This window comes from Erigeron canadensis, chromosome 2, assembly GCF_010389155.1.
Source record: "Erigeron canadensis isolate Cc75 chromosome 2, C_canadensis_v1, whole genome shotgun sequence".
Taxonomy (NCBI): domain Eukaryota; kingdom Viridiplantae; phylum Streptophyta; class Magnoliopsida; order Asterales; family Asteraceae; genus Erigeron; species Erigeron canadensis.
In genome coordinates, this window is record NC_057762.1 from 21,960,463 (window position 1) to 22,032,551 (window position 72,089).

Genomic DNA, 72,089 nt, shown 5'->3' on the forward strand with positions numbered 1-72,089 from the left:
TATATTTAGCTCCTCATCCTTAGTTATCATATATCTATAATTTAACAACAAGCAAGTCCACAATCTTAATTACAATTTATCACTATTTTTGGATTTTTAACATTCTCCCCCTTAGTGATATATTGTAATGGATGAAGTACGTGTTATTTTGTCTTGTAAGAATGAAGTTGATGAGCCCGGTGGTGAAGACAATTGGTTTGATGAAACAAGTATTTGGAGAACTTGAATCAATCTTGGTCTTGGACTTCTTGAAGTTAAATCATGATAAGATTCTCAATGTTCTTTTTGAACAGAGAACAAGTGTGTGTTCTTTCTTGAATCTTTGAAAATTGTTGAACCATGAATCAGAGTTGTCTTTTGAGGTGCGGAAGGTATAAACTTGGCTTTGGTTCTTCAATCTTTGATTCTTGAGTGAAAATTATGTTCTTGGAATAAAGTATCATGAACTTGTACTCTCCCCCTTTATGTATGCATTGGAGCTTCTTTAACAAGTGTAAATGAACAACTTGAAGATCTTGAATGAAATATGTTGATGGAGACTCTTTTGAAGCTTTACTTCTTTGTCTTGAATCTTCCAATCAATCTTTCAACTTTTTGTAGCTTTGATCTTTGTCACATTTAGCTTGAATACTTTGGAGAGTAAACATTTGAATGAAGTTTGGTTAAGCATATTATGAAGTGATCATGCTCCCCCTCAATTCATGAGTATAAGCATTTTGGAGCATCTTTGAATATTTTCCTCTCATCTTAGATCTCATTCTTATCTTTGTAAACATCTCAGTTTTTCTTTTTCAAGTCAAGAACTCAATCGACTAAAATCTAGTAAAAATCTGAGCTCAATTAACTGAAATTCCATTAATTGGAAGTTTTTCCATTAATCTCATACATCCTTCACTCTAAGTTACTTATTATCTCTTAACTTCATCTCCAGCCTCCATACACCTACTACAACCTTTTTCTTACTAACTCCATGATTGCACAAATCAAGCTCAAAATTTTTCTTTCTCAATCAATCATAATCTTTTTCTCCCCCTCATAATGACAAAGTTGGGAACCAATGTCATTATGCAAACATTGATTGATAAATTACGAAAAGAAATATCACAAGTTAAAACTAGATTTGCATGGAGAAATATCAAACATCAACACATCAACCCAATTCAATAGTCCCAACCCAAAGAATCCTAAAGGTAACTAAAATATAAGGTTGAAGTTGTTGGTACAAACGTTATGGAATGGTGTTGGTGGTTTTTGTGTTTGGGAGATGAGAAATTGAAAAACCGGATAAGAATGATCCGTTAACATTTTCAAAAATCAAAAGGATTAATGAAATGACCGATAGAAATGTATAGCACTTTACGGGATTTCCTATGTATCATTGAGATATGCACAAAGCAATGTTCTAACATAGTTCGGTCTTGCGGCTTTTCAACAACGAGATTGCTTCAAAGAATATAAATCATGGTTAGTACAGCCGAGGCGTTCGATAACCACAATCTATTATCCTTAAAGATTTTTAGGTAAAATCCGAGGTCACTGATAGACTTCTCGTTCACTCAATAATCACATAAATGTAATTATGAGACCTACGTTCAATGTTGGAAAAGATATTAGCATTGATAGGATTTCCATTTGATCATCGTGGAATATCAATTAAGATATCACTACAAATGCTCCGGCTATATCACATAGATAAGCAAAAATATCACAAAGATATGACTCGAATGTATCTTAAGAAATGAAAAATGATCAAATGAATGATCAAGCACGATAGTTCTAGACACAATGTGATCAAATGAAGTCGGGGACTGGAGCAGAATGTCTCCCTTTTTCAATATCAACATCTTCCAAATGAAGAGTCAATAGAAATGTGAAAATCTCCGTGAGAAATGAAACAAGTATTTGTTAAGAAACACTTGAGTGGTTAGGTAAAGATGTGCATCGCTTCACTAGGTCCATGAAGTCTTTATCAAGATAACAACAAATGACATCCGATAGAAATGTGTTGTACCCGGCGATTTGAGAGTTTTAGGGAAGGGTATCATTTCTTTTAACCCTTTTCTCACAACATATCACCATAACCTCTCACTTTTCGAATTTACTCCCTCCATCCTATTTGCACGAAACCATCATCACTAATGACAGAAGTGAATACTCTGGGGTTAGAACTCATCGGCGATGATGAAGTTCATGGAGTGAATGAATCGCTCATGTGCAAACTAATCACCGAACTTCAATTGATTTAAAATCATTTGAAAATCATCAAATGTGTGTATGAAAAAGATTATAATAACACATTTGAAGTTTTGAAATCACAAACTCCCCCTTAATCTATGCAAAGGTATATTCGAATGTTTTTCATAGAAAGGTAGAGCAAAAAATGGTATTTGTGAAATCAAAAAAAATCTTTGTTGTGATATATACAGAAAAATTTGAAAGTCTAATGTGAACAAGATTTTAAGAAGCACTAAGTTTTGCTTCAACAACAATGTTCATAGTAAGACTGCTAGGGAGTACACAAAGGCGTTCGATCCTTTGCATCTTACATCAACAAGTTGGATGCAAAATAAAATATTTAAGCACATTTAACTCAATCAGTTGTTCAAGATGAGACAACTAGGGAGCACACAAAGGCGTCCAATCCTTCGCTTCTCATATCAACAATTGAAAGTGAAAGAATATTTTGACGGGAAAAATAATACATTTGGAAATAAATAAAAACTTTTAAGAACGGGTTATACACAGAGTATATATAAGCCATAAAGTAATAAATAAATCATTTAAGCATGGGTTACATACAGAGTATATGTAAACCACTTTAAAAAGAAAAAAATAAAGAAAATCTTTTTGTTATTTTTCAAAATTTTATATTTTTGTATTTGATTTTTTTCTTTTCAAATTTTGTATTTTGTTTTTCAAGAATGTATCAAGAACAAAATAAGTTAAGGTTCAAGATTTAACATGCCAAGCTTGGAGATAAGAAAGTTAAACCTCTTTTCATCCAATGGTTTGGTGAACAAATCTGCAAGCTGATAGTCAGTTCCCACAAAGTAGAGCTCGATGTCACCTTTCTCAATATGATCTTTGAGAAAATGATATCTCACATCAATATGCTTTGATCGAGAGTGGTTTACTGAGTTGACTGCAATAGCAATGGCACTTTGAGAGTCACAATAGATAGGGATATGATCATATTTCAGACCATAATCAGTTAGTTGCGTCTTCATCCATAACACTTGAGCACAACAACTAGCTGCAACCACATATTCAACTTCAGCTGTTGATAGTGACACACAATTCTGTTTCTTGGAAGACCAACTCACAATTTTATCACCTAAAAATTGTAAAGTACGAGAAGTACTCTTGCGATCAAGCTTACAACCTGCATGATCTGCATCTGAATAGGCAGTTAAATTAAATCCAGTATCCCTTGGATACTAGAGACCTAAGTTGGGTGTACTCTTCAGATAATGAAATATTCGTTTCACAGCTTGAAAATGTAAATCAGTTGGAGCAGCTTGATACCTAGCACACATACATGTTGCAAACATTATATTTGGGTGAGATGCTGTGAGATACAACAATGAACCAATCATACTTCTATATCTCTTTTGGTCAAATGGTTTCCCATTTTTATCAGCATTTATGTTTGTTCGAGCAGCCATTGGGGTAGAAATTGAAGAACATGAAGCCATATCAAACTTTTTCAACATATCACTTATGTATTTACCTTGTGATATAAAAATACCATTTGGTAATTGTTTGATTTGAAGACCTAAAAAGTAGTTCATTTCCCCAATCATACTCATTTCAAAATGATAAAAATTAGAGATGAAAAGTTTTGGCAAAATGTTTGACTGGTTGACCTAAAGATAATGTCATCAACATATATTTGGACAAGAAGAACATGTTTACCTTGTTTACGAATGAACAGGGTAGGGTCTATTGTGCCTTTGGTAAAGCCACCTCTAATCAAGAAAGTAGTTAAGGAATCATACCATGCGCGGGGTTCTTGCTTAAGACCGTAGAGAGCCTTGTCTAACCTGTAGACATGGTTTGGCTTTTTAGAATCAACAAAACCTTCTGGTTGTTCAACGTAAACTTCTTCTTTGAGTTCACCATTCAAGAAAGCTGTCTTTACATCCATTTGAAACACAATGAAGTTTCGGAAAGCGGCATAAGCTAAGAAAATCTGGATAGCTTCCATTCTTGCAACTGGAGCAAAAGTTTCGTCGAAGTCAACACCAGATTGTTGCCAATAACCCTTTGCAACAAGTTGAGCTTTGTTCTTTACTACTACTCCATTCTCATCCTTCTTGTTCTTGAAAATCCACTTTGTTCCAATAGGTTCATCTTTTCTTGGATTTGGAACTAATCTCCATACTTTCAGTCTTTCAAATTGAGCGAGTTCTTCTTGCATAGCTTTAACCCACTCTGGATCACGAAGAGCTTCAGAGACAGTTTTGGGTTCGATGTTGCTGAGAGAAAGTGCAATAAGACACTCGTTTACTGAAGTACGGGTAGATACTCCGGCTTGTGGATCTCCAATAATTTGATCAGTAGGATGATTTTTCAGCATACGTGACCATTTATGATCATGAGGAAGAGGATCATGTGGTTGAACATTTACATCATCATCATTAAAACCTGAGTTTTGTTGAGAGATGGAATCATAGCTTGGTAGAACAGCTTCCTCATAGGATGGATGATCAAAGTCAAGTGGCACATACACATTTGGATTATTTATTGGATTGGTAGTCTGAGTAAACTGGGTAGGTTGTTCCTGAACATTCACTTGAGAAGAATTATTAGAAAAGGTTGGTGAAGAAGAATCATTAGAAGAAGATGAAGAACTACTACTAGAAGATGTAGCACCTTGCTCAGAAGAACTTGAGGATGATTCATGATTGTTTTCAGGAACTGGACTATTTGTCTGAATTGGTTCAACGATGATTTGAGGTTCTTCATCATGAATCGGTTTAGAATTGTAGAATTCTTCAAAAAGAATATCTAACTCATCACTTGTTGGAGTTGGAAACTTCTTGAATTTAGATGCTAAAGTAGAAGTCTTTGATGAAGTACTTGAAGCACTTGGATCATTACTTGTTGGTATCAAACTTTCTTGTTCAAAGATCATGCCCGACATTTCATCAAACCAAATATTCATTGTTTCTTGAATTGTATTTGTTCGGCGATTGTAGATTCGATAGGAAATCGATGTCTTGGAATAACCAACAAAGTAACCTTCATCACCTTTCTTCTCGAACTTTCCAAGATTCTCCCGATCATTCAAAGCATAACAAACACACCCAAAGATATGAAAATAGTTAATGTTGGGTTTGCGTTTGTTAACAACCTCATAAGGAGTCTTCTCGAAACGTTGATTGACAATGGACTGATTCTGAGTGTGACAAGCAGTGTCAACAGCTTCAGCCCACATATTGGAAGGTAACTTGGAATAAGCAAGCATTGTTCTTGCAGCTTCCACTAGCGTTCGATTTCTCCTTTCAACCACACCGTTTCGTTGTGGGGTACGAACTGCAGAGAATTGGTGAGTAATGCATTTGGATTTACAAAACTCATCAAATACGACATTCTTGAACTCAGTACCGTTATCCGAACGGATGTAACGGACTGGAAGTTGAAGATTTACTTGAGTAGAAGTGATGAAATCGATCAAAGTCTGAGTTGTTTCATCTTTGGAGGCAAGAAACTTGACCCAAGTATATCTTGAATAATCATCAACAATAACCAAGATGTATTTCTTCCCATTTCGACTTTGTACTTTCATCGGCCCATAAAGATCCATGTGAAGCAAATGAAGAGGTGCTAATGAATTTGGAGATTTCTTAGGTTTATGAGAAGCTCGTTTAATCTTCCCAACAGCACAAGAAGGACAAACATGCTCACTCTCATACTTATAGTCCGGCAGGCCTTCAACAAGATGCTTGTTGACCAAAGTATTGATGGTTGGAAAATTTAGGTGAGAAAGCCTTCTATGCCACAACCAAGAATTCTTTGATGTAGCTTTTGAAATGAGACAAATATTGTCAGTAGGTTGGTTATCATCCAGATTGACGGTAAAAAGGTTATCATCGCGGTCGCCACACAGAATGTCAACTCCATCTAGAGTTTGGACTTTGCAAAGAGATTGTCGAAAAAGAACATGAAGATTGTTGTCACAGAATTTTCCAACACTGAACAAGTTATGACTTAATCCTTCAACATAATGAACTTTCTTGATGACAATTCCATTGCGTTCAATGTCTCCATAACCTAAGATGGGAGCGAAATTGTTGTTCCCAAATTGAACAGTTCCCATGAATTGTTCGATAAAGTTTTTGAGCAATGCTTTATTGCCAGTCATGTGTTTTGAACACCCGAAATCGAGTATCCAAACACAGATGGTTATTTCCTGCAATCAAAGAAATTTAACCGACTTTAGGTACCCACTTGAAGACGGGTCCTTTGTGGTTAGTTAACATAGGCAGGGTATATAACTTAGGAAACGCATACAAACATGCTTTAGAATCAACATACGCATTAATAGGCACATTATCAACAAGCACATTTGGATTAAACATACGAACATTATGTTAGAAATATAAATAGTGCTTAGTTGTAGTTAAAAATAATGTATGTTTATGTACTTATTATAAGGTTGAGGGGGAGCTTTTGTAAGTTTCCTTAGAATATAAATACCCCTCAAACCTTCCTTCCTTGTAACCTGAACACACATTTTCACAAATTGAATGTAATCAAATCATTCCATACACATATCTTTCTCTCAAGAACACACACTTACACACACTTACCACCATTGTTGAATATCATACTTCCACATCAAAACACGAATCATTTACAGTTTTACATTTGGTATCAGAGCAAAACAAAATCTGTTGAAGATCCAGAAAAATTCTTTACAGATTTGTGTTGATTTTGTTCAAAAGTTCAAAATTCGTGTTCAAACAATACCGTCTCTGCTCTTCATCATTTCTACATCAATTTTCACTCAATTTTCCTGTTTTTGTTCACAAATCCATTCGAAATCACCTCAGAAAACAACATGTTAAATTTCAGAATTCAATTCACTGTATTCATCAAAATCCGAAATTGTGGGAAAACCGCCAAAATTTTGGGTTTGAATTTGAGTTGATTTGATCTATAATTTTGTTGCTAGGGTTGTGCGCGATCGAATTCTGAGCATTTCTGTTTTTAAATCAAGTTCTAACACTCAAAATTGAGTGAGAAAAGAGCAAATCAGTGATTCTGCACGACTATTTTGTCTTATCTGCTGTTCTTGAGGAAAGTCCTTTAAAATGATCTTCAAATAGACCGTTTTACTTAAGTGATTCTAAGACGATCTCCCAAGATCGTCCTATTGGTTTTTTCTGGTATTTGTTGTTAAGACGATCTTGCCAAGATCGTCCAAACATTCTTGGTTCTATGTGAACTGTGTGTGGTGATTTGATCATTTGAAGTTGTTGTGATTGGGAATCACACACTTCCTGGGTAACTAATCTCTTTGAGATTGGTTTTGCTCAACAATCTTGAAATCATAACCGTTATTCTGTCCAAATTTCCAAGATTTTTTGTACTTAGAAAATTTAACCCAAGTTCTTCTAAGACGATCTTCCCTCAAGACCGTCTTATTTTTCCTTTACAAATTTTCTAAGACGATCTTCCCCTAGACCGTCTTATCTTCCTGTCTTCCATACTTAGAATTTTTCTGTCATTCGTTCTAAGACGATCTTATTCAAGATCGTCCTAGCTTTCTTTCTTCAATACGATCTTCATCAAGATCGTTTTGTCTTCTAAAATTCAAAATCAACAAAAACAATTTTCAAATCATTGTTCAATCATTTCAATGACAACAATCAACATTGATCCAATGATGTCAATCATCAGACCCCCAATTCTACACAAAAATTCTTTTATCCAATGGCAAAACGAATTCATGGTTTTTCTTGATACTAAATCAAATGGTGCCTCCATTAAAGAATCAATTCTTGATGGTCCAGTTCAGTTCAAACATCCCCTTGGAATTCTTCTTACCAATGACCAACTCACTGATGCTCAAAAAGCAAGAATTCGAGCTGACAAGCAAGCAAAATCCTATATCTATCAATCTCTTATTGACGAGATTTTCTCTGCTATCAATCATGATCACAATGCAAAAGAGATATGGGATGCATTACCAAAAATTGCTGATTCTAAAGATGTCAACTGCTTGATAACTTCAACAACCAGTTCTTCACAAACTACCTCACAAGCAACACCAAGTGTGGTAGATTTCATTTCTAAAGATGATATCTTGTCTGACCAAACAACTGCTGACACTCTGACAAAGCAAAACATTACTTTGATAAACAATTTGAAAATGGCTAAACAAGAGTTTGATAAAATCAATGAAAATTTTTCAGAACTCTCAATAGCTCATGAAGCTCTCAAAGTGAATTATAATTCTTTGAAAGAAATGCATTTGTCAAGTGTCAGTTCTCAAGTTGTTTCTCCCAATGCTCATTTAACTAACAAATGTCAAGACCTTGAAGAGACTGTCCATTCACTCAAGCAGACCAGTGAGACCCTAAAGCTTGAGAAAACAAATGAATGGATAAGAGCAAATGCAAGACAAACTGATGTTGAGTTTCTCACCAATAAAATGAAAGATTTTAGACCCAACTGTGAAAAACATGAACGACAAATTTCTGATCTAAACAGTACTTGTTTTCTCAAAGGAGTTGAAATTGAAACTCTTAAAAAGCAAATTGAGGATTTGAAAGCAAATGTCTTGTTTTACCAAGAGAAAATCTATAAAATTGAACAAAACCCTCTTCTGAATTTCACTGCTTTTTACAACAAGTCAAAGATATATAGATCAAAACTTCTTCTTGGGTTAGGATATGCGAATCCAACACACTTGGAAAAAGCTCAAAAAGAAGACCTTGGTCCTTTGTATGATGAAAACCTTCTGAGACTTGGCATGATTCAAACTTTTGTTAGACCATCTGAGAATGACTTTGAGTCAGATGATGTTGAAAGACCACAAACAAATAAAATTGGTATTGATTATGTTGCTCTAAATGATACATATAAGAAAACTCATAGAAGAACCATCTATGAGTTAGAAGAAATAGACAACATTTCAATTCCTGAAAATGATTCTCAAAAAGATTGTTTAAAACCAGTTTCAACAAGAACTTATATTCCAACTACCATATTGGAAAAAGAAATTGAAGGTTTAAAACAAAAAATTGAGTCTCAACAAAAGGTCATTGAACATTTGAAAACTCAAGATCATACTCCAAAGGTAAGTGAGACCACCCCTGTTCAAATGTTGTATGTTTTTAATTCTCCTGATTGCTCCACTCAGTCCAAAGAGTGTGAGATTTCTAACAAAGCTGTGAAGGGTGAAAGAATCTCTTCTCATGAGATTCATGATATGTCTACTTCAATGTTCTCATCTTTTCTCCAGATTGAAGAAAAGGTTAAAGCTTTGAAAACCAAGAATCTTTCTTCTGTGAAAAAGATACTCTCTTTTGATACTCTTGTGATCACCCCTGTTGACCAAAATAGAGTGAATTTAGAGCAGAAGATTGAGATTCCTAAAGATCTTAAGGCTAAAGCAAAAGCATTAATTGAAAAGATTACAAACAAAACTGTTTCCAAACCCAAAGTTCAACAAAAAGCTTCACCATTTTCTTTTCCAGATTTTTCTGTTAAAGAACTTGATAAGTTTTTGGAAACTGAACATGTTTTTGCACCTGAAGTAGAGAAAGAACTTGCAAAACTTTCACCAAAAAGGCCTAAAATTGAAACAAAGAAGGAATCTAGGTCTAAGATTGCTCCAACTTCATTTTATTCACCCAAAGGTCAGCATGCACCAGCTGTCAAAGGTAAGAAGCCCATTTCAAATACCTCAAAGAACAAGGTTGATTCTTCATCTGTACCTAGAACCACTGCTCCTAAACTTGACTCACAATCTAGTTCTTTACCTAAGATGTCAAAGTCTAACAAAGATTTTCTAATCACAGATACATCTAATGGTAAAACCAGATATAGAGATCAGTATGATTGGTTCACTGTTGGAAACCTAAAGAAACAGAACATCAAATCTTCCGAGAAAACCAACAATCATAATGCTAAAACAAAAGTGTCTGTTAAATCAACAGTTAGAAGAAGTTGGACAGCTAATGATTACAAGAATAAAGTTCCTAATAGGAAATTTGTTTCAAATTTAAGTAATTCAGCTAAACCATGGTCTATAATAAATTCTAAATCTTCTACTGTGATTTCTAAACCATTGATTGTTGATTTTAAGGGGATTGTGATAAATTTTAAGAATAAACCTCTTGTTCGAAAACCCCATTTGTACACCCTGAATGTTTCCTCTAACCTAAAAGGACCCATTCAAAAGTGGGTACCTAAAAAGACCTAATTCTGTTTTGTAGGTAATAAAGGTCTGTGTTTAGCATTTCATACCTGGATGCTTTTCAACACATGATTCTGGAATGAGTTTCTTTTCAATGGAACAATCTTGAATAAGTGCTCTTTACCAATGCACTTACTTGCCTCTGCATGTTTTGTACAATTTCTTTATCTCTTTCTCTTTCATTCATTATATGTCAAACATTCATGCTATGATTATGTGCAATATGCTTAAATATCATGCAATATTTGAGGGGGAGAAAAATGATAATCATGAATCCTGAATCTAGAGTAAGTTTGTGTATTAACACTATTTGATGAGAAACTCATTGTTAATTAGAAAAACAAATAAAAATATTAAAAATGAAAAATCCATAAAAATGATAAAGTCAAAAAAAAAAAAAAAAAAATTTTATTATTAGTTGTTTCATTATTTGTTTTGCTATATTTCTTGTTTAGTTGTTTATCATTTGTCTTGATAAATTCTGTGAGTCCAAATTTTTTTCCTAAAAACATCAAGCCCAGTTCTAAAGCCCAAATTTACATTTGAGCCCAAAACCTCGTTTGACACGGTCCATACCCAGTTGACTCGACCCGATTTGTTTTTCTTCCTTAAACAAGAAGGAGGGAATTGTTTTTCTTATTTTTTTCCATTCCATCTTCCCGTAAAACAAACACTCAATCTCTCTCTCACACACAAAAATCACTTCAAAATCAATTTGTATTGATCATTGAAACAAAAATAAGGGCTTTGTTCCAAATTTCTCGCTGATCATTTCATTTCATAACAACATTGTCATCTGATCACATCCACAGGTATGATTTAGAGTTTAAAAGTGAAACTTAGTTTTTCAATTTTATTCGAAAATCTTGCATCTGTTAATGTTTCTGTGAATATGGAATGATTTAGAAGCATGTTTAGGTTATGTGTTGATAGTTTCTACATGTTTAAATGCTCAAAGTTGTGACTTAATAAATTCAAAAATGGCAAACCCCTGTTCTAATGAAGAAGACGACCTAGAACGGTCTTGAATTGATCTAGGTTGTTTTTGTTAATTTTTGAGGTTTGTGGGTGTGTGAAGAGTTTGTAATAAGTTTTGAAGCTAATTAGAACCATTGTGTGGTATTTTTGTTGCATAATTAGCTGCTTGGATTTAATACGATCTAGGCAAAGTCATCGCATTTTCTTGTTTGGATTGGTTCTAGGATGATCTTGACCAAGATCGTCTTGGTTCCAAAACGACTTGGAAATGAGACGATCTTGCCAAGACCGTCTTAGTTCCACATACTTGTTTTCCTTGTAAAACCCCTGAGACCAAGACCAAGACGATCTTGTCAGGATCGTCTTAGGGTCTGTTCGCTGTGTGGTTGGAAATTTTTTCAAACACAATTGAATGGGTAACTGATTTCATAAGAAATCGGTTTTGCTCAAAACTAATTCTTTCAAATGTAAGGGGAAACTATGCTCAATTTTTTTCCAGAAATTGACATAATTTCAACTTATATTTCTAAGCATTAGAATTTATCAAAATTGAAGTGAAGTGTTTTGTCACTTGATTTCCAAGACGATCTCACCAAGATCGTCTCAATTTTCCCTTCACTTCAACAGGATTTTCAATAAAGGTTGTTAAGACGATCTTCACCAAGATCGTCCCATTTCCTTTTTCCCATACTTAACCATTTTTCAAAGAGTAAAACTTAAGACGATCTTCACCAAGATCGTCCCATTTCTTCTTTCTATACTTAAACCGTTTTCTCCTCATAAACCTTGATACGATCTTAAAAAAGATCGTCCCACTGCTTTTCAAGACTTAACGTTCTTTTCAAAATGTTAAGACGATCTTCATCCAGATCGTCTCTCTTTTTTTTTCTACTTCTATTACTTAAATTTTTCCAAAGGATCAGACGATCTTTCAATAATCGTATTTGTTTCATAACCTGAGTTGAAACTCAGGACGATCTACTCAAGATCGTCCTAGTTCCCATACTTAGAAAACTTTTTCAGTTTTAACCATTTTTTTTCTTGAAACCCTAATTTTTGTGTAGTGTGACTAAGTGCTTTGTATAGTCATATAATTGCAATATATTTGAGATACGAGGAATTGAACGCCTTTGTGTACTTCCTTGCTATTCTCATGTATCTTGTACTTGTATGATTATATTCTATTTTCAAAGGTATATATATATTTCTATATATGAAAATATAAGGAATTGAACGCCTTTGTGTACTTCCTTACTATGTTTATATATGGAAATATGTATCTAACTATTCTATGTTTATTTTCTCATATCAAATTATTTGTACAAAGCACACCGAGTTGATCGCCTATGTGAACCTCTTTGAATTTTATATAAATAATTTGTATGAAACTTGTTATTTGATATTCAAACATTACTTTATGTGTGCGTTAAACTATTTTATATCTTAAAATCAGAAAATTAAAAAAAAAATCGAACATCAAGATCAAGTTGAACATGATGAACAGATTGCCCTGAATGAATCAATTGAAGAAATTCTTGTTGCTGGCAACTCAAAGAACATGAGAAACAATAGAGCTCTATCTGATCCATTTGTTGCTCCGGGATTCCCAATTGTCCCCAGAATTCTTCACAATCATCCACTCTCATATGTTCTTACTGTCGAAAGAGACTTGCCTAAATTTTATCTATTTGAGATGTGGAGAACCATAAATTTTGTTCAGCCTCAAGATCCATCTTCTTCAAGATCAAAACCTAAACATAAATCTCCCGAACTTCGTCGTCAAAGGTTCTTTCAATATCAATTGAGCTCTGGAGATAGAATATATGACTTTGAGTTCAATCTTGATGACTTCAGAAGAACTCTGATGCTTCCTGAAGCTAATTCTAATGGACATGCTAATTTTGATGAGTTTGAGTCCAATGATATAATGTTTGCTGCATTAATCTCACTTGGGTATGAAGGTCCTTTGACCAAGACTAGAGACTTCAAGCTGAAGAATCTACCCAAGATCTGGTATTATGTATACTCTATCCTCAGCAACTGCTTGACTCCGTATACAAGAGGGATGGATAATCTGACTCAGCCTATGTTGCATGTCTTTTATGGTCTTGTCTTTGATAGACATTACGACATTGCTCAACTTCTGTGGGACCAATTGATAGTATTGGTTAATGGAAAAATCTCAGCTCCCAAGAAGTATATTCCATTTATCAGATTTCTGACAGTAATTGTCTATGCTGCAGTCAGACATGAGAAAAGCATTATGAGACTTAATGATGATACAAAAGTTACACTCCAACAGTACAAGTATGTTAGAGACTCTGGAATTGCAAGTTATACATACTTAATTCCATCACATTTGTTGGACTTGGTTTCTGAGTCTAATGATGATTTGAAAGGTTACCTGGACTGGATTAGAACAACTCTGGGACCAGAAAGCCTCCCGGTTCCTGCCCAAGTTGTGCATAGGACACCAAGTGAGGGGTTAAAGAGAAAAAGAAAAGAGCGTGAGGGTCTATCCAGTTCCAGTGAGCCTAAGAGAAGAAAGATTGTGAAAGGTCAAAAGTTTGAGTTGAAATAAGGTAAGAAAGTTTTTCAGAAAAAGAAGAAGGGGAGTTCATCAAAGAAATTGAAGAGAAAAACTCCGGCTGAATCTTCTTCACCTGCATCTTCTGAGGAGACAGTTTCTGTTGCTGGGTCTCCAAAGCCAATTAGATCTCCACCACCAAAAACAACTACTTTGAGATCATCTTCACCCAAAACACCGTCACCTCAAAGATCATCAACTTCATCATCATCTCCATCTTCTCCTAAATCACCTCAAACACCACAAACACCTATTCATCAATCATCACCACTTCCCGAAATCATCTCACCAATACCACCAACAATGGAACAAACTCAACCTCAAACCATTGTATCACAAATTCATTCATCATCATCATTTCCTCGATCTCCTCCACCTACATATTTTCAAGGCCGAATGAAATCAATTCCTGTTAATATCCGTAGAACATTCAAGAAATCTTGATTTGAATATGATCAATTTCAATCAACAACACAAGAAGATGCTCATGACTCCAGTGATGCAGAGTCTGATTCTGATGATGCAAATATGTTTGCAGATGATGTCATGGACATCCCGGAGGAACAAGGTGGAAATGAGGGAAGGGTTGAAAATACCAGAGAGGATGAGAGATCCGGGATAGGAGAAAGGCAAAAAGAAAACGTTGGCCTCCATTTAATTCAAAACATCTATCAACGCCGGGTTCACCCTAGGATAGAAGTCTAGAGCTCCCAACTCTTGCAAGGTCAAACCTCCGTAAGCCATTCAGAAGTCTCTCTACAGACTGACGTCTCATTCATGCACGAGCAAAGTCCACATACTCCATTCCATTCTCCTTCTGAGTCTGTGAATGTTGAAACACAAGAGACATCTGTTCCTCTCTTAGACTTCATTTCTACACGTTTGTCTAGTACCCCACTTAGGACACCTTTTGCACCTCTTGTGATACCACATGCACATCTAGGTGATGTTGCTGGAACAAACATAGAGAGATCGGCTATTGTGCCTTCTCGAGGATTGTTTGGAAGTCGAAGGCGTCTTAGTGGCTAGATCAGTTGTGCGACAGTTTGAGTTCCTTCGAGCTCAATGTGTTGTGTCAGCTCTCATGCCTTAGGCATAACGGCAAGTCTAAGTGACTCCGGAGTTATTCACCTTCATTTCCCAAAAGATTCTGGTTGTGAAGCCGAATCATCAACTGTTGTTCATACTCTTGAACCAACAGGAAATCCTGAGACAATAATGATGTCTTCAGGTCACTCGGTAGACTCACTTGAGATTACTGAGGTGCCAGATTATGTTATTCCTCTTCCCATTGAAGCTCAAAGGTTGGTATCCCAGTTTGTTGAAGGGATTGAAGAAGGTCAGAGAAGTGCATTGCTTGTTTCTAGAAATATCTTAACCGGAAAACTTCCTGTCACTGAATCAAGTTCACCATCACCAAGATTGCTTACTGGAGGTGCTTTACGTATTGGTACTCCAGTAGCATCTTCATTACCACCCCGTGTAACACCAACAACAACAATTCCATCATCACCAATTCAAACAACACCTATAACTCCTACTATTCCACCAACAACAACACCAACACCAAATACTCAATCATTCCCTGATCCCAGTTCACCACATCATTCTTCCAGTTCTTCTTCTGTATCTTCTGATTCTGCCGAATATCTAAGTGATTGCTCACCAAAACGTCTTGCCACTAGTGGTCTATCAACCGACACTCTTATTGTTTCTCTCATGCATCGGTTGAGATCTGAAGAACCACATCTAACGTCTCATAAATGATCAATCTTTCAATCACTTCTTGCGTACATGTCATTTCAAGCTACACAACAAGAGAATAGAGCTGAAGTTGAAGCTCTTCGGAAAAGAGTTCGTAAACTTGACCAACAATGTCGACTGGCCGATATCTCCAGAAGTCGGGATGATCAGGATCCTGATGATCAACCCGAGGGGGAGAATATAAGAGATATCGGAGAAGGTCATGAAACTCAAGAACAAAGTGGTCAAGAACAAAGTGGTCAAGAACAAACTGTTCAAGATGTGATTCAAGATCAAACAAATCAAAATCAAGATCAAATACAAGCTCAAGCTTCTTCAACTCATGTTCGTGAATCGGATTCAGATGATCTACCCCCACTTGTCAGACATATTTCACACTATTATTCCACAACTTCAAGTTCTGACGAGTCAAGTGATCGTGATCCATTTCAACCTGAAGATGATGAGTCTGATTCATCTGATTCCGATGATCCTGATAACGCTTAAACAATTGAACAATCTTAGCAAGAAACATATGGAAAAGACATCTTTGAAGAGATTGTCTATCATCTGAAAAACCCAGAAAATCTTGAGACTCCTAGTGAGCTTGCACAAGGAGTCAGACATCCAAGAATTTCAAGAAGCAGAAATTAGCAGATTAATGAGGGTTATTTTACTGAGAACTATGAGCAGATCTTGGATTTAAGTACCAAGCCTGAAGAGATTGTGTGCAAAGCAAGATATCTTGAAGAAAGAGCTTTCCAGATTTATTGCACGCCAGATGAAAGATTAAACATGACATTGAATCGTTTGAGAGCATTCTTTTTGTTCAGACATAAAGATCGAAGAGATGCGTATATGGAATTGATGAATGTTGTAAGTTCTGTGAGAGAAGAATGGTGGTATAGGCAGTTTGAAAGACCAATCACAAGAGTGCTAGAGTTGTTTGTTCCCCTGGTAACTCACAACATGAGACTTGTTCGATTTAAAGTTCACAGAGCAGATGGTTGTATGCATGTTGTTCAAGAAGAATCTTTCCAACACTTGAAGATCTCAGACATCCTGTTCCTCTACAATCAATATGCATATTTGATTATCAAGACTCCTGATCAACTTCAAGCCTATGAAGCATTGAAAAGCCACCTTCAAGCCTTAATCAGATTTTATGAATTCAATGACTTTCAGATCGGCTTAGAAAGAAGAACTAGCAAGATTAACCTCACAAAACCAAATCAAAGAGCTGGAGGTTATGAACTAGATTCATTTCAAATTGGAGATGTGATTGAAGACTTGGATGGGTTTGTCTTCATTAACCGTTTAAAGAGAAAGATCTTCATTCGTGCTTCAGATTTTCCCAAGTACTCTGATGGTACTTTGAACTATTGCTTGTCCATTCTAAGTGCATTGAATGATGATTCTGATGATGAAGAAGATGATCACATCAAGTCTCAGAGAGGAAATCATATAAGACGTATCAAAGCTGTTCTTGAGATGCGTCAAAGAATAAGAGATCTTATTGTGGAAAGGACTCCCAAGGCTCAAGAAGGAGTAAGACATACTGAGACAGGCTCATGGGTTCTTTGGAATCCTAGTCACAAACATGGTCCTCATAACATTCCACCAGTGAATTTCCAAGACAACATTCGATTGTCAGATGAATGTCCTGAAGGTGATAACTGGCATTTCATTCCAAAGAAGTATTGGAAAGACACTTGGAATAGTTATAAGAAAAGAGCCTTCTGGAATTCAAAGATTGACAACCTTACAACATCAACTGTTGCTCAAAGTTATAAGAAGAAAAAGAACAAGCAAAGGAGAGCAAGCATGAGGAGAAGACATCAAAGGAAGAGATGATGGACAACCAAGCTCACAACCAAGCACTAAGGGGGAGAATGTTAGAAATATAAATAATGCTTAGTTGTAGTTAAAAACAATGTATGTTTATGTACTTATTATAAGGTTGAGGGAGAGCTTTTGTAAGTTTCCTTAGAATATAAATACCCGTCAAACCTTCCTTGTAACCTGAACACACATTTTCACAAATTGAATGTAATCAAATCATTCCATACACATATCTTTCTCTCAAGAACACACACTTACACACACTTACCACCATTGTTGAATATCATACTTCCGCATCAAAACACGAATCATTTACAGTTTTACACATTAACTGTAACACCCCGACAGCGGCGGAAAACTCGGGATGTAAGATAAAGCACACGCGCACATGGATGTTACATAGGAATACTAAATGAGTGCTTAGGATAAACATAAATAGTCAATTTCATAACCAAACAAGCATAGTAGTAGTTATTACACACACAAGTTCAACAAAGATGATCAAATCAAGTACGAAAGGTTCCCACGCAGGGGATACGATTGGGCATATTGCCACCAAACACAAAGTACAAGCATGCAAACTCCAACCCTAAATCCTGAAGTCTGCTAATAGTCCCATGCTACCACTCCTAGCCACGATTAGCCTGATTACCTGAAAGGAATACTTAAAAGAGTCAACACAAAGGTTGGTGAGTTCGTAGGTTTGAGTATAAACAAGTAGTATAAAAGCATTTTATACCTCCAATAGATCTCAAGTATTAAGTAGTATGTAGTGGCTAGTGACCAACTTGCACATAAGTAAGCGAGCACACACAATCCTCGATAGGACCGGCTAATTGTATCAATAGAGCATACACAATCCTCAATAGGACCGGCTAATAGTATCAATAGAGCACACACAATCCTCAATAGGACCGGCTAATAGTATCAATAGAGCACACACAATCCTCAATAGGACCGGCTAATAGTATCAATAGAGCACACACAATCCTCAATAGGACCGGCTAATATGTAACAAGTAGTCAAATAGCCAAAGAGTAGTAAAAGTAGTTACGGCATGTATAAAAGCTTAAGTAGTATTCCTTTCACCCCGAAATAAGTAAAGAAAAAGGGGCTACGAAGACTCACAGTGATCTGCTACAACGTAGTTCTGCGAGCACAGAGTATAAACACAGATATAGTAAAATATATCTACTCGAATCCAAGTATGTCTTGATGTCAACCTGAAAATCGATACTAGAAATATGTTTTGATTATCACAAAGAAGCTAAAAATGCAAGAAATCTTGGTTTAACAACTCAAAATCAAATGATGAATTTTTGTGGGTGAAGATGGTGAATGTATGTGTGTGTTTTTAGAGAGAGAGAGAGGTGAGATGGGAAGAAAATGGAGAAGTGGAAAAAAAAAATGGGGTTTTCTAACCCTTTTATAGTTTTCCCTTAATTAATGATTCTAATAAATGTAGGGTCTAAATGAAACATTTTCGGACTAGAATTTCTTGAATACAATCGCTTACGTCTTGAAACCTAACATTCTTATCACAATAGACCATAGACGCGTCTTATAATTTAAGATTTAAGAGTGAATAGACCTTCATGTGAGCACATATTCGAAACTAGAACATATCATGGATTTATTTAAATTATTTCTAAGGCGGTTGTTACATTAACACACGAATCAAAAGTAACATGTCTACTAGCATTCAAACCATACACATGAGAACAAGAATTAACATTGTTTACCACATCACAAGGCATTGCCTTGGAACCATTAACATTTGTTTTCAAAGAGGACTTAAAAGATAAATTATTTAACACAACAGAAACTTGCTTCTTCTTACTACCGTTTTTCTCCTTTGCCTTTTCTTCCTTTTCTCAACTTTAGTGATCTTAGGTACTAAAGACTTAGCTACCCATTTAGACTCACTAATCAAGCTCTTTCCACCTATTGGATTGACACTAAGAGGATTAGAACGAGAGTTTTGAAGCACTTTTATCTTTTTAGACTCTTTTGGGGGTGCGGAAACTTCTTATTTCTTAGGTTTATCATGAGAAAACCAACCATATCTATCCCTATACCTAGTTGCACCATTTGAAGCATCACTAGTTAGCAAAACTGAGCTAGATGTAGACACTTTAGTTAATGAACTAGATTGAGAGCTAGATGAAGAAACATTTGAATTGATTTTCAGAAGCTTCACTTTGTTGTATTTGATTTTGGGAATGGTCTCAACTTGTTTGGTTTTGACATGCTTTTCCAGGGTAGGACACTTTGTTTTTAACTTATTGATTCTTGGTTTTGTGACAGTCTTTGGTTCAGTCTTGACAAGTTTGGGAATAACTCGTTTCTTTGAATAATATGAAGTTGGAGCTTTGGAAAACAATTTTGGAGATTCCTCTTTTGATTCAAATTTGATTTTGGTAGATTCAATCTTTTTCTCAGTTTCAGAATCAAAAACATATTCTCCCTCCATGAATTTATCAAAATCATCTTTTGTAAATGGTTTAACCAGAGAGATTTTTGAAAAATCAGGAATCTTGGTTTCCAACTTCACACTATGGGTAGTCTCAGGAATGAAATCAACTTGAACTGACACATCTTTGGTTTCACAAGAAATTAGAGTAGAAGTATCAACACCTATACTAGCACTAAGCTTAGGGTGAACAACTAACTTTTCAAGAGAATCACAAGTGAAAAACCTATAGTAGTACCATATCAAAACTAAACTATGCGCAAGTTCGTCATAAGATAAATCAGATTGCACATAATCATCAGCTATAGTAGCAGCAGTTTGACATGAACACTCAAGAGAATCAGTCAAGGTCTGGGTGGAGGAATCAGTAGATGAAACACAAGTAGTCTGAGTGGAATGGTCTACTAAAACACTTAGGTCAGTTTAAGTAGAAACATCCATACAAACTTTCTTAGTATCCACAACAGCTAATTTATCCTCCGAATTCGGACTTTGAGACTTTAAGTGATCAATAACATTTTGTTGAGATTCCACCTTTTGTTTCAAACCTTCTATTTCTTTTTCCAAAATTGTGGATGGAACATACATTTAAGTAGGTTTAGGTTAAATACCAATTGACTCTTGGTTTTGAAAATTTGATGCTATTTCTTCTAATTTGAAAATTGAAGATTCTTTAAAATTATAGGAAGCATTTATAGCATCATAGTTAACCAAAAATTCAGTTTGAGTTATTTTCTCAACATCATCAGTCTCAAATTCGTCATCCAGTAGATGAATGAATTGTTGTACCATACCAAGTCGAATAAATTTTTCATCATACAAAGGTTCGATTTGGTCTTTTGCCTTTTGTAATGGAGAGATATTCTCAAATCCCAACCCATGAAGAAGTTCCGATTTGTCAATTTTCGACTTGTTGAAATAGGCGGTAAAATCCAAAAGAGGGTTTTGTTCAACTTTATATAACTTCTCTTGATAGAAAAGTATATTCTTTTTAAATTCCTCAATTTGGTTTTTAAGATTTTCAATCTCAACACCTTTCAAAAAACAAGTATGATTTAAATCAGAAATCTTTCTTTCTAGTTCAACATTGTTTGGTTTGGATTCTTGAAGCTTTTTATTAAGAATATCAACATCCATTTGTCTAGCATTTGCCCGAAGCCACTCATTGGTCTTTTGAATTTCAAGATCTTGATTGGCTTTTTCAAGATCATGAATGGTCTTTTCAAGATTGTGACATTTATGCAATAACTTAGAATCAGGAGAGGCATTCAACTCACATTCTCTAACCAACATTTGATCTTTATATGTTTGAAAATCTTGTTTAATAGTATCATAATCAAAAAGTAATTTTGAATGTTCTTCAAAGAGTTTTGAAAATTCACTTTTAGAAAATGAAATACTATTTTTCAACTTCTTATTTTTGTTGGCTAAAGACGTAATATGAGTTGTCAAATTTGATAAAGCTAAATCAAACGACTCTTTATCTTTAACTATTGAAAAAGTAGAGTGTAGATTTACCTCATCATCCGGGTACTCTTCATCAGTGCTTTCAGCCTCAAAAGCTTTGTCCTTGGCCAACCTCGCCATGAAGCACACATTTGCAGAGAGATCTTCATTTTCATCATCCGAGAGCAACAGCCATTTGTCATCTTCAGCAAGCAATGCATGACCGGCTTCCACTTGCTTTGCCAACAACATCTTCTACTTGTAGTACTCATAGTTCCGCTTACCAGGTTGCTTGCAATCAATTGCAAAATGACCAGGAATCCCACAATTGTAGCACTTTTTATCAGAAGCTTTACCCTTCTCAACAACTTGTTTGTCATAACCTTCAACTTTCTTTTCAACATGCTTGGATCCACTTGATTCACCTTGATCATAACTCTTTGAATGATAGTGTTCCTTCTTGGGAAATGCACTTGTGGAAGAAGTACGAAGATTGTTGTTTGTTGGCCTCGCTTTGTAGAACTTTTTCTTGAAGTGCTTGGTAACCGCGACAAGAGCTTGATATAATTCGTCAGAAACACCATCTCTTGGAGCCAACATATCATCTCCCTCCTCATCAGATGAAGAAACAACTACCATTTGCTTCTTAAGAGCTTCAGAAACCTTTCTTTCAACAATTAATGCCAAAGGATCAGCAGATACAACTTCTGGAATTTTACTTGATGATGACTTGCTTAGAACTTGATGTTCATTGAGCTTGAAGGATTCATAGAGTGTATGAACAGTGAACTTGGTAAGATTTTGATGTTGCTTGATTTGAGTTCCATAATCTTCCCATTCAGGACCAAGAGCTTTGATGAACTTGATGTTAAGCTCAATCCCTGTTTTCTTGACATTGTTCTTTCTTAGTTCATTGATAATGATGCAAAACCTAGAGTAGACACTCTCAAGAGATTCATTTGGTGATTTGTAGAAGTTGTCAAACTCAGTCAAAACATTGGTCAATCGAATTGTAGAAGTCATGTCAGAACCCTCCATTTGTCTAGCCACCTCATCCCATATCTCTTTTGCAGTTTCATATGAATCAATGGAGCCTTAGATTTCATCGGGAAGTGCTTGATACAAGCATGATCTAGCTCTGTTGTCTGCAGCAGTTCGATCTTTTTGTTCAGCATTCAAAAGATCATGAGTAAGAATTTCTTTGGTAGTGGGATGACGATGAACGGCAAGTCCATTAAGAATGGAATCTTTAAGCATATGACCATTTGTTTGACGTTCAACATAGTCCATGAATCGTTTCTTCCATAGTCCATAAGAACCACGGTAGAGAACTGGAGGTCTTGTTTCAGAACCCAATGCCAATCCTTCACGAGAAGCCATTTGAAAGAAATTTGTTATGAAATTTGAAATGAATTAAGATTTGGAAAAATTTCAGAAAATGAAACGATCTTGAGATGAAGATCGTCCTAGGTGATGATCGTTTTGGAAGATAGTCCTAGAAAAAGAAAGTGAGTAAGACGATTTGAAGAAAGATCGTCTTAGTTTAGAAAGAGTGAGACGATTTTAAGGAAGATCGTCTTGAAGAAATTTGTTGAAATTTGGCTAAGTATGACATGAAACTGAAATTGAATTATGATTTTGTGTTTTGGAAATGGAAACTGAAATTGAATTAAAGAAATTTGAAATGAAATTGAAGAATAAAAGACTTTGGAAATGAAACGGTCTTGAATAAGATCGTTTTGGAATTTTGAAGAAGAAAATGAGACGGTCTTGTTGAAGATTGTCTTGGGTGACTGGAAAAAATTTTCTAAGTATTTTTGTGAAATTTGGACAGAGTTTTGATTTGAATTGGAAGGAATTAATTTGAGCAAAACCAATCAATAATGATCAGTTACCCAGGAAGTGTATGATTCCCAATCACAACAACTTCAATGAATCAACCACAACAAACCAACAACCAACAGACACTGAGACGATCTTGGTCAAGATCATCCTAGAGTCAGGTAACTGAGACGATCTTGGCAAGATCTACCTAGTTTCTGCCAAACTTTTCAAACACAAACAACCACTTATCACAACCACCACTTGCTAGAACGATCTTGTGAGGATTGTCTAACAAGCCACAACACAGAATTTAGGAACAATGAAGAATCAAGCACTGAGACGATCTAGAGAAGATCGTCCTAGTGAAGATCGTCCTAAGGTCGTCTTCTTCAACAGAACACTTTGCAAAAACTCCATTGATGAATTTTAAAACTTCAATATCTTTCGATTTAGTTGGAATTAGAACTTGAAATCACTTGCAAAATGTTTGTAATTACGTCCGCAACAAATCCTTGAACAAAATTCAGCTAATAACACAACAGAATCAAAATCCAAATTTTGAGCGCCAAAAACCAAGAATTCAATCTCGAGAATTAGATCGAATTAAAACGTGAAATTCAACAGGAATACGTTTTGAGCTATAAGGAATCTATTGGTGAACAAAAATTGATGATTTCATGTGATTTGAACGATGATTGATGATGAATCAGGGACGGTTTTTGAAAAATGGTTTTTTGTTTGTTTTTGGATGAAAATTGAGATCAAAATCAGTTATGGATCGATATCAAAGTGATGTTTTGCTCTGATACCGCATGATATAACACGATTTCTGCTCTAGATTTGATCTCAACAATGGCGGATGTAAGTGTGTGTGTTCTTGGTGTGTTCAGTGTGTGTATTGAGAGTGTGTGTGTGTGTGTGTTTGATGGACTGAGGTGTGTGTCAATTATGAAGGTTGTTATTGAAATAGTTATATGTACATGTATATATATGATACCTAAGGAATGAGGAGTATTTATACTATAAGTCCTTACACAAGCTAAACTTTATATTTAGCTCCTCATCCTTAGTTATCATATATCTATAATTTAACAACAAGCAAGTCCACAATCTTAATTTCAATTTATCACTATTTTTGGATTTCTAACACATCTCCTTTGCATATGTTCCAACAAATTAAAAGAAATCAATCCTTATCGTTCTTGGCATAGAGCAAATGATCTCAATTCAAAGAATCACTTTAAAAATCTAATGACTCTTCTATACATTTTGCATCAATCATTGACCCGGGATGGTCCATCCGGTCATGCCAATCAATCGTATAATCCTCATTCATAAACCACTAGTTTATGATCACATGTGCTTCAATTGCACTTGACATTTCAAATCATATTGGAGAATATAGTACATCAGTACTGTGAAGCTTAAATTCTCCTTTAAATCCGTATTAACTCTTCTGAGTTCTCACACAATTCGATATACTATTGATATTAGCCTCGGTAAATTAACCAAATTTGCTAAGCATGTATATTCCATTAGTCATTCAACGATGTGTCGTATAAACATATATAACCACGTAACTTACACATATATGCAAAAGTCAAACATTCTAAATCAATTAAGATATATGTTTCTATTACATCATATATCTGTCATATTTAGCAACCTTCACATATATCTTTCTTTTATCTATGATTCGGCGATTAATGACCATAATGTATCCTATATAATGACAAGTTTATCTTTTGCACATTGTCACTACTCACTTAACTTCTCATAGCTAGTAACATATTGTCTTATCAGCTGATAACGTGTTATAAAACTATAGAATAAAGAAGAATAAGAAAGAATTAGGGTTATCTTATTCATAACACATGGAGGAATATATATACATGTATTAGCTTGGAGTAGGCTCCAAATTTTAGTAAAATATGAAATAAATCATCCACTAATAATATTTATAACAATAATAATATATAATAGTTAGTAACTATAAGGAAAATCTTGGCATGAAATTTGTAGGACGAATATATGCTTTTTATAAGAGCTATATTAGTTTAATAAGTATTTGGTTTCCAGATTAAATCAAATTATACAAATATTAAAAGAAAAAATTTATGATGTCATGATTTTTTAAAACACTTGTAGTAAAGAATACGAAGTTGACACATAAAATTTTTATTTAAAAAACAACCTAGAAACAATCCGCTTTTATTTATATAAGAGATATACTTAATTGAGTTGGTGGTCACTTTTTTTAGTATTATAGTTCAAAATTGAATAGGTAAGTATTTTTTTTAATTTTTTTTATGTATTTGATTATATTGTCTTTTTGTTATAATTTAATAATGTGTAGATGATCATACTTTCTTTTGTATGGTATAAAAATGAATGATCTTGATTTAAAATGTTAAAGATGAATGGTCAAGATTTTATCGTCTTAACTGCTAATAAAAAAAGATACTCAATATGCTTTATGTATAAGATAGAAGTATAGATATAAATATACTATAAATACAAAAGAAATATAATTTTTGTTAGACAAATAAATATGTTAAGATGGACAATATAAATGAAGTCTAAGTAGCAACATATAGTAATGTAAAGGTTAAAATAGTTGCTTTTGAATAGTGCTTCCCATTATAGCTTAGTGAGCTTAGTCGTTGAGCACCAGATTTACATACTGGGGGTCTTGAGTTCAAGACATGAGAAGGACATTTGAAGGAATTTCACAATAAAGTTCTCCATTGAAACATGTTTGAGTCCTGCAGAAGGAGCATAGTTTTATCTTAATAAAATGTCGTGCTTTCGGTTGCTTTTAAATAGAAGGAATGAATAATTTGAGTAATATTTTGCTCTACTATAAATAAATAAGATTTTATTTATTCGAGTTATCTGGAGAATGTGCTATTTTTTGAATATGTAAACCTAAATACCTAATCGATGCATCTCTCGACTGTTTTCAAATATTTCCCAAACTAACTCTAATAATACTCGTACCTAGTAGGATCAAAACGTAAAACGATTTCTCACTGAAGGTGGTTTTTCGTCTAGGAAGATCCGAAGATATACTTTCAACTCAATTATCTTGAGTTGATCTCCTTTTCCTGTCAAATCATGATGCTACTTATTTTGCTTTACTTTTGACCTTCAAAAATTTATTATGTTATTAAAGAAAAGCTAATTTTCTTTTATCTCATATGAACTTGTAAAGAAAGTTCGCTTGTTTTCATAGAAAAGACATTTCATAAAAGACATACATCTTTCTAACAAACCTGTCTCTCTCTAGATCAAGAATTTTCACTATAGATCTAAGATCGAGACAAAACCGTCGAGAAATTTCTACAAGGGTCGGAAGTTCTTCTAAAAGCAGCATCTCTACCTTTAGATAGGGTAAGGTTATCTACATTATGTCTCCTTCAAACCCCGATTCTTGCCGGGATTGAGTATGTCATTGTTTTTGTTGTTGTACATTTCATATAAGACGAGCACAAACGCAACTATGTAAGGTTTGGTGGTACAAAAGACGCATGACAGACAAAGGAGAAGGATCAATGGCTGTCTGGAGGAGTAAGCAGAATGTTGCAGGAGGAAACAGATTGTCGGCATGCCACGACATAAATTATAAATAGAGCAATGATACATATACATACAAAATACGCCCCTACTCCATATGTTGTGAATTCAAAATTTTGCTAACCGCCGCCTAAATGTGGTGTTAGGTTATAACAATTTGAGGTTTCAGGAAGATTCATAGCATAAATAACCAGAACCTTGTTAAATTCAAATGTGCCGATTATAATTATATTTATGGCTGAACGCCTGAACTTGATCAAAACTGAACTTTGTCAACCACATTAAATGTCAAGCAAGGTGTACTCTAATGCGAAAAACATCTCTGAATAGTTCTCCAAAAAACACAGTTTTTTTAAATCATGTTTAAAAACACCACCTAATTGTTAATAAACTTTCATGAGAAAAGGACAAAAAGTATCATCTTTTTTTGCCTCCGAGTATTAACTCGTGATCCAACCCGGCCATTTTGACACGGTACTGATGACTAAAGGCAGCTTCAACAAATATATGCACAACAACGTAATAACTGAAAACATAACGCTGCATTCTCAGTTCATTAACAGTACGAAACGACCCAACTAATGCCAAATAATACAATAAAAACATAACTATGACTGAACTTCACTATCATGCTACCATTACCACCAAATGTAGCTAACCTAATACTCTACTATATGTAGAGATTAATGCAAAATTTTACCTTCAGATATCTTCATATTTTAGCTACATTACTAAACAATTAGTATGAAGAACCAAAGAGTTTCCATAGATTACCCAAAAAAGGTTTGCTCAAGTCCTTGCAGTAGCTGAGACACAAGCACCACCACCAATCAGTGTGCCAACTCTCTCTCCCTTAATAGCTTTTGCAATGTTACCAGGTTTATCAAGATTGAATACAACAACTGCATAAAAACATTATGTTTAGAGGAATGGGCTTTCTTATAGATTTAATCATACATAAACAATGTACTTTTCACTTTGTCATCTTAGTTTTTCATGTCTTGGTAAGTAATCAAACTTGTATTAAATTGTCCCTTTTTAGCCATACATCCTCATAGACGGTAAATTTCGACCTTCATTTGTCATGTTATAATTTCGTTTGAGGATCAAGTAACACAATTTGGATTCACTAGTGTTTGTCGTTTATTACTAAGCACTATAAACTGAGAGTAGACAATCCTCACATCACTAATCACGGGGTTACAAACTAAATAAGATTTTGAATGTTTTCCCGGGTTACAAACTGGTTAATAAAGTTTGATGGTTTCCTGACACATAAAAAGGTAACATACAAAGAAAAAAAATACAAAGTGAAAAGTAGTATCTTCTTACTCTTGATCCCTATTCATAGAAATAACCTTAAAAGAATAGAAAAAGGAAGTTTGCTAAAGTAATCACGGGACTTCTGTAATATTTACTATTTGCACACCCTATGAATATATTTTATAATCATATACACCGATTCTCATACCATTTCAGTCCTATTAATATCTGTATGTAATTATGTATCCTATAACTGATGGTCCATGTTTTAGTTCACAAGAATTCAGAGGATGTATGTATAACAGACGGGTCAGGCGAGCTGGGTAAGAGGCCAAAATGAGTACTTTTCAGTATGGATAAAACTATAAAAGTAGTCACCGCAAATCATTTCGGGCCTACTCACAAACACTTATTTCTAAAAATGACCTAATGTTTTAATAATGATTAAGAACCAAAGTGTAACAATGATAAACTTCTTTTTAACATCCATAACCTAACTTTAATACATATGATAATTAAGACTATTTACGCATCATGAATACACTTTGAGTGATTTTTAACTTGCTTGTCCCCTTCAACACGTTCTCATTTTAGCGATTTATCTTTATTTATCCATTTTCCCTGTTAGTGGCAACGTATAACAAACTGACCTTTATTCATGAATGGGTCTAATTACCACCTCCATCAGAAATATTCATTTCTCGGTTTAAAGATTAATAGAACCTTTTGTCTTGACCTTACTTGGTAAACTTAGATAATAGTGGGAAGCAAATATTGAAAGGGGCATTGCTTGGTCGTATTAGTAAGAATAATTAGTGGCCACACTCCTTATTTAATTATTAGGCTTATGTAGTAATGTACATCATGTTACAATCACCCTTTACTCAGAATTCTATTAAAATAAAAGACAATTTTAAGCAGAGTTGGTTCTTATATGCACTGACATAGGTCGTCTTTACAAGGGTATGTGAGTTGAGTCACTTTTTAATGTCTAGTGAAGGGACTTTTGGGCAAAAAGAATTAAGAACATGAAGTATAATAGCCTAATAAGTAACTTTAAATCATAGTGTGGAAAACTTCTAGTACTAAACCGTATATGAACCTAATGATTATATGACGAATGGATGATTTAAGCTATATACAGGTAAGAATCCATGCATATGATAGATAATCTTATTGGTGAGGCATACATATAAATCAAAAACATGAAAGTCTACATAGATCACCTTCTCTATTCTGGTATGCAACAATCTATGACAGTGTATGAATTGAGTAATCACATACCCGGGATATTGTTTTCTTGGCATAGAGTGATTGCGGTCAAGTCCATGACACCAAGGTCCTTCGAGATTACTTCTTGATAGGTAAGACTGTCAAGAAGGTTAGCATTAGGGTTGTTCTTAGGATCTTCTTCATAAACTCCATCCACATTAGTAGCTTTTAAGACTACCTCCGCATTAACTGCATCATCAAAGAAAAATGTTGAGTTACCTTTAGTAAAGAGACATTATGTTGATTTAGATATGATCCAATCCTCAATCAAACACATACTCCCTCCGTCCCATCTAAATTGTCCACCTATATAGATTTGATAAAAAGAAAGGGAAAAATGGCAAATTACTTTCTAACGCAACCAAGTTTTACCTTTTTACCAACTTACGCAACGAGGTTGTTCTTAACCATTTATAGTAAACATGGTCACATCACCAATTAATTAAATGGGAAAAAGAAGTAGGTAACAAGATGAAACATAGTTGCATAACTTGCATTAATTGGTGAAGAAATGATTACTATGTGGCATAAATTGGTAAAAATAAAAACAAATAACAAAAAAAGGGGACTTGGTTGCATCAAAAAGTCATTTTGGATATATGAAGTGGTTTTTTATCAAATGAGGGTCAAGTCTCTAAGATAAGAGAAGGGGGGGGGGGGGGGGGGGGGGGGGGGTGGGTATCTAACTTTAGTTTACTGGTATATAAGCAGTTTTCTTGCCACTGATATGTGTACTTATCTAAAACCGATTATTTGACCTGTTGATAGTCATAACATAGAGCAGAAGAAGCATTCTCTGGCCATTGGAAGTTGATATATGAAACATTAAATTGCTACAATAAAAAATAACAAGTTCAAAAAAGTAAAGCCACAAATCCCCGTAAATTACATGTATGAGTGAAACCCTGTAACTTTAATAAGATATACAAAGGGAACAGCAAGAACATAGGATAAAAATTGGCTTACTCTCTGCACAACGAAGGGCTGCAGCAGTATCTGTAGTGAAAAAGGGATTTCCGGTTCCAGCTGCAAAGATGACGACCCTACCCTTCTCTAAATGCCTAACAGCCCTTCGACGTATATATGGTTCAGCAACTTCAGACATCCTAAATGCTGTCTGGACTCTTGTTGGAATGCCGATACTCTCCATGGTTGCTTGCAAATATATAGCATTCATAACAGTTGCCAACATCCTGATCCAATGTAATTTAAAGCTTAGTATTGTCCAATAAAAGTTATTGTATCTTGAAAGATTGTAATTTTAATGTAGTCACTGTCACTGACATTCATCTTTCAAAGTGTTTCTGTCTAAAGAGAATATCTTACGTTCTTACAAGAACAAGGACTAATTCTCACATGAAATAGCATTGGCAAGCATGAAAATAAGACATTTTCAAAAATCGTAACATTAGAAAGTAATCGAGTTGTTTTAACATGTACGTGTTGAACATGATTACGTAATATTTAATAATCATCATCAAAAATCCGTAATAAATTTAGCAGTAGTACATAGTTCATGGATGCGCTTATACTGTTTTGAGTTTTAATTCTTTTAACTATAAAATCAAATGAATATTTGGAAAATTAGGGGACCTAATAGATATTTTTTCTATATGAATGTCAAAAGTCTGATTATTACTCGTATACAGTAACATTGAGCAATCTCTTGAAATACCAATGACTGAGAAGGTCAAACTTCATCGATTGATGACAAATACCTATATCCCTTCTGCCTCAAAGGTCAAACAACTGGTCACAAGTTATAAGATGGTCAAAATATTTAAGTTTAAAACAAGTTAAGGTTGAGAAAGTCACTAATCAGAATCGAATTGGCCGGGTACCTTGGAGCAAGTACTCGGATTGGAATCTTTTGTATAAAATAATAAATTTTCCTTCAAATTCTTCAAAGTTCAAACATATCAGTATTGGTTATTAGTACTCTGAAAACAAAAATATTTAATGTTCTTTAACTTTTCAAAAAAAGTTATTGACCAATGTTGTAACAGATATTTACCCGTTGGCCTATAAATTAGGCCGATTTTAGCCTAATACCCGTGGCCAATGTCTGACTCCCAACTTCTTGACCGAGGAATCCGACTTTTACAAGAATAAGATGAGTTAGCCAGAACCTAATGGAGCCAAAGAGGAACATTAGTACTGTCACTTTAGTATGGAAAGGAGATTTGAATATAGAAAGGGAAGGAGAGAGTACTAAAACATGGAAAAGAGAGTTCCCATCATAGAACGTAAAGAACAGCCTATGCTAGATAGCATTATACAGCACGCAAACATTTTCTAGATGACCAAATCACCCTTGCTATAAACATGATAACTTCACCAAACTACTGGGTATAATGTGTAGGCTAGGTTAATAGGTATCAGTCTATCAAGAAAAATGAAAAGATGAAATCGACGATAGGGAAGTTGGAAGATGCAAATAGACAAAGACTGATTGAATAAAAATTAAAAAGTTGCACCCGATGTAATCAGCAGATGAGCGATCAAGGCCACTACTTCCTGCCCATGATGCTCCACGGAAGATATTCCCCCCACCAACAACTATAGCCACCTGATACATTCATACTAAATCAATAAGCTACTACTGAAAGCATAATGCCAAAGAAATCTCATAATCTACACATTTTTTTCGGTGTTTGGTTTAGTTATTGGGACTGGTTAGTGGTTATCTTAATAATGATCATTTTTCATGCATGAATACACAGATTATGCTTCTGATTCACTATCACTATACATAAAGATATATCGGTGTCCGTTTCAAGAACAACAAGTACATAAAATGGGAGCCCTCTTAGTGTCTACAAAACAAACCCAATGACTACCCAAAAGATAGCATAGAGACAGAGACTGGAAATTTACCTCAATGCCTAGCCGGGACACATCAGCAACCTCTCTTGCAATAGCCATTGTAACCTATAATAATAAAAGGCCGCATTATATGCTTAATAACAGTCAAAAATAGTGATACCTAGTTGAAATCAAACACCATCACGCTTCTTACCTTCGGGTCAATATTTTGTTCTCGGTCACCAGCAAGTGCTTCTCCGCTTACTTTAAGAAGCACTCTTTGCCACTTAACAGGACCTCTAGATTTCCCATTTTCATTCAAACTAACAAAAAAAAAATAATAATAATAATAATAATAATAATAATAATAATAACTATATTTTTTCGAGAATAACAAATAAAGTTAGCCCCCATTTAAATGTAATATCAAATTTTGTTAAATAAGCTGAAATTGTTGATAACTCAGAACACAATTAACAAACCAATAAGCATATTTATGACATCAAAGCTGCGATTTTTTGTTTAAAAACGGAAAACTATCTACTCCTACTCCTAAACTACCCGAAAGTGTTATTAACCTTAATAACAACAGTTTCCTTAAGAAAAATCACACAAGCATTAATCACTAGCAATATCCACCTCAATTCTCAAAACATTCAAGTCTCACAAAATGGGTACTAATAACTAAAAGGGAATAACCTATATGCTTCTAGTAGCATGTAGTTAAATGCTTCCCCTCTCACAATCTTCCCCCCCCCCCCCCCCCCCTGTGAATCACATGTGTAAATACAAAATCATCCCCCCTCACAAAATCATGTTTCTAGCAGCATACTTGTTATGCCCTAAAAACACAAGTCTTTGATAAATATTTAATTTTTATCAAGTGTGTACTAATTAAAACACAATTCAATTAGCAAGAACTAGCTGGGTATGAATTAAAACACAATTAAATTAATAAAAATTGAATCTTTATTACTGGGTTCAAAGAAATAAGCAAAATAAAAGGTCACAAAACAAAAAAAACAAAAAAATGAGGTGAAAAATACCTAAAAGGCAAGGAATCAGAAGAAGAAGAAGCTGAACAACTGATAGCCAATGAGCTAAATTTGGTGTTACAAAACCCATAATTTATATGATAATTATCATTATATCTATATTTAATATTATTATTAGAATGGTTTTTGTGTTTAATAAAAGGTGAACCAGATAATGGTGAATATGATAAAGAGCGGCCAATTGATGGGGAGGAAGATACAGCCATTGTTGTGGTTTGTTCAAATTGTTTGATGATCTTTTATCCTAAAAATTGTTTTTGGATATTTGTATTTTTTTTAGATAAGGAAGGGTGGGTGGGGTACATACATAAATACATATATTTGAAACCAAGTGGTACTTTTCTCTCTCTCTCTCTCTGACTTTTCTCGGCTCTTGTGACCGTTGTTTCCTTGACCATTTGCTACCACCGGAAATCTCAATCGGCCGGCCATTGCCCCTAATTGTCCCTACCCGCTAGATAACATCCCTAACCTACAGTTTTCGGCCCCCACCGTTTGAAACCCAGTAACCCCGCAGCCACGGTAAACAACTACCGGCAGCCACCCGATACTATCCTCCACCGGCCACTGTGGACCCAGCTGAGAACCTCCAAAATAACACTGGGTTACATCTTCTCCCTATCACTTACTGCTTTTATTGCTTTCTTACCTCCCTTTTTACTGGATTCTTGGTTACATTTTTCATATCCTTATTCTTTTATGTATCTATCTATTTATGTATTTATTTATTTAGTATCTACTTGTGATTGAACTCAATCTTAATCTCTGTTGATTTCTCAATTTTTCAAGTTTTTACTTATATATTTTTCTTTCGGATCTTCTTTTCAATTAGTTATTATTGCTATATATAAGTCGTATTTAATTCGTTTATATATAAATATATTAGTTACATTTTTAAATTATAATTTTTTTTTAAATTACAACCATATTGCAGCCCCTATTTTTTTTTTACTATTATCAATTTTAATTTAATATTCATCTTGATTTAATATTAGCTATATACAAATGATATATAAATTTTGTTTTAATTTGGAGTACTACTATACTTATCTCCTTTGAGTTATCATATATTGTTGCTCCTATTATTATTGTTAGCTGTTTGTACTATATTTGCAATATATTTATGATTTAGTATTTTGTTTGTTACATTTATTTGTTGAGTTTTAGTTTAAGCTGTCTCTATCAAATATTTATGTGAGGTCATGTCCTTCTGATTTAGGGACGGGCAAGCATGGGGGGTTAATGCTAGAGTAAAGAGAACTTTTAGGCTTAGATTCGGGAGTTGGAATGTAGGCACCCTTAAAGGAAAGTTTTTAGAGCTAGGAGATGCCCTGTCTAGATGTAATGTAGACATTGCATTTCAAGAAACTAGGTGGACGGGGAAAAGTACTAGAGAGGAGAACGGATACAAGCTATGGTACTCTGGAGCGCCTAAGTCAATTAACGGAGTAGGGATCAGCATGACCGAACGACTTAAAGACTTCGTTGTGCACGTGGAAAGACACGGGGATAGGTTGATGTTGGTGAGATTGGTGATACAAGAGGAGACAATAAACGTGATCAGCGTGTATGCTCACAGTCTGGCATGGGTGCGGAAGAGAAGAAGAGTTTTTGGGACTCACTGAATGAGCTTGTGAGGAGTTGCCCTGTTGACCAACGACTAGTGTTTGGAGGAGACTTAAACGGGCATATAAGAGTAGAGTCAGACGGCTACGCGGGTGTACACGGGGGATTAGGGTTTGGAGTGAGGAACGATGAGGGTCGCACGGTATTGGAGTTTGCTACTGCACATGATCTGGTTATTGCAAACTCTTTTTTCCGAAAGAGGGACTCTCAGCTGATTACCTTTCAGAGTGGCCTAAATAAAACTCAAATCGACTACTTCTTGGTGCGTAAAGGCGACTTTAGGGCTTGCAAAGATTGCAAGGTACTCCCGAGAGAGGCGGGCTACTCCCAACATAGACTGTTGGTAATAGATTTGCTCCCGAGTAGAAGAGCAACGAAGACAGAAAAGGCTGTAACGCCAAGAATCCTCTAGAAAAACCTGATGGGTGAAGCAGCAGAGACGTTTAGGTCGACGACTAGTGCGAGGTTCACAAGGGAGATAAGAGACGGTTTGCATATGGAAGCTGACAAGTTGTGGACGATCTTGGCAGAGGCTATGAGGGAGACGGCAAAGGAGGTACTAGGGGTAACTAGAGGAACTGGACGACAACGAAGAGTGGGGAGGGAATCTTGGTGGATTAGCAAAGAGGTCCAGTCCAAGGTCGAGTCAAAACTTAGTTGCTTTAAAGATCTTGTCAAAAGCCGCCAGAACGGGACAAATGAAGACTGGTCTTTGGCTAGGCAGAGGTACTACGAAGCCAAGAGGACTGTTGCTATAGCAAAAGAAAGAGCGTACGAAGAACTGTACAAGAAACTAGATTCCAAAGAAGGCGAAAACGAAATTGTAACAACCGCCTTAGAAATAATTTAAATAAATCCATGATATGTTCTAGTTTCGAATATGTGCTCACATGAAGGTCTATTCACTCTTAAATCTTAAATTATAAGACGCGTCTATGGTCTATTGTGATAAGAATGTTAGGTTTCAAGACGTAAGCGATTGTATTCAAGAAATTCTAGTCCGAAAATGTTTCATTTAGACCCTACATTTATTAGAATCATTAATTAAGGGAAAACTATAAAAGGGTTAGAAAACCCCTTTTTTTTTCATTTTTTTTTTCCACTTCTTCACCATTTTCTTCCCATCTCACCTCTCTCTCTCTCTAAAAACACACACATACATTCACCATCTTCACCCACAAAAATTCATCATTTGATTTTGAGTTGTTAAACCAAGATTTCTTGCATTTTTAGCTTCTTTGTGATAATCAAAACATATTTCTAGTATCGATTTTCAGGTAACAACAACAAATTTTGAGATTTTCATCAAAATAAAAGTTTACTTTTCAAAGTGTATGTTCTTGATGATTTGGTCCATTTTTGGTGTAAAAATCGTGTTAAAAGTTAGTGGGTTTGGGTCTAAAAGTGTTTAGTAACCTTTTCGTGATCAAATTTGGGTCGTAAACATGTTTTAATCTTCAAAACCCTCGTTTTTGTTAGAACAGTCCCAAATTCGTCCTAAAAACACTTAAAACGAATTTAGTATCCTAGAAACGAATTTAAGTCTTCCAAAACGAAGTTAAGCTTCAAAACAAACTTAGCAAACGAACTTAAGCTCCAAACAAACTTAAGTCCTCAAACGAATTTAAGGTCTATCTTCGTTCAGATACACCTTACGAATTTAAGGTCTATCTTCGTTCAGATACACCTTACGAATTTAAGGTCTATCTTCGTTCAGATACACCTTACGAATTTAAGGTCTATCTTTGTTCAGATACACCTTACGAATTTAAGGTCTATCTTCGTTCAGATACACCTTACGAATTTAAGGTCTATCTTCGTTCAGATACACCTTACGAATTTAAGGTCTATCTTCGTTCAGATACACCTTACGAAATTAAAGTCTATCTTCGTTCAGATACACCTTACGAATTTAAGGTCTATCTTCGTTCAGATACACCATACGAATTTAAGGTCTATCTTCGTTCAGATACACCTTACGAGTTTAAGGTCTATCTTCGTTCAGATACACCTTACGAATTTAAAGTCTATCTTCGTTCAGATACACCTTACGAATTTAAGGTCTATCTTCGTTCAGATACACCTTACGAATTTAAAGTCTATCTTCGTTCAGATACACCTTACGAATTTAAAGTCTATTTTCGTTAGTTGTAGAAATCAGATTTTATACTTAGTTGTAATCCAAGTCTATCATGTACAAGGAAACCCTAATTAAGGTATAATCAAGACATATTCGATCTTGTTTATCAAAGTGCGAGTTCAAAGACGTTCATTACGAGTCTAGTGTATGAAAAACACTGTTGAGTCAAACGTTTAAAGATCTTTAGTGAACCAAATCATCAGTACATCAAGGACACTTAGTGAATAAATAATCACGAGAACTAATACATGTATCCATCTATGCTCAATGGTTTGTGATTAGGTTGACATCAAGACATACTTGGATTCGAGTAGATATATTTTACTATATCTGTGTTTATACTCTGTGCTCGCAGAACTACGTTGTAGCAGATCACTGTGAGTCTTCGTAGCCCCTTTTTCTTTACTTATTTCGGGGTGAAAGGAATACTACTTAAGCTTTTATACATGCCGTAACTACTTTTACTACTCTTTGGCTATTTGACTACTTGTTACATATTAGCCGGTCCTATTGAGGATTGTGTGTGCTCTATTGATACATATTAGCCGGTCCTATTGAGGATTGTGTGTGCTCTATTGATACTATTAGCCGGTCCTATTGAGGATTGTGTGTGCTCTATTGATACATATTAGCCGGTCCTATTGAGGATTGTGTGTGCTCTATTGATACTATTAGCCGGTCCTATTGAGGAGTGTGTGTGCTCTATTGATACTATTAGTCGGTCCTATTGAGGATTGTGTGTGCTCTATTGATACTATTAGCCGGTCCTATCGAGGATTGTGTGTGCTCGCTTACTTATGTGCAAGTTGGTCACTAGCCACTACATACTACTTAATACTTGAGATCTATTGGCGGTATAAAATGCTTTTATACTACTTGTTTATACTCAAACCTACGAACTCACCAACCTTTGTGTTGACTCTTTTAAGTATTCCTTTCAGGTAATCAGGCTAATCGTGGCTAGGAGTGGTAGCATGGGACTATTAGCAGAGTTCAGGATTTAGGGTTGGAGTTTGCATGCTTGTACTTTGTGTTTGGTGGCAATATGCCCAATCGTATCCCTTGTGTGGGAACCTTTCATACTTGATTTGATCATCTTTGTTGAACTTGTGTGTGTAATAACTACTACTATGCTTGTTTGGTTATGAAATTGACTATTTATGTTTATCCTAAGCACTCATTTAGTATTCCTATGTAACATCCATGTGCGCGTGTGCTTTATCTTACATCCCGAGTTTTCCGCCGCTGTCGGGGTGTTACAGAAATCTTCAGAATCACTAAAGCAAGGGAGAAAAGACGTAGGGATTTAGGAGATGTCATTTATATCAAAGACGAAAGTGGACGGAGCATTGTGAAGGAGGGAGACATTAGGAAAAGATGGGAAGAGTACTTCGCCAACCTGTTTAATGGGAGAGGGTCGGGGAGAATTGAAGGAGGAGAAAACCTCACCGCCCACCCAAACACACGCTACGACGACGACGATGCTACAAGGATCAGCCAAGAGGAGGTAAAGGTCACCCTAAAGAAGATGGGGAGAAACAAAGCAGTAGGTCCAGACCAAATTCCGGTTGAGGCATGGAGATGCCTGGGGGACATGGGGATAAGCTTGTTGACAAGCCTCTTTAACAAGATTTGGACGAGTGCAAAAATGCCAGAAGAATGGAGACTTAGTGAGGTTATACCTATCTATAAGAACAAGGGAGACGTGCAGAGTTGTAGCAACTATAGGGGCATTAAACTCGTAAGTCATACCATGAAGCTCTAGGAGAGAGTGATCGAGACGAGGCTTAGAAGAGTTACGAAGGTGGCAGAGAACCAATTTGGTTTTATGCCAGGGAGGTCGACGATGGAGACTATCTATATCACCAGAAGCCTTATGGAAAAGTATAGGGAAAGATAAAAAGCGTTACACTGTGCCTTCCTAGATTTGGATAAGGCATACGATAGTGTACCACGAGAGCTGATCTGGAGGACGCTCTAAGCGAAAGGAGTTACTGGGAGATACATTAGTGTTATCAGGGATATGTATGATAGGGCGAGGACCGGTGTTCGAACACCGGTGGGAAGCACAGAGCTTTTCTCGGTAGAGATGGGCCTACACTAGGGTTCGGCGCTTAGCCCATACCTTTTTGCCTTGATCTTAGATGAGTTATCTAGTGGCCTTCAGAAGGAACTACCGTGGTGCATGATTTTTGCCGATGACATTGCACTTATTGCGAGATCGACGGAGGAGCTAAACAGTAGGTTAGAGAAATGGAGAGAAGCACTTGAAGACAATGGTTTATGTGTGAGCCGAGAGAAGAATGAATACCTACGATGTGACTTCGATAAGCAGGAAATAAGACAAAATGGGGATGAGGATATTCGCATTGGGGAGCGGATATTGGATCCGAAAGTGTCTTTTAGATACGTAGGATCCGTGATACACAAATCAGGGAGGATAGACGAAGACGTGACACATCGAATCCAAGCTGGATGGATGAGGTGGAGAGCAGCTTCTGGAGTCATATGCGACAAGCGGATCCCGCTAAAACTGAAAGGCAAGTTTTACAGAGTGGCTATTAGACCGGCTATGTTATACACGTCAGAATATTGGCCGATGACGAAAGCCCAAGCGTCTCGAGTAGAGGTGGTAGAGATGAGGATGCTAAGGTGGTCTTCCGGGAAGACCCTATCAGACAGGATCCCCACGAGAGTTTTTAGAGCCGATCTTGAAGTAGGGACCATCATTAGCAAGCTAAGAGAAGGGCGCTTCAGATGGTTTGACCATGTTAGGAGAAGGGATCGAATAGCACCATTAAAGAGAGCGGAGTCTATTCACGTCGAAGGCATACGAAGATGGAGAAGGCCTATGATGAGGTGGGAGGACCGATTAGCGAAGGACCTAATTGAGCTTGGTTTGTCGGAGGACATGACGTCGGATAGGAAGGCCCGGAGAACTAGGATTAGAGTAGAGGATTAGGTTAGGGTATGACTTTTGCGGGACTTTGATTGACATCTTTTTCCCATAGTGCCTTGCCTAAGGTGGTTCGTGTTGGTTTTGCTGGGAGAAGTAGGCCCAACATAGGTGGCTCAAGGCCACAGAAGGCTTTGACCTGTCAGGAGAAGAGGTAGGTCGATGGAAGTAGAAAGACAGAATACCGAAGGATACGAAGGAGTTTTCTGGTGGAGGAGGTGGACATTAGGTGTAAGGCATATGGGAATAGGTTTTTGTAGTCTTTTTTCTTAGACGTTGGTTCTTAGTAACCTCCGTAGTGGTTTTGGCCTGAGTAGAGGGAGGCCAAAATCGAGGGGGGAGGTTACTCTTGGCTGCCCGAAAATGTTTTGCCTGTTGGAGGACATGACCGATGAAAGTTTATTAGAGGACTAGGACTAGTTTAGGGGTTTGAGAGCTTGGGAGATGACTCGGATTAGTCTAGCTAGGCGGCTAAGTTAGTGTGTTTCATAGGTTGCGCACCACCCGTTATTTTCTTTGGACCATCGGGCACTAGGATTCTTAGTTAATTCCTTATATGTAGGTAGGTTTTGGCTTTATGCTGAAACACTTGTAAATTTGTCTACGTTCTATATGGTTGTTATTATATGCGTTTTGTTGAGTGTTTTTAGTTATCTAGGTCGCTTGTTGCTACTTGTCCTTTTTTCTTTTGTTGTCGGGTGTACTCAGGAGACAGTTTCTAGAGGATTAAGTGTATAGGTTACCTTTGTCGTTTTGGAGCGTTTTTTTGAGTAGACTAGGATTAGTTTGGCTTAGCAGCCTAAGGTACTTTGCTACGTAGGTTGTTTAGAAATTGTTTAATCCCCTTAGTTTTTAGTCAATTCATATGTATAGGTAGGGTTGTCCTGGCGGTTTACGTCCCTTTTGTTTGAGCTCCTTGCTGAAGACTTTGTTTATTATGTTCCTACAATTTATGTTGTTATTTGTGTACTATGGTTGCTAGATTTTATGTACTGTGCTAAGGTATTTTTAGGTTGTACGTTTGCTTCTCTTCTCTACTCGTAAAGTAGCCATACCCAGTGGACCCAGCTGACAGGTATATCGTCTTAGCATTTTCTCGACAGACAGGTATAAACACTTTACCCTTCTACGGCTTTTACATCTTCTTGGCCGGAGGTCCTTATGGAAGCAGTTTCTCTACCTTTGGGTAGAGGTGAGGTAAGACTGTCTATAGCTCACCTTCCCTATACCCCGCTCAGGGATTGGATACCATTGTTATTGTTGTTGTTGATTTGATAGATATATAGATATAGATAAATTGTATGTATGTTATTGTGTTAGTATGTGTATGTTTGTTTGCTTAATTTGTGTATTTTATATACCGACAATAATAAAAATAATGAGAAAATGGTGATTATTTTCTTTGTCTAGTAAAAGATATATTCTGGTATCAACTAATTTTAATTTATTCCTATGATGGATGGATTATATTGGCGGCAACGCAAATTCGATTCATGATTACATTAATATATATTTAATTTAATAAACTTTAGAATAACGGATATGTTATAGCTTTATTTATTTATTTATTTTTATATAAGAGTTATCATAATCATCTCATCTCATTTTTCTTATAGTTAGTTACCATATTATCTTCTTTAATATGAGAATAAGAAGTGAACAGTACATTTTTGTTTTTTAGTGACAATTTTTAAGACTCAAATATATATAAGATTCAGAAAATTATAAACAAAAATACAAATGGGAGGAGTGGCTAAGGATGTTTGGCCTAAAATCACAAGTATGAGGTTTGAGCCCTCTTGCCTATAGTTTTTGGTATTTTCTTTAACATCTCAATTGGTATTTGGTACATAAAAATGAAAACCATCCACGTTTATATATTTGATAAATTTCACGTATTATTAACTTTAAAACTTTAAGAATGTTTTTATTCGAAACTCATATGATAGTTTTAGATTTATAATAATTCAATAACAAATGCAAAAATAGTTGAAGTCTCGCAACGCGGGCATTAAACCATCTAGTTTAAATATAAACTTCTTTGACATATCTACACGTTAAACTGTTCAGGATGAATATGTATTGATTGCAATCTACGTTACAACCGAACTAGTGAAACATTTTAACATCGTTAACTTATTCACTGGATTTGCGAGCCAGAATAAAAAAACAAAGAAAAAAAGAAGCTACTAATTTGCGTGTAGCTTGTATTTTGATCCACTAATCAAAAGTGTTTAACTTTAGTCATTACAATAAATAAAGTAGAAGAAATGATATGATGTTATAGTACTACATTTTATATAAAAAGATATATTATGGTAATTCAAAAAGTAAATACTTTGTATGGAATACTTGTATTGCTTCAATTACATATATATATATATATATATATATATAGGGGAAGGGAATATGAGGCTGTTAGGCACTCAAGTTGGGTGAAAAACCTCTCACATACCTTTTTTTAAAAGGTAAAAATTATGGGGGGCCATGTATTTATTTAAAATATTAAAATATTAGTATTTGAGGGGTTTTTCACCCAAGTTGGGTGCATAACAGTCTCATACTATATATATATATATATTGCCGGTAGAGCAGAGAGAAAAAAAAAAGAATAAATTCTCTCGCTTCTGATTGGTCGATGATTTTATTTGCTTGTATTTTGATTGGTTGGATTTATTTTTAGGAACTGTTTTTAAATGCCATTTTATATTAAGTAACAAGCGAATATCAAGGGAAACTACGACTAATATATTTGAATTCCAAAATGAGTTAAAAATCTTTAATATAACTTAACAATTACAAAATCATATTTCTACAATACATGTATACATTAAAAAAATCAAAAAATAAATGATACTTTGATTCTAGCTAAGAAATTTAATCAATTAAATTTACGATTTATTTATCAACAATAATTACTTATTTTTTCCATTAAAATAAACGTTAAATGAATTAATATCATATACATTTATTTCTGATCTAAGGTTATAAAATTGATTAAGAAATCTTTAGTCTAATGATACTATGTTTCTACAACGTTTATAAAGTTGTTTAAAAACCCTTTAATCTAATGTCACGTGTGTTTCTACAACGTTTATAAAGTTGTTTTCATTTAAACTATATCCTCACGGCATTCCATAATTTAGTGAAATCGGCTATCGGGAGTCGAAGTGTTTGCCACGATTGATTCACTGCCTTTATTAATAGAAATAACCCAATTAATATGATACTACGACTACAGATATAATAGAACTAAATGTTCATTACCAAAACATGAAAGATACGAATCTTTTAAATAACTGACTAAACTTAAAAATAACTATCTATAAAATCATTTACAAACTTAAAATTTAGATTGACGGGTCTACTTAATAACGAACCTAACGTAGACCGATCCGAGAAACTCATGTTGGTAGGTTGACGGGTTAAGAATCTTTGACGATTTCAGGTCGAATTTCAAGTTGGGTCGAGTATTGACAGTCCTAAAATTCGTCCATAAACTACTTAATCATATTTTTACAGCATCTTGATAGGAACAATCTACATATTCCTAATACATATATAATAAACTTTTTTCAAATAGTAGATGTTTAGTAAAATATTTTATAATAAACTTTTTTCAAATTATAATTCATTCTTTTTTCAATGATCATACTTTTAAACTACAAAAAGTCATAAAGCCGTCTTTATATATATCAAACCAATTTTATATATGTTATACCAGAAAATATCATTATTATTAAAAAAATTCTTAGCAATATGTTCGATTTCATACTAAAGATGTTTTTAATATATGATAAGACGTGTACTTTTTGTGATGTGTAATATATGTATAGGTTATTAACCCTCATCTATTGGCTATTAAATTAAGGTCCGGTTTAAATTTAAGATAAGATACTTCAACCTGGACCTGACTTGGATCAACTCGAGTCAACCAAACTAATACATAGGTTGACGGTTTAACTGGAAATCAACTGTTTATTTTATTTCAAGTATATATATCAAATCAACTTTCTTTAGTGGTTTACAAAAGGGGTGTAGATATGTAAACTACTATTGTTAAAAAGACTGTTAATGGGTTCGGATTCGGGATGGCGGGTTGACGAGTCAAAAATCTATGACCCTGACCCAACCCACTAAAATTTTGAGGTCAGAAAATTTAACCTTGAGAATCTGTCATCGAACTCAACCATCAACCTGAAAAAAATCGAGTTGGCGAGCTTACAGGTCGAGTTTCGGGTTAGCGGGTCAAATGGGTTGGTTGTAACACCCCGAGTTATGCTCGAAATACTACTGAAGAGATATAGCGTATGCATGGAATTATCGTAGAACATGAACTTTATTTCTTCGGTGAATCCAACATCAACAAATAAGTACATAATGCAAAATGCAAAATACGGGCAAATGAATCCTGGATCCATGTAAGTTCAAGCCCAAGCTTTAGCACAAGCATCAATCAACCGACACATTTTGGATTCTCTTGAATATCTGAAAAGTGTACTAAACAAAGTCAACACTAGGTTGGTGAGTTTGTAGGAGCGAATGACAAGGATTAATGCCAAAGCCATTCACAATATAAACAAGGATAATGAGCAAGGAACACACTTACAGTAAGTCCTTAAAAGGCATAAGTACACAATTTAGGTTGGCTCAAGGCACAACCTAATCACACATGATCCCCTTAAATGGACTATACAATAGCTAGAATACGTATAAGGAGCAATGACAAATAATGTCGATAACAATAAGTATCAACAAGTACTATGACCTCAAACATGTCCATCCAAGCCTCACAAATGTTCTCATGTCATCTAAATGTCATCAAGTACGTATGGTACCCGTTTATTTCATTTGCACACATTGCACCTCAATTGTCCACCATATTGCACGTTATGTATCTCGTTGTACTCAATTGCACGTTTTGTACCTCATTGCACTCAATTGCACGTTATGTACCTCATTGCACTCAATTGCACGTTATGTACCCCATTGTACTCAGTTGCATGTAAGTTGTTCATCCGTGACCATCATTGTCCACACATAGCCAAAAATGCCATGTGTATATACTTTGTACGATACTACTTTTGAAAGGCCTTTGATGCTTATATATAGGGTCACCCGCAGCCTTCCCACCACATCTCCAACCTTTCAAAGGCATTACCGTCCTCCATATATACACAACTAACCTATAACAACTCAACATACATATACAATAACCATACAGCAAATCACATACTTGAACCCTACAAAACCTTCACACAACATGTAATTCCATAAATCAATCAATCAATGACTCCATATCAACCATGTCCATCAAAGACCCTCACACGTGTATTCACATAATGAACTACATCAAGACATTTATAATACACATAATAAGCAAGAACAAGTAATAATGATATCAACAAGTATCCTAACAAGTCCTATGTTTTCACGCATGCACACATTGTCCCTCAATTGTCCACTTGTCCTTCATAATGTCATCACCCAAGACACTCAAACATATGCACAATCAAGTCATATCCTCGATCAAGAAATCAAGTGTATGCACAATTGAACTATGTTATAAATCAAAGCAAACATATAATTGCACACTCAAACAAGTCAACACACAAAAGTTATACACTTTTCAGCCCGAATCTCAATTGAGTAGGGAGCTACGAAACTCACCTTGATTTCCAATCAAAGCGACAAGTTAATATCGTGCTATAAATGTTCAATGATTTCCACGTGTCCACAACCTAACAATGTACATCACAATACAATCAATTTTAACTTTAAAAACCCTAAACAAGTTGGTCTAGTAAGTTCAAGTCAAGTCACAAACCCACAAACGCTTCAATGACTTTCCTGGGTATGACCAAGACACTTTGAATCGACATTTTTAGAAATGGACAAGGAGTAAGATCAAAAGGACTAAACCATGTGAAAGTAGACTCTCTCAGGATTCCAACGATAGGTCATATGACTCAATTGGACTTATGGATCAAAAGTTACGATCGTTTAACGAAAAGTAAGTTTACTTGTACAGGGAAAAGGTGCGACGCACCATGGAGGAGGTGCGACGCATTTTTTGCACAGAAGGGTGAGTCGAGACCTTGGTGTGGTGCACCATGAAGGAGGTGCGGCGCACCTTTGCCCAGATCAGCTAAAACACGATCCAAACACCTTCCAAACACCATTTTTGACTTCCAACATGATTTGTGATGATCCAAGACTCGATTTTAAGCATTGTTAATCATAATTAAACATAAACAAACATAATCCATCTCATAATCTCGAATCATAACATCAAATTCATGCCCAAAACATTTGACCCATTTCTAAAACCCTAATTTAACCCTAATTGCGTTTTGACCTGATTCGTGACCCGAATTTACTTGAAGTCAGTTAAAAACAAGTTAATAAACATAAAATGATGATTATGGGATGAGTTTCACTTACCAATCTTACACTAAAAGCTCAAACCCGAATTTGACCCGATTAGAAGTTTCCTTGCACTTTCAAGACTGAATCTTTTGATATGTTATTAAGATGATGATGATGGTGAAAACTCCCAACAAAAACTTGCTTAATCTTCCATTATGAGGTAGGAATCTAGAGGGAGGGAGATATATAAGTTTGTGTGTGTTCCTTGGAGAGAAAAGAGAAAAAGAAAAGATAAGAAATGAAATGGGTGGAGGTGAAGTTGGAAGGGGGGAAGGCTGACCTAGTTCAAAAAAGGGTAGGCTCCCGCTCCGCCAAATTCCACAAATAGCTAAACGTTAACCCTTAAATGCCAAAATGAACCCACAACATAATTTAACTTAACGTTTTGCTAAAGCTCGCTTATTCGTCCAAGCTTGTACCTTGATTTACAAAAGTCATTTAATTTAGTTATTAATTTAATAGTTTTTAGATTGTAAGCATCGATTAGCACGACTAATGATCTCGACACACACACACAAGTCCCAAATTGCACGACAAAATGTTCTATATGTACACATTGCACTTAAATGAACCCCGAAAGACATTAAATTATATGACTAACTAAATTGTTTGCCAAGTTGCACAAATAGTCAACGGGTCAAAAGTCACGGTTGTTACATTGGTGGGTTGACATGTTGGCGTGTTAATTCCAGGTTAAACAAGTCATATGGGTTATTGGTTGACGGGTTAATTTCAGGACAAACGGGTTGGTTTACAGGTCAAATAGGTAGATGGGTCAACCTATTAAAAAATATTATATAAACTTAAAACATTTTAAGGTTGGAAGCACCTATTAATCTAATAAGTCAACCCGAATCTAGCCTGAAAAAAAAATAAGGTTAGTGGGTAGACAGGTTGTCTGGTCAAGATTTCACAACTCTAGCTTGGTTTTTTTGGGTTGGTTTCATATCGGGTTTCGGGTTGAGTCGAGAATTGGCATGCCTAATTTTTAGGGCTGTTAATCAAATCGGCCTGTACAGGGTTGACTTGGGGTCAAGTGGGTTGACGGGTCAAATGGATAGTTTCGGTCAAAAGGATCAAATAGGTTGTTTTCGGTGATCGGGTATTAAGCTAGTTTCACTTATAGAACATGTAATATACAGTGAATGTAGAAAACATATATTACTCGTATCTTTTTTACATTCTCACTTTAATTCCAATAGCTTATACTTTCTCTTTAGGATCATGGCAATGGGAGCGGCATGGAGCTAGGCATGTTCATACCTAGAGGCAAATACTGCCGTCAATGTCAAGGCATAGACTAGGCATGGAAGATTCAGGCATGGATTGCCGCTTAGGCATGGAAGAGAGAGAGAGAGAGAGAGAAAGAGATATTTCATGATTTAAGGAGGGATGAGAGAGAGTGTGAATATGATTGAAGGAAAAGAGTAAAGGATGGTGAGGCATGGAGAGACATGGTTGCCAAAAGTTAGGCATGACTAGGCATGAGTGTAGATGAACGTTTCGTGCATAGATTATTGTCCGTTGCAATGCAATTCCAAGGGCCGATTATGATGAAGAGAAGACATCATCAAGGTCATGATGACGTCATCATCACCACGTGATGACGTCAGCACTAGGCATCTAGTTCGTGTGAAGGAAGTCGAAGCCCATGAACAAGATAGAAGCTTGGCCCGTTCCTACAGCCTATATATACTAGAATTAGGTTACAATTGTGTTTTAACGATTTTAGTTGCAACAGATTTCATTCATCTCGCACGGGGTAGATATCTATACCCCGTGCCAGTCAGATGTATACTCAATTTGGTGTAATTTCATATGATTAATGATATATTACGAGTTTTACATCTGTTTTTATCTCTGGTTCTTTGTCAATTCGTGTATATATGTCCGTTAATTATACAGAAATCTCAAAGTCGATTACAATCGGATTCCGCATGTTTGTAGTCGAATTGGTCGCGATTTGAACGGTCCTACTTATTTCAACAATGAGTTAAACATGAAATGATGTGCCAGTATATTATTGGTAGATGGCCAGGCATAGTTAGGCATGAGGGTGACTGATAGGCCCGCAGCTCTCATGGATAGTCCAACCACAAATCTGATCAGCCCAAATACAGAGGATCACAGTTGGGTCAATTTGATCAGAGGGAAAACTGACACTTGAAGTCATTTATAGTTGTTATTATTTGTGTTATTCTACCCACATCTACTCATGCATATTTTATTATTCTTGTTTGTTTATTTATTTATTTTAAATAGTCTATGAAGACTTAGTCAGGTAGTTATTTTAATTCTACAAGTGTAGGCTTTAGTGGGGGAAGCAGTTTTTTTTTTTTTTTCGTATTATGTAAACCAAAACGGCAATGAAAGGGAGGAGTTTTTTGGTTGTCAGTTTTATTTCTGCATCAATTTTCATTGCTATCTTAATTTTTGGCAAAATTAAGAGGTGATCTTTGAAAGCTAGTTATTGATAAATTGTGGTGAATCTGTAGCAATTGTATCAATCTAGTAACTGCCCAACGAAGAAGTCAAGGGGTGTGGCTGTAACTTGACATAATCGTTGTCTGTTCGGGTTCATTTTTTCGGGTATATACGTTCCTGGCTATCATCTGGTATCAGAGCATGGATACCCGAAGTATGAGTGAAATGAAGAAAGCGATTGCTGAAGCCCTAGAAGCTGATCGAAGAGAAATGACACAACAGGTTAAGGCTTTGCAAGATCAAGTTCAAGAACTCATAGTTTCTCAAAATAAACGAGTTGAGGAAGAAGTCAATTCAGGAGGCGCTAGTGGGTTAGGTACCGGCGGGAGTAGGGAATATTCTGGTTGGCACCCGAATGATATCAAAGTTGATATTCCCGAGTACGACGGTAAATTGGACCCAGATGAGTTTGTTGAGTGGCTAAGAACCGTAGAACGAGTTTTTGATTATAAACAGACCTCAGAAGAACATATAGTTAAGATTGTTGCTCTCAAACTTCGCAAATATGCATCCATATGGTGGTCAAATGTCTGTTTGCAGCGAGAACGAACCGGGAAAGAAAAGATTCAAACGTGGTTAAAAATGAAAAAAAGGTTGAAAGAGAAATTCCTTCCCACATATTATGTACAAAACAGTTTTGCCCAATTGCACGTTTTGAAGCAAGGCACAGGTACTGCTGAAGAATATTCACGGGAATTTGAATATTTGCTGATGAAGTGTGATATACCAGCAGACGATCCTTAGACGTTGGTCAGGTATCTTGGAGGACTGGAAACTAAGATAGCAAATGTAGTTGAACTCCATACTTATCATACCCTAGCAGAGCTCACTATATTAGCCCATAAGGTTGACCTTCAGTTTAGGGTCAAAGGAAAATCTGAACCAACTCGCCCAGTTTTTAAACCCAACAATTACCAAAAACCCACCACTTTGAAACCTAATCTGTCCAATCCATCAAAAACGTACCCACTACCATACCTACTTCGGAAACCCCTCGTGCCCCACGCAAATGTTTTCGTTGTCAAGGGTTAGGTCACATAGCATCAGAATGTCCTAACAAACGTATTGCTTCAATCATTGATTACGAGCTATCAGGTGGTTATGAGTATGAGTGTGAATCGGGTACATCTCAGCCTTCAGTTAATGAGCTTGATGAGAAGGTTGTTGGACCTGATGAAGGAGAATGTTTGGTTGTACGACGAGCTATGGCCTCCACCCTTGTTCCGAATGAGTTATCACAACGAGAATCGATTTTTCAAACTCGTTGAACCATTGGTCAGAAGGTGTGTTCTCTGATTAGCGATGGTGGTAGCTGTACCAATGTCGCCTCTCAAACCCTAGTGACCAAATTGAACCTTGCAACAGAATTGTATCCTTCACCTTACACGACTCAATGGTTGAAAAAGGAGAAAGGTATTCGTGTTTCTCATCGTGTAGTACTTTTATTTAGCATTGGTAAACTGTATAGTGATGAGGTCTGGTGTGATGTTGTACCAATGGACGCCTACCATGTATTACTTGGGCGTCCCTGGCAATTTGACCGTCGAGCAATCCATGATGGATACCACAATACTTACTCTTTTGTTCACCAAAAACATAAAATCACCCTTACCCCTATATCCCCAGTAATACCAGCCCCTACTACGAATCAACCCACCCTAACCACATTATTACAATCAGATCACCACGAGTACAAACCCATTAAAGATTTTATTTTGCTGGAAATGGAACAGCCTAACCTTGTAACACCAACCAACCCACACTCATATTTACAATCCCTTTTGAACTTTTATAGCCAAGTGTTCCCCACCGAAATACCTACTGGTTTACCCCCAGCCCGCTCAATTCAACATAAAATAGATCTGATCCCCGGATCCATTTTACCAAATAAACCTGCATATCGAACCAATCCCCAAGAAACTGCTGAAATACGAAAGCAAGTCGAGGGATTACTAGAAAAGGGGCTCATACGTGAGTCGTTAAGCCCTTGTGCAGTTCCAACACTACTGGTACCAAAGAAAAACGGTGACTGGCGGATGTGTATGGATAGCAGAGCAATAAATAAGATCACTATAAAGTACCGATTTCCCATTCCCCGTTTGAATGATATATTAGACGAGCTTTATGGTGCTACTGTTTTCTCTAAAGTTGATCTTCGAAGTGGGTATCATCAAATTCAGATCTTTGAAGGAGATGAGTGGAAAACGGCATTCAAGACAAAAGAAGGGCTTTATGAGTGGCTTGTTATGCCATTTGGTTTGTCAAATGCGCCTAGTACATTTATGCGGTTGATGAATCATGTTTTAAAACCATTTTTGGGACATTTCATTGTGGTTTATTTCGACGATATTCTGGTGTATAGTAAGACAGAGTTGGAGCATCAGTACCATCTCAAACAGTTGTTTGAAGTTCTTGATCAGGAAAAGTTATATGGTAATTTGGAAAAGTGCCATTTTTTTACTAACCAAGTTGTCTTTCTTGGTTACATTGTATCAGCCCAAGGGATATAGGTGGATGAGAGTAAGATTCAGGCAATCAAAGAATGGCCAGCACCACAATCCATACAACAAGTTCGGAGCTTTCATGGTCTGGCCTCTTTTTACCGAAGATTTATCAAGGGTTTTAGCACCATCATTGCTCCTATGATTGAGGTTACAAAGCTCAAACAGTTCATGTGGAACGATCAGGCTCAAGCAGCCTTCGATGAGTTAAAGAGACAGTTGTCATCGACCCCTGTTTTGGCGTTACCGTGTTTTGATGAGGTATTCGAAGTAGAGTGTGATGCATCAGGTGTAGGAATCGGGGCCATTTTGTCTCAATTGGGACGACCAATTGCATATTTTAGTGAGAAACTGAACGAGGCAAAACGCAAGTATTCAACCTATGACAAGGAGTTTTATGCTATTATTCGGGCCCTCGATCATTGGCAACACTACCTCATATCTAGTGAATTCATCTTACATTCAGATCACGAGGCTCTAAAGTACATACAAGGACATCATAAACTTCAACCCCGCCATGCTAAATGGGTGGAGTTTTTACAGGCCTTCAACTTTACAATCAAGCATAAGTTAGGCAAGCTTAATAAGGGAGCAGACGCTTTGTCTCAAAGGTATTTTCTCCTTAATTCACTTCATCCCAAATTTTGTGGGTTTGATCTTCTTAAGCTGGAGTATGTTAATGATTATGATTTTGGAGAAATTTACACAAGATGCCAGCTACATGCTACTGGACAGTACCACATCAGTGATGGATTTCTGTTCAAACGTCAACAATTATGCATTCCAAAGCATAGCATCCACGTTGTTCTAATTCAAGAAACCCATCAAGGGGGGTTAACTGCTCATATTGGTATTGACAAAACAATTCATCTCTTGCGTTTGTAATTTTTCTGGCCTAAGTTGGCTCGAGATGTTGAGCATTATATTCGTCGTTGTTTAACTTGTCACCGTGCTAAAAGTCATTCCTATCCGCATGGCTTGTACATGCCGCTGCCAGTACCCAATGCTCCTTGGGAAGATGTGAGCATTGATTTTATTATCGGGTTACCAAAGACACAACGACAAAAGGATTCAATCATGGTAGTTGTCGATCGGTTTTCAAAGATGGCTCATTTTGTTGCCTGTCATACTACAAATGATGCAGTTCAGATTGCTAATCTTTACTTCAAGGAGATAGTTCATTTACATGGGCTACCAAATTCAATAGTTAGTGACCGCGATGTCAAGTTTCTCAGCCACTTTTGGCTTACTTTATGGCGTAAATTGGGTACTAAACTCAAGTTCAGCGCTTCCCATCATCCTCAAACCGATGGCCAAACAGAAGTTACTAATCGGACGCTCGGTGCACTGCTACGATGTAACATTCGTGTTTTTTTTTTTTTTTTACTTAATTGACTTGTAACTAAATGATATTTGAAAATGAGCGAATTTGTTAATTTACATGAATTATCGAACGCTTTGTTGCATAGTAACGTAATGTGAAGTCTAATTATGTAAACGGTCTCGTGTTAGCGTTTAAATGGTTAACGTTTAGCTATTTGTCGAATTTAGCGGAGCGGGAGCCCAAAAATGGACTCCCTAGGCCGGCCTCACCCCAGCCCCCCATCTCCACACTTCATTTCTTTCCCTTATCTTTTCCTTACCCACCTCTTTCTCTCCCTCATTACTCCTTTCCCCTCTCTTTCAACCACCACCTCTAATCTTCATAAATTCAACATTTAATTTCACCAAATACTTGTATTTTTATATCAAATTTAACTAAATCTAGTAACAATAACAACAATAATCTTTACTCTTCAAAGAAATCAAGATTTAAAGGTGTTCATCCAAGTTTTTGCCCTAAACCCGAATTTGGAAGATTTCGACTCTCTTGGTAAGTTAAATTCGTCTTAAATCCTTTCTTTTATGTTTATAACGTCATTACCAGTCATATCTAAGAAACCCTTGGTCAAAATCGGGCTAAAACTTGAAATGGGTCCAATTAGGGTTTCATTAGGGTTAGTTTGGGTCAAGAACGATTTGCACATGTAATTGTGTTAAAGGATTGAATTTGTTTGATGAAACATGTTTGTTTATACTCAATGATGTTTGTTTAAGCCTAAAAATGAACCTTGAAGCACCACAAATCAATTTGGATGTCAAAAATTGAGTTTGGTTCGTGTTTGGCATGTTTTGGAACTGATCTGGGCATCGGTGCGTCGCACCTCCTCCTTGGTGCACCGCACCAAAGTCTAGTTGAGGTTTCTGGGGAAAAAATGCGCCGCATCCCTCACTTGGTGCGCCGCACCAGCATTTTGGTGCGTCGCACCTATCCTCCAGAAACTCGCTTACCTTGTTTCGATCGTAACTTTTGATCCGTAAGTCCGTTTTAGGTGTATGACCTATCGTTAGAATTGTATGAGAGTCTAGTTTCTCTTAGTATCATCCTTTTTATGAGAAGCTATCACCATTTTTCCCGAGTCCCTCGTTTCTCCAATCGTGTATCCGACGTCCGACCTTGGGGTGTCTTGTAATGACCTAGGGTGACTTATAATGTAACGTAATCCATAATGTGAGGATTTAATGTGATATAATAGGTTTGTGACCGTTGTGCTCCCCGCTTATCCGCTTAGTCACCTTCTACCAACGCTTAAAGCAAAGGTGAGTTTCGTAGCCCCTACGTTTACATTATTTGGGGTGGAAAGTGTACTCGTTTGTTAAATGCTTGTTAGTTGATATGATTGATTATGATATTGAACAAGATGATGGTTACTTACTTGTTTTGCTTGTTCACGGGATTGCATGTGTTATGATTACGCATTGTTCATCATGTAAGTCGTGTCGGTTTATTACGCATTATTTATTATGTAAGTCGTGCCAGGAATGTATTTTTACGCATTGTTTATCATGTAAGTCGTGCCGGTTACTACGCATTATTCATTATGTAAGTCATGTCAGGAAACGTATTTTATGCATTGTTCATCATGTAAGTCGTGCCGGTTATCAATATTGTTAAACGTTGACTTGCGTTGATTTGTGTGGACATGATTAGGTATACTAATCCTCGTGTAACGTTAACGGTTGCTATCCCGACACATTTGATCTCTTTATCTAAATCTACGAACTCACCAACTTTATGTTGACACGTTTTAGTACACTTTTCAGGTGATCAGGTAATTGGAAGGCGTGTCGGTTGATGATTGATGGTTTGCATGCTAGGATTGGACTTGGACTTACTGTGGATCTGTGATTCATTATCCCCGCTTATGGGTTATGCTTAGGATCATATGCCATCTTTTGTACTCTCTTTTGTAAACGTTTGATGGTCGTGCTCCTTATGTATTTTTGAATGGTCATGGACTTGTATTTGATTAAAGTGTATGGATTACCAATCCTTTTAATGCATCTAGATTTGTCTCTACTTAATTTCCATGTCATGCTGTGCTTTTCTTGTAATATCCCATTATTCCGCCTTGTTGGGGTGTTACATACGATCTCTCATTACTACCAACCTGAAGCAATGGGAAGAGTTATTACCACATGTTGAATTTGCATATAACCATGCACCTAATAAGACAACTGGGTACAACCCATTTACAGTAGTTTATGGTATGAATCCTTCCACACCTCTAGATTTAGTTGTACTTGATACCACTTCTAAATTCAATCAGGAGGCCAGCGATTTAGCTACCAATATTAAGGATATTCACCAGAAGGTTTCTGATCGGATTACAAGAAGTAATGAGCTCTTTAAGTATCGTCGCAATAAGGGACGCAAGCATGTGCTTTTTCAACCTGGTGACCTGGTGTGGGTGCATTTAAGAAAGGAACGGTTTGCCTCTAAACGTCGGTCTAAATTGAGCCCAAGGTCTGATGGTCCGTTTAAGGTTCTTGCTAGAGTTAATGACAATGCATATAAGATCGATCTCCCAGGTTCCTATGGAGTTGCTGCTACCTTCAATGTTGCAGATCTTCAGCCTTACTATGACCCAGAAGACCCCCTTCCAAGTTTGAGGACAAACTTTTTTGAAGAAGGAGAGGATGATAGGCCCGCAGCTCTCATGGATAGTCCAACCACAAATTTGATCAGCCCAAATACAGAGGATCACAGTTGGGTCAATTTGATCAGAGGGAAAGCTGACACTTGAAGTCACTTATAGCTGTTATTATTTGTGTTATTCTACCCACGTCTACTCATGCATATTTTATTATTCTTGTTTGCTTTTTATTTATTTTAATTAGTCTATGAAGACTTAGTCAGGTAGTTATTTTTAATTCTACAAGTGTAGGCTTTAGTGGGGGAAGCAGTTATCTTTTCTTTTGGTATTATGTAAACCAAAACGGCAATGAAAGGGAGGAGTTTTTTGGTTGTCAATTTTATTTCTGCATCAATTTTCATTGCTATCTTAATTTTTGGCAAAATTAAGAGGTGATCGTTGAAAGCTAGTTATTGATAAATTGTGGTGAATTTGTAGCAATTGTATCAATCTAGTAACTGCCCAACGAAGAAGTCAAGGGGTGTGGCTGTAACTTGACATAATCCTTGTCTGTTCGGGTTCATTTTTTCGGGTATATACGTTCCTGGCTATCAGTGACTATTGCCATCATCCTTACCAATTACTACAATATATCTTTCAAAATTTATTTAAGGGATAATGGCATACGAATGTAACTACCTACGACAAAATGGTTATATAATGTGGTGACCTACTCGGGTGGCTATGTAATGTATGCACTTATGTTTTTTGGGCTATGTGATGTATGTTACCGGGTACTGCAAGTTGTAACAGGTAATTTTGTAATAGTTTAAGGGATAATGGCATACGAATGTAACCACCTATGACAAAATGGTTATGTAATATATCCGAAAAATTTACACTCCTATCATCTTCTCCGATTTCCGGCAATACCATTCTTGAATACGTATTAAACCAATATATTTCCATATAAACTCAAAATCGGGAGTTAACAGTAGCTCAAGTATATATAAACTCAATTCTAGTTCCGAAATCAAAATCCACTTGCAATTCAACGAAACAAATCAACCCAAAATCCAATTTAATCTTTCCATATAAACTCAATTCAACATATAAAAATTACATATATCAATAGAGATTATAGAAGATGAACATGAAAGAAAAAACTTAACAACCAACACTCGCAACCACCATAATACCATTTTCCAAATGACACAATCTCCGGCAACACCATTTTCGACGAGTTGCCATATTTTCCAGCGAAGTGTTTGACAGTTGATTTTTGGCTACGGGTTGTGTTGAAATCACAACTGAGTCGATTGGCACCTGTTTCAAGTTCTATTACGAAGTGTATGATTATATCTATATACGAATGTAACCACCTATGAGAATATGACTATGTAATGCAGTGTGGTGACCGGTAACCTTTACAACAGGTAACACGATACATCACATAACCCGAAAAGTGAAAGATATTACATCATATAGCCAACCGAGTAGGTCACTACATTACATAACCATTTTGTCGTAAGTGGTTGCATTCATATCTTATTATCCCTTTATTTAATGTTGGCATAACACAACCTAAAAGGCCAAAATAATGGTCAACTTGGTACCTTCGTCAAAGATTTGGAGATTTTAATATTTGAAATCATGACCGGTCCTGAAAATTAAATACCCATTACAACTAGTGAAAAAATACTTATATCCCTAAAAAATTCAAATATATATATAAAAAAAATGTTTCAAGGTTAACCATTTATCCGTTTTGTTTTTTTTTTTTTTTTAAAGGGGTGCGAGGCCCAAGACAGAGGTCGGGTTTGCCCCTTCCCAGTGCCGTACCTGTTTGAAACAATCCTTGTGCTTGTGAGGTGATGTCAAACAAACTTAGTGTGCTAACTAATGGGTTCATGTGGCTCGTTTTATATATCTTTTGTCGATTTAACATACAAATGAGATACATATGTTACATGTTTTAAACACAAATGAAAAGGCTTACATAAACGTTACACCAAATAATACAATAAGACCATGACACACGTAGCTATTTACTTTTCGCGGCAGAAAGTAGGAGGGTGGAAAAACTGATCTATAAATTAGATATATGAAAGTATAAACACTTGCCAAAGAATACTTCTTTTTGAAACCAGATACTTTTAACTACATGATACAAAAGTTGCTAACCTAATCTATTTTCAACTAGGAAAAGGGAAGTCACAACAAAGAACATGACACCATCAGCTTGGTGACATCTGGCTAACATCGCAACCGGGTATTTATTTCTTGTATAAAAACTCGGGTTTCACACCTTTCTTGTGCCTTTGTCGTATTTCTCTTTTTGCTGCCAAAACAACATCATCTAGGAATCCTCTTTGAGGAAATTCATCTGGCAGGAGACTTTGGTATGTCAAAAACTGTTCTTCGGCTTCTTCCTTTTTATCAAGAAGGCTATAGATGATTCCCTACATAACAACACATTTTTGAATGTCAGTGCATGTGTCTCTCAAGTGATTCTTCAAATTTTTGATACTTACAAAGCAATGAATACAGCATTTGGCAACAAAAGAAGATGTTTTGTAACTCGAAATTAGATTAATTCTTTATACAAAAATTTCCCATATTCTTGTATAATAATGGGTGAGCATATTTGTTTGGCTATGCACTGAGTATAATTAAAACTACCAGCTATAAGATACTCTGAATAGTAATGACCACATTGTATTTTAATACTCTCAATTTGGTCAGCAAGATCTCGCAATATCGTAAACGGAGAGGGATCCCTGTTTAGACTACCCTACCCTGAGAAAATAGAGCCTTTAGCCCTGATGTGTGCGGCCTAACAAATATTCCCGTGGCCGTTTCCTTGACCATCCCAATATGTTTACTACTTTACCAGTGAGATTGAACTTGGGCGCTCTGCTGAGAACTTCAAGACGCCTTACCACTAGGCCACAGGCCACCTTGGAGATGTTTAGGTCTCACAATACCCAGAACGATAAAAAGTGAATCATACTACCATAAACTTGAAAAGTCGATTATTCTAGGCCTTGCCTCAGCTGCCGCAGTTCACCCCTTCCTTCTCTTTGATTTCATTAGAATACCCTGAACCACTAAAGATGTTGCATACACCATAAATTTGGAAAATTGATATTGGTACCACTCTCGCTAATTAATTTACCACAACTGTCTATAAACTACTTGTACAGTATGTTGGGTTACTTGTACATTGTGGTAAAAATATAGAAAAGAATGGGTACCAATATTAGTTCCCTAATGGAAATGTATAGAAGGCAAGTGGTTTTAGTAATTCTCGTATCAATATATATCAGAAACAACTCAGGTGATGCGCACATGAAGGAGTCAACTGAGTCAAGGCGTTAAAGTGATCAACTTTACAGTTGGGTAGTACGTTACACACCCTTGATGCTATGGTAGTGTGGGACCTGATTTAGCATCTAAAGCACACTTTGACTTAATACAAAAGCACTTCATGAGCAGAGTACTTGTGTTCAAAATTCTACTTTGCTACCTCAAAATGAAGTGATTTGACCACTTTTCCCTTGATAAAGTTAGGACTAAAAAGAATCAGCTGTATATGGATATGGAAATGTTAACGTATTGCCACTTAATACTATTAAATTTAATTACATGGTCACTTTTCCTCACGCTCCAATTTTTGCACACTTTTCTCACTCTCTTGCCCAAAACTCACATTTATGTACAACTTTATCCTTACCGAGCACTAGCATAATATCTCTTTAAAAGAGGGCATTTGGTTCAAGTCACTTTGTTTGTTGGCTGGAAAATGCAACATCTGGGAGAAAATAAAGTAATATGAACAACACGTGCCCAAGTAACTTATATAACATGTAAAATATAAGCCAAGCAAACACTTTGCATCACAAAATTGTTGATAAGTGTAAGTAGAGTACTAAAGAGCCAATTAACCAAACATAAAGATACCCTGAACACATTTACACAAATACTTACAATGATGTGAAAATCTTATATTTCTGACTCGTATCAAGTTCAAGCAATCACTTGCATAATGTATATTCACCAAATAAGACAAGTGAATAACTACTGTATTTCTTAAAAAGTTTAGAAAAAAGCTTGAAAAAACATAGTTTCAGTTTAAGTTATCACCAAAAAATGCTAAGAATATTTGATAACTACCAAATGACTTTGGCCTAGTTTAAATGCAGTAAACAAATAAAATATTATTAAGTACCAAGATCTTTGGGTGAATCCTATTAGAGGATTTTATGAACTATGGAGAATTTTACGTCTTCTTACTTATGGATTGGTAGCCATGATAAGAAGTGTCAGGTTACGTGGGAGAATTGGAATGCGTATCCGTTATCGGATGAAGGTTGTTGAGTCTCACTTTCTCTTGTCGGCTGGGTCATGTTTGTATTTAGTTTTTTGCTAAAGCTTGGTCGATTGCTAGTGTTGTCCTCGAAACTTGTATGGGATTGCATCGAAAACACCACGAAGTAAAAACAGGTGGCTCGGCCTTCGTGGGTGAGGTTTTTTCTTTTGTCTCGGGTAACTGTAATTGGCACAAGTTTTTTCAACCTTTTTGCAATCCTCACAGTTAAAGTTTCGAGTAGGTTCTAGATTGTGTAATTAGTTGTATTTCTAGAATATGTATTTTTCTTTTGTCTCGGGTAACTGTAATTGGCACAAGTTTTTTCAATCCTTTTTGCAATCCTCGCAGTTAAAGTTTCGAGTATTCTAGATTGTGTAATTAGTTGTATTTCTAGAATATGTATTTTTTTTTTACGGCTAGTATCTAGCTAGTCCAGTCATTATTTAATAAAGTTTTTAGCCGTTCTAAAAAAAATAAAAAAGCGGCAAGGTAGATATTAGCTTCTATCTTACAGCGTAACATCTTGAGTCTAGTTGAAAACAACATGGCATAATGAAGTATTGCAAACAGCCATTTGAAATATTAATATTATACATAGCTTATCAAAAATGAAACTTTCATATATTTACGCAATCTGAAGGTAACTATATCTTTATGTTACTTAATTACTATGTTCCTCAACTGCCTAGCTCCTCTCAAGGCCCTTTATAACATTCTCTCCTCTTGGAATGTGGTAGAAAACTCTATTTCTAGCCAATGTACTCCTAACTGGTTCCTGCCTAACTTAGCATGAGAAATGTATACTAGATGTAGATTATATTGACGAACGTAGTTCTCATCAGTAGATGATGAAATTACATGAAAAGAAATGCACCTACTACTATCTTTTCCCAATCTTAACAGAACTAGTAAAGCATCATCAGCCAAAACACACACAAATAGTAAATTAGTAATAAATAAAACTATAAGTTCAGAACATAAAAATGAGCACCTGACAAAGATAGGGACGAAAGTCCCTGGGATTCTCATTTATAAGATCTTTGAATAGTTTCAACGCATCATCCAACTCCCCCTGGATAGTGCAGATGAAGGCAAGATAAAATGTTAAAATAAAAAATTAATCAATATATGTCGTCCAAGTATTAGATTACAAAATGGTAAAATGTAAGAAGTATAACTAACAATATTCATTAATAGGGATAAAATTTTGACCTTCACAACATGCATTTGTGCAATTAGTATTCTAATATTCCTTTCATCTGAGACTTTTTTCCTTTGACGAGCAATTTCCAAAGCCTTATTCAGCATCTCAAACACAGCTGGTCCCTCTAGATTCTTATGCATTACCATAGCAAGGCCCTAAAAAGAAAAAAGATAGACACGGTGAAAAATAAAACCAGTAGAGTAACATGTATACCATGAGTTGTCCAAACTAAAAATCCTCTTTTCTCAATCTAGATGAATCCGCATGCAATACTACGAACTTTGCACACCAAACTTCAATCCACCTATCTACTTTCAACCATCATATATATCAATTTGATTTAAACATATATTATACCAAGACCAAAGTTATTGCTAGATTAAATCTTGTTTGAAATATCATAATCCATAAATCCACAAGCTTAATCTAACTAATGAGACATAGCAAACAATAGAAAAACTTGTACTTAACCATGAACATACCACATCAAACTAGATAAAAAATTATACAAGTGTACTCTAGGTTAATATTATACAAACAGTCAAACATAAAAGCTTGTACTAGTAGGGCATTCCACAAAAAACGTTGTTATGATACTCTATATAATCTTGAATATACCGATCAACGTAACCACTTAAAAGATAGTAAATCATAGTGACCAAAAAGACCCTAGTAAGTAAAATCAACAAACAAGTACAAGTTTAGATACAGACACAGAAATAAACATCCAATTAAACAAGGACAAGTTTTAATCTTGATACAGCTAGAACGCTCGGAGTTTGGGCTTGAGTAGTTCAATAAAGGCTCGACTCAGTTACAACCCCAACCTCCCCCATACCTCATCACATACGGGATTGGGTATCGTCGTTGTTGTTGTCACAGTTAAACTTTGTTAAACAAAAGTGAGAAATAACCAAAAAAAAGAAGTATACATACATGCAAAGCTCTAAGCAAAAGGGGTCTTTCTTTCAAAATATTTCTGAACAAATTCTTAGCTTTACCATAATCACCAATCATCTCATAACACAAAGCTTGCAAAAGCCTCCACTCAACTTCTTTAGGCTCAATAACAATTAATCTCTCAACATACTCAACAGCCTCTTTAGTTTTCCCTCTTTTCATTTTCCAATGAAACACAGATTTCAAAATCTCAACATCTTTTGGATTATCTTCCACTAACTTCATATACATCATCTCTTCCTCATCAACCTCTTGACTTTGACTTTGGCTTTGGGTTTGACTTTGAGTTTGAGTAGTTTGTGCTAATACAGGTTTCTTGTTGAAAAACCCCATGAAAATGAATGACCCAACAAGTAAAAAAACAATCTTTTCTGACAAAATCTTGGTGATTCCTTTGTGGGGTGGATGTGTAGAGATGATTAAGGGGTACTTTGAGATGGGTTTGTTGTAAAATGTGATAATTGAAGTGGGTTTTGAAGAAAGGTTGAGAATTGGATTGAAATGAAGAAGAGAATGTTTATGAGAATTGGGAAATTGGTGAATTTTTGTGGGATAATGGAGTGATAAAGTGTTGATAGAACAAGCTGCCATTTTAGTGTGACAATTCAAACCCTAAACCCTGAAACTCAAATTCAATTAATCGAATTTATGCAAATGAAGCCAGAAACGGGGTTTTACGCACAGTTTCAAACTTTCAATTAAATTTTGAGAAAATTACATTTTTGGTCCCTTAAGTTGGAAAGATTTTCAGTTATTGCCCTTAAGTGAATTAATTACAAAAAAAACCTTGAAGTTGGTCAACTTTTTCACTTTGCACTCCGTGAACAAACGCCGTCTACTTAGTCCGTTAAGTGAGGGGCAGCTTTGTCATTTCGTTGTTCTTCTTGTTCTCGTTCAACACCAGCAACCATCATCATCATTGTATTCATATACAATCAAGACCAACAATAACATATTTCCAGATTTAATCCAAATCCAAATCAAATAAATACATTCTTACATATCTATATCACACATCTATCCATCCATCAAAAATTTAACCCAAAATTTAGATCTATGTATATATTTCACCAATACAAAAACCAACAATAGGAATAATTATAATTATATTTTCACAAATATATAGTTAACATCACTTAAAACTATATAATTAAAATAAAAAAATATTAGCCAAGATTTTTTTTTTTTTCAGATCTGAATATTGGGTATTCCGGTGAGAGATCGAAGAAAAAGAAGAAGATGGAGAGGGAGAGGGAGGGCAGAGATGGTGGTAAGACGATGATGATGGTGTAAAAATAGGGAGGAAAGAAACAATAGTAGCCCAAGATCGAGGACTGGTGAAGACTCAGGCAGATTTGCAAAGCGAAATCTCATAACACCAAATTTTATGCCACCGTTAGTGATGCGATGTGTTTGTTTTCGGATTCAACCACGATCAAGTAATGTGTTTACTTTCTGGTGTTGTGAAATCTTGAATTTTTTTGGTATTATCTCATTAATGAAGTCCACATATCTTTTAAATGAAAAGTAAGTGTTGGTGGTTTATTCTCACAAGTCAACAAATGTTAGGAATGAAAAAACAGAAATATGTGAGTCGTGGATTGTGGCCTTGTTGGATGAATACCCATCAAGTTACATGTATATTATATATGTTAGGGATAGAGATGTGTTTTTGTTTTATAAGGTTTTTTTTTATTGAAAATGATTAGCTAGTGAAAGGATGAATGTGCTGATGATTTTGAGTATGGAAGAAGAAGGAGGAGAACAATGACGAATATGCCCCTCGCTTAACGGACCATATAGATGGCGTTTGTTTGCGGAGTGAAAAGTGAAAAAATTGACCAACTTCAGGGGTTTTTCTGTAAATAATTCACTTAAGGGCAATAACTGAAAATCTTGCTAACTTAAGGGACCAAAAATGTAATTTTCTCTTAAATTTTTTTTCCCCAATTTTATAGTATCCGGATAAAGTAGCCATGAGTGTGATAGCCAAATTCCTTATTCGTATGGGCTCCGCTCTTGAATTTAAAAGTTCATCGAAAGTATATCTAATAACATCTCTAATGAAAGAGCATGACAAGAACACCCATATAATTTTTATAACTTATCGATATGTGGTTTTTGAGATAAAATATTTTGAATGAATTAGAGAAATAAAATGTTTTATGGAAGAGAAGGAAAAAAAAATGAGTGGTTGGGATTTGGAGAGAGAGAGAAATGATTGGTTGAGATTTAAGGGTATTATAGGTATATTACGTAGAGATCTTTAAATTAGTGAATAAGGAAGAATGGTAATTTAGGTTTGTAATTTGAAATTTAGAAAAAGAGAATTCTCTATTAGTAAAGATAAATATAATTACATCTGATTCTAACTTTGGAACTTAAAATATATCTCAAAATACATGAGAAAAACAAGTTCATTGAAGTATTATTGAACTAAATAATTAGATGGATCGCGTATGACACCTGAAATATATTATATATTACCTTTTTTATACAAACATTGGAAAATACGTTCATACAATACTCAAACTTGCATTTTTTCAGTTGAACCTAACCCATGAATATGAATGATGTAAATTTTAAAATTGGTAATATTTATTGTAAATTACACATGATACACGTGGGTATAGTCCGAGTTAAAAAATGAAAGTTTGAATATGATTCAAAAGAATAATATATGGTATAATTCGGATACCATCCGTATAATTTACTCGAATATAAGTGGAAAGCACGAAAACCATAATGGTATATAGTTTCATCTAAGACTAGCTTTGTACCCGCGCTATGCGGCGGGACATAGGAAAAAAATGATAGTTAAGTAATGGTACCGTGTTATTATATGAATGTATGATTCAACTCAAGTGTTTCTTAGTCCGGCTGAAAGTGCAAACCGCCGTTGTTGTTTTAGAGTGAGCAATTTTTACGTTGATTTATTATTAAATTTAGTAACACATGTGTGTTTTTTTGGTATACTATGTGAGCAACTGCGGGGAAGGGAAAAGACACGCGTAAGGGTTTTTTTTAAGGGTATTTTTGGAATTTTAGGGATAAAGTGTTTGATGTTAGTATAGATTAAAAGGGTAAATTAGAGATTTTAAAGGTAGAGTGTTGAATTTTGAGAGAGGGAGTTTGTTTATATAGATAGTATAGATAGCTTTAACGGTCAAATCTTGTATCTACCTAAACTATTACACCAACCAATATAAACAAAAATGATTCATCTTCTTCTCTAGGCACATGTTATTTTCTACACACATACATCTTTTGTATTTCTGCCCGACGTTACCGTCTGTCTAAAATTAAAGGTTTTTCCGGCAGATCTATGGCTATAACGAAGATTCATGGCTGTTTCCATCTTGTCCTTAGAGTGTAATGAAGATCTATGGTTGTTTCCATATATCGTCAAGGTAATCTTCGACAGTCTGAACAACCATGGCGGTCGGCGGTGGTGGATGTTGACGGTCCTTTTTCCGTGATGGTGGTGGATGGTGATGAATATCAATATCCGGCAGTAAGAGGCCAAACATGACGACTAATCATATTAGATATCTTATTATTTTGGTTTTTAGTTGTTGAGGGTTTCTTAGTAAACATGAGGGAATTCTATTGGAATGTGAAACATTCACATTCAATGGCTATTTGGAAAGAATTCCAAATTCAGTGTTTAAAGGAATTTGTTGGAAAGTTTGAAATTCCAATTTCATCATATATCCAATCAAACATGGTTACGAATGGAATTCAAATTATAATTCCAAGGAATTCTTGAGAATTCCCTATTAGTGCTAATAATTCAAATAATAGTTACATATATTAACCTAACATTTCTTGCATCTAATCTACAAAACAAATTCCTACTTTCTTTCTATCTGTAACAAAATCTATCTACTAGATAGCTACCCTTACTTAGAATAACACCATTAAGCTAACTAAAACAAGTAAAAAAGTTATCCCTTGATGCTTATTGGTTGCACCACTCATTAACTCAAGAGGGAAAAGACACTCTTGGGTAGAATAATTTTTTTTGGTAAGCTTTGCAGCCCCATTGAAATCACAAGCCTCCACACTTTGTTCATTCATTTGAAAATACATATTGAATGCATATGATACATTCTTATTTGCACTAAGTTTATTGCATGTTGATCCATACGAAAGACTAGTGCAATCACCCCTACTACATGCATAATCCATTGCAGCCTTCAATCTACCCATATCCCTCATATCTTCATTCAAAACACACCATTGATGATCTAAATACTTCACATTTTTCGCACCCACCGGCATCTTTTCATTACCTTGTCCCGAAAAATCTATAGCAAACTTTGGTTGTCCATCATACCGAAAAATCCCCCAGTGACGCTCAAAGTAACCTGGTGCGACACTTTTTTGGTTTTCGTCTGTTAAACTAAAAAGATAAACTTCAATGTAACCAGGATGTAATGGGGTTCCTTTGTTTGTTGCTAGTTTCTTTAACAATCCATCATAGAACTTTTGTGCAATTTTTACATTGGCTTGTTTATGGCCATCTGTTGGCCATCCTATTTCTCCTACAACGATTTTAAGCTTGCGTACGCCGGCTTTCTTTAGAGAATACGTTAATGTGTCAAGGTTAGCGTCTAACATATTCGTGTATCTAATGTTTCCGTCTTGAACACCTTGTCCCCCGCCATCAAAGAAAGCAAACTCCATTGGAAAATCATCGTTTTCGTAGAGGCTAAGGAAAGGGTATATGTTTACCATAAAAGGGCAGTTGTTTTGGTCGAGAAATCTCGATATTTGAACCATTACATCTCTGATATCTTGCCTGAAATTTCCTGCTGATGGCCCTTGTGAACCAGAATCATAAACATCTGCATTTTGAGGAATTGTGGATTTGATTTTTTTTCCTAGCCCAGCTTCATTTAGTGCCTTTTGTACGTTTTTTAGGGCTGGAAAAATAGTTTTCTCAAAGGCTCCTTTGTATGCTTTCAAAAATGGTTCATTTCCAACTGCTATATACCTGTATTATGTATTCATCATTGATGTATATATCTATATATATATAAACATATATGAGGATATATCATACCCTGAAGCAAGAATTTTTTTTTTTTTTTTTTTTGAACTATTGGGAATATGATTAATTGATTGTGAAAGGAAAAGTAGGGGGTTGCCTATTTGCAATATTTTCCAAACATATTACACACAAAAATTGTTTCTTTGCAGTGCAAAGTCGTGTATATATAAACAGTATGCATAAAAAGCAGGCATATATTGTCGATCATCTTACTTGATATTAACACCTCCATGATCACGCAAATGATCGGTAACATTTTCCCTAACATAATCTTGGACAGCATCATAATCCTTGCTAAACTTTTTGAGATGAAGGTTAGGGATACCGAGCATGACTTCTATTCCTGTCCCAGCAAAGTGGCTAACGGTCCAATGGTCTGAATCAAAAAGCTTCACCTTCTTGATCTTATTGTCTTTAAGCATTTGGACGATATACTTAGGATCCAAGGGTGTTGATGCTTGAGTACCCCAATTCACGCCTAGACCATTTACGCACGTAATGGTGGCTAAAAGAAACCAATGGTACGCCCATATGATCAAGACCATGGCTCGAGCCATGGTTCGAGAGAGTCCACCAATATTTGTTGAGGCTACTAAAAAAGGTCAAGATGGGTGGACCAAATGTGTTCAATTTTGCAGCCTATGGTTTGGATAATCACAAATTTAGTGGAGATAAATGTAGATTAAGTTAGACAATCACAACTTTTTCTCAGGGTATTGGACTCAAATGAATGGCTTGTTTTTAGTTTCCTTGTATACAAAGTTTGAATGATCATAATTAGTTTTTGTTTCTTAATATAGTATGTAAACCTAAATTCAACCCTACTAGTTAAAAGAAAAGGATCGAGATAATCCTTCGAATTTTATTAAAAACTAAGCGCTACCTTATTATGATGTGTGAAATATCTAATTAGCTTTTAGTTTTTAATTCTAAAAAAACTAATAATCTTATATAACTTTTTAAATAGTAGAAGTGACAGTTAAAAACGAAATGAATGTGTTTAAAAAGTAATGAAGAATTAAATGGATGTCCCATCATTGTCACAACTCACAAATGACCCAAGGTTCTTATTCATCAAGAACATCTATTGCCTGTTGAAATGTGTCAAACAATGCTAGAAATATAGACTCTCCAAGTCTAACAATGTTTAACATCTCTTTCATATCTTGCATTCTTAGCAAGCTTGTTTTGCATGTACTCATGTAGATGTTATCGAAGTGTATTCAAACAGAACACCCATTATATATAGATACACTCTTAACTATCCCTTATCTTTATTCATACAATCTAACTACTACTTTTATTTGATCTCGAGAAAGATATATCGAAGATGGTTACAGGTGTCAAGACAATCAGTGTGATTAGCATCGTGATTTTGCTCTTTGTTTCAACATCAATGGCTGTACCTTGCTGCGATGGACAGTACACTTCCTGCTGCAAATCTGGTGATGTCGTCAATATTACTACTTTTGCCAATGTCACTACTTTTGCAAAGGTGGTTGGTCGTAAGGGTGCAGCGGAGAAAAATGTGCCTCTCGCTGAAGTTAATAACTAGTTGCCATTTTCAAACTTGATCACTCCAGTTATTGCCCCAAATACTTTTAAATATGTCATTTGTATTGGTTATTATGTTTGTATTTTCCTTTATGTATCTCTCTTTCATGTGATAAGTTTGGGGGACTGGAGTGTTGAGCTTTTCCTATGCAAAACTTAATGGATATGAATGTAGGAAAAATGAAACTCAATAAGCACTGGCATTGTGTCAATAGGATGAAATCCTTCTAAAGTTTCAAGTAATAGACCTGATCTTCTAAAATTCTTGTCTTACCTTTGTAGCATGAAAACAATATTGACTCATATATGAGTTATAATATAAAGACTCTACCTCCAAGGATCACACAGCAGACAAATCAGTTCGTCGACCAAAAATTATATGATGCCGTTTTGGTCACTCAATCTAACTAGCTAGATACTTTTGTGACTTATCAGTTGGAGTTAAAGGCGAATAGCTAATGAAGTCGATTATCAAAAACCACAACGAGGGAGTTTCATATAATACATTATCGGGTTTTATTTTACTCTTTTCTGACAATACAAATATTCAAACACAATAACCTAGGTTTACAGTAAACAGGAGTTAATGCTTCGATCTAATGCTACACAATACTCTGTTGTACATGTAAGAATGATACATAGAAAATAGGAGTAAAGTAATGGGAGTTGTTACAACATTCACTATGGTTCCCTTATTAGCCAATCACCAAAATAATATTTAGTTCATGTTGCTATTAGCGAATAGGTCGATGCTACCTATTTGAAACCGTGAAGTAGCTAGTCCATCACGAACAGATAAAAACCGTAACCTGCCATTTCAAAAATTATAAACACAATGAAAGATACTTGATATAATATTTGCTTTGCTCATAGCACGTTTATTTATTAGAACACTATACCTTAGTAGGGTAAGGTTAATGTGAGAACCAAAACATGGGTGAGAACCGTGAAAACCACTAATTTCCCTCTCTCTTTCTCCTTTTTGGGGTGGTTTTTTAATTTTTTAATAATTAATTTTTTATTTATTTATATTATTTTTATTTTCTTTTAATAAAAACCCATTTCAAAAAAAATATATATAATAATAAATTTGAAAAAATCATATGGGTTACATGTTGAAAACATATGGGATATGGATTTGATAGACGGCGATCCAAGAGATGGTGGCGGTTGGATATGTTACGGTTTTTTAGTGGTTCTCACGGTTCTCACAATTATTTTGGTTCTCACTTGATCACTTCACTACCTCAGTATTTAAATCAGGTAATGTGCACTTATCTTTTTGCTATCTATAAGCTGACAATTCCGGGTACATTTGCCTAGAGGTAGGCAAATGTACCAGGACTCTAGAGGTGGCAAAATCTGCACTCATCTTTTTTCTATCTAAAAGTTGACACTTCCTGACAAATTCGCCTAGAGGTAGCAAACTTAGCTAGTCGGGTGGGTTGCGTAGCACATCAAAGGGGTCAAATTTTAGTAAGTTGATCCCTTTGATTTTATGAATTATTTATGTCATAACTATCATTAAAAAACTATTTTATCACAGCAAAAAGTTTATCTATTCGAATTAAATGATTTAGTAATTTAGGATGGTGAAAACATTCAACTAACACTTTGAGGAATTCGAAATGTCAATGGGTTGGAAGTGCCACCTCTGCATTTGGCAATGGAAACAAACTTGGAAGTCAAATCACCATTTTCTTTGGCAAAAAATGAAGGACAAGTCGAAAAAAAGTAAACAAAACACAAGGTGAAATGGTGAAATTCTTGTAGCAGAATGACCTAACACTCACTTCCCGTGAAAGATTTGAACCAAACATATGTTTCTTCTAGTAAGTTCAGAAGAAATACCTGAATATATTGGCAGAAAATCCCTGCAACTTGACTTTGTATGCTTTTCTCTGGAAACGATTGTTGAACATCTGAGAGGTTTGTTCATCTAAAACATGCCAGCTGGAACCACCATCATCACTGCCTTCAATCACCCTGCACAAAATATACTGGTCATTTTGTAATGATTTTATAACTAACAGTGGGCAAAGCTAAATTAAAATATTAGATGGTCAAAAAAGAATTGACAGCCATTGTTGCAATTTGTGTTAGTGCATCACAAAGAGATTTACTTTTTTGACAGGATCATGCATATTCTCGTAATGTTATTATTAGCAAAAGCTTGTTTTTTGGAATTCATTAGAACCAAAACACGTAATCCAGGATTTCTTTGATGCAAGCACAAGTGAGCGTGTATTCACGCGCACACACACACACATACACACATGTTTATCTTTCCTTCATCTAAAGTAAAACACCCCTCTTATGCATCACATACCAGTCCTTTGGATCCCTTTCTGGCGCATCATTGGCCGACATTAGTTCATATGAGCACAATTCATAGGCCTGGTCCCCTATCCCTTTGTATATTAACCAACAACCTGAAATATTGAATCCTCCAATTACTGTATGCACCAAGAGTTCAAAATGGAGACTATAACCAAAAAAAAAACATAGGTTGATATTGCAGTACATATTCACTGTACAGACATCAAATTTTTCATCATCATACAAGGTTTTGTTAATAGTTCACAAAGACAAGAGAGCTTTACCTTTGGCACCATTTGGTTCTTCCCATTTTGACAAACGGGTTCCATCAAAAGCTGATGTCGCCTGAAAATTTTCAATTTAAATGAAAGAAACTCATCAAACAAAATAAATGGACTGACTTGTTACAGCTTACTTACAATCCCGAAAGGAAGCTCCTCCCCGCTTGCAAGAACTGAACCAGAACATATTCTGTTTAGCTTTAGTAGAGGCCAAGAAAGAGACAGTTTACTTAAAGTATCACACTTGTTTATGTGATAGATCACATCATCAAGGGCATGAAATACAACAGGTAATGCAAGGGAGGCTTTTACAGGATCATCTGCTAAAAAAATTTCAACTTTTCCATTCGCTTCTTGCTTGCTTTTCAAAGAAAGAGCATCAAGCATTGGATTAAAAGACGCCAAGAGTTCACGAATTAGATCTAAATCGATAACAACTTTCCTTGTTTTAAACGGACTTTTTTTGAGATCTGCCAAAACCGTTCTGATTAAACGAAGGGCTTCAAGAGCTTTATGTTTGGAAGAAAACTCTACCAACCGAGAAATGAAAGGAGAGAATGCATTATAAATTCTTGAAACATGTTCATCTACACATTTACGAACAGGGCAAGATGATGAACTTAATGAATCTGAACCAATCTCAGATCTTAATGTGCGCCATTCCTTGTCCCCACTTAGTCTTCCTGGTAAGGATAAAGAATCGTTATCTTGGGAGTGTATATATTTATTGAGCTCTTCTACTTCATTACGGTCGCGTTCTTCAAGCACAGGCATCACTGATGTCAAGTTCCTTCTACATTCTCTTGTTAGATTTCCAAGAATGTTGGATACAGCGGCTTCTGTTGTCATGTTTCGGCGAGATAGAACCTTTGACATAGTCATTGTTGGTCAAAACAGCAAAAAGTAGCACATGCATCTGCAAATTTGAAGAAACAGAAGTTGTTGGATGATTATT

At 35.6% G+C, this 72,089-nt stretch overlaps 5 protein-coding genes across 6 annotated transcripts in view; 1 reads left to right on the plus strand and 4 right to left on the minus strand.

Annotated features, from left to right (window-relative positions):
* Positions 1-27,424: 27,424 nt before the first annotated feature.
* Positions 27,425-33,549, minus strand: LOC122587496 (uridylate kinase-like). Its single transcript, XM_043759682.1, has 7 exons — positions 33,288-33,549; positions 32,456-32,564; positions 32,314-32,367; positions 31,914-32,005; positions 30,403-30,629; positions 29,449-29,625; positions 27,425-27,803 (listed from the first exon to the last, which is right to left on the minus strand). The coding sequence occupies exons 1-7, from the start codon at positions 33,500-33,502 to the stop codon at positions 27,691-27,693; spliced, it is 987 nt and encodes a 328-aa protein (XP_043615617.1). The 5' UTR covers positions 33,503-33,549; the 3' UTR covers positions 27,425-27,690.
* Positions 33,550-38,590: 5,041 nt separating this feature from the next.
* LOC122587864 lies at positions 38,591-40,024 on the plus strand. The gene is made up of 2 exons (XM_043760026.1): positions 38,591-38,803; positions 39,230-40,024. The coding sequence occupies exons 1-2, from the start codon at positions 38,591-38,593 to the stop codon at positions 40,022-40,024; spliced, it is 1,008 nt and encodes a 335-aa protein (XP_043615961.1).
* A 17,440-nt stretch (positions 40,025-57,464) lies between these two features.
* Positions 57,465-62,977, minus strand: LOC122590321 (protein SLOW GREEN 1, chloroplastic). The gene is made up of 4 exons (XM_043762638.1): positions 61,901-62,977; positions 60,973-61,119; positions 60,752-60,832; positions 57,465-57,850 (listed from the first exon to the last, which is right to left on the minus strand). The coding sequence occupies exons 1-4, from the start codon at positions 62,513-62,515 to the stop codon at positions 57,665-57,667; spliced, it is 1,029 nt and encodes a 342-aa protein (XP_043618573.1). The 5' UTR covers positions 62,516-62,977; the 3' UTR covers positions 57,465-57,664.
* A 2,814-nt stretch (positions 62,978-65,791) lies between these two features.
* On the minus strand, positions 65,792-67,604 carry LOC122590105 (glucan endo-1,3-beta-glucosidase 8-like). The gene is made up of 2 exons (XM_043762440.1): positions 67,194-67,604; positions 65,792-66,923 (listed from the first exon to the last, which is right to left on the minus strand). Exons 1-2 carry the CDS (start codon positions 67,535-67,537, stop codon positions 65,831-65,833), a joined length of 1,437 nt encoding a protein of 478 aa, XP_043618375.1. The 5' UTR covers positions 67,538-67,604; the 3' UTR covers positions 65,792-65,830.
* Positions 67,605-69,026: 1,422 nt separating this feature from the next.
* The window catches only part of LOC122588411 (peptide-N(4)-(N-acetyl-beta-glucosaminyl)asparagine amidase), an 8,347-nt gene continuing 5,284 nt past the window's right edge, over positions 69,027-72,089 (minus strand). For both annotated transcript variants that reach the window (XM_043760518.1, XM_043760519.1), the window contains exons 12-16: positions 71,273-72,001; positions 71,138-71,198; positions 70,864-70,966; positions 70,386-70,520; positions 69,027-69,343 (exon numbers count right to left, since the gene is read on the minus strand). In XM_043760518.1, coding sequence (XP_043616453.1) covers positions 69,253-69,343; positions 70,386-70,520; positions 70,864-70,966; positions 71,138-71,198; positions 71,273-72,001 — 1,119 coding nt within the window. In that variant the 3' untranslated portion in view covers positions 69,027-69,252. The remainder of the gene's footprint in view (positions 69,344-70,385; positions 70,521-70,863; positions 70,967-71,137; positions 71,199-71,272; positions 72,002-72,089) is intronic.

Excerpts from the sequence above, each read along its gene's own strand:
- LOC122587496 (XM_043759682.1), bottom strand. The coding sequence starts at position 33,502 with ATGGCTGTATCTTCCTCCCCATCAATTGGCCGCTCTTTATCATATTCA. Across the intron at positions 32,006-32,313 it reads TGTCCCGGCTAGGCATTGAG|GTGGCTATAGTTGTTGGTGG; the intron begins GTAAATTTCCAG and ends TGAATGTATCAG. Across the intron at positions 30,630-31,913 it reads TCATCTGCTGATTACATCGG|GATGTTGGCAACTGTTATGA; the intron begins GTGCAACTTTTT and ends ACATTGGATCAG.
- LOC122587864 (XM_043760026.1), top strand. The coding sequence starts at position 38,591 with ATGGGGAGAAACAAAGCAGTAGGTCCAGACCAAATTCCGGTTGAGGCA. Across the intron at positions 38,804-39,229 it reads ACTATAGGGGCATTAAACTC|AAGGAACTACCGTGGTGCAT; the intron begins GTAAGTCATACC and ends AGTGGCCTTCAG.
- LOC122590105 (XM_043762440.1), bottom strand. The coding sequence starts at position 67,537 with ATGGCTCGAGCCATGGTCTTGATCATATGGGCGTACCATTGGTTTCTT. Across the intron at positions 66,924-67,193 it reads CATGGAGGTGTTAATATCAA|GTATATAGCAGTTGGAAATG; the intron begins GTAAGATGATCG and ends TACATAATACAG.
- LOC122590321 (XM_043762638.1), bottom strand. The coding sequence starts at position 62,515 with ATGGCAGCTTGTTCTATCAACACTTTATCACTCCATTATCCCACAAAA. Across the intron at positions 61,120-61,900 it reads TTTTGCTTAGAGCTTTGCAT|GGCCTTGCTATGGTAATGCA; the intron begins GTATGTATACTT and ends TTTTCTTTTTAG. Across the intron at positions 60,833-60,972 it reads CACAAATGCATGTTGTGAAG|GGGGAGTTGGATGATGCGTT; the intron begins GTCAAAATTTTA and ends TGCACTATCCAG.